The 72,089-nt window shown below is 35.6% G+C and overlaps 1 protein-coding gene across 4 annotated transcripts; it reads right to left on the minus strand.

Annotated features, from left to right (window-relative positions):
* Positions 1 to 5,091: 5,091 nt before the first annotated feature.
* Positions 5,092 to 58,624, minus strand: POT1 (protection of telomeres 1). 4 transcript variants are annotated; one of them, XM_066362585.1, is made up of 20 exons: positions 58,369 to 58,623; positions 57,410 to 57,594; positions 55,725 to 55,797; positions 54,819 to 54,910; positions 51,915 to 52,022; positions 51,145 to 51,192; positions 49,024 to 49,138; positions 40,732 to 40,862; positions 34,962 to 35,252; positions 32,943 to 33,098; positions 27,793 to 27,962; positions 26,647 to 26,732; positions 22,329 to 22,385; positions 21,773 to 21,929; positions 19,472 to 19,677; positions 15,489 to 15,624; positions 12,761 to 12,849; positions 10,689 to 10,780; positions 8,354 to 8,459; positions 5,094 to 6,449 (listed from the first exon to the last, which is right to left on the minus strand). In XM_066362585.1, the coding sequence occupies exons 2-20, from the start codon at positions 57,530 to 57,532 to the stop codon at positions 6,337 to 6,339; spliced, it is 2,349 nt and encodes a 782-aa protein (XP_066218682.1). In that variant the 5' UTR covers positions 57,533 to 57,594; positions 58,369 to 58,623; the 3' UTR covers positions 5,094 to 6,336. The 4 variants fall into 4 exon arrangements, with proteins under 4 accessions (XP_066218685.1, XP_066218682.1, XP_066218683.1 ...); XM_066362586.1 differs by lacking the exon at positions 58,369 to 58,623 and adding an exon at positions 58,322 to 58,348 and having other exon boundaries at positions 57,410 to 57,591; XM_066362587.1 differs by lacking the exon at positions 58,369 to 58,623 and adding an exon at positions 58,322 to 58,341.
* Between the last annotated feature and the right edge of the window lie 13,465 nt (positions 58,625 to 72,089).

A 72,089-nucleotide genomic window follows, 5' to 3' on the forward strand; every position in this document is an offset into this window, starting at 1 on the left:
CAAAAATGCCCTGGAGGACTTTCATCACTGCAGAGAAGCTGCCAGACCATAAACCCATGAAGGACTATTTGATCCTTGCATTGTGTGCAAATGCTAGCAGTGACTGTAAAGTAAAGCCATTGCTAGTGTATCATTCTGAAAATCCTCGAGCCTTTAAGACTCCCAAGATTCTTAAAGAAAAACTACAGGTTATGTGGTGTGCCAATGCTAGGGCATGGGTTATGCGGCAGTTTTTTATTGAATGGGTAAATCTCATCTTTGGTCTTGCAGTGAAGAAATATCTTCAAGAAAATAAACTCCCAATGAAAGCATTACTAATCCTTGAAAATGCTCCAGCTCACTCACCTGATCTTGAAGATGACATTCTCGATGAGTTCAAATTCGTGGAAGTCCTCTACCTCCCACTCAACATGACTTCAATCTTGCAACCTATGGATCAGCAGGTCATTTCCAACTTTAAAAAGCTTCACACAAAGCACTTGTTACGCCGCTGCTTTGAGGTGACTGAGAACACAAATTTAATCCTTCGAGAGTTTTGGAAAGATCACTACAACATCGTGATATGTTTACGCATTATTGACTTGTCATGGCAAGAGGTTACAAGAACTTTGAACTCGGCATGGAAAAAGTTATGGCTTGATGTTGTTGCAGACAGGGACTTCGAAGGATTTGAACCAGGGACCGAGACTGAGATAGAAGCATTGGAGGAGATTGTGTCCCTCGGAAAGTCGATGGGTCTGGAGGTAGATGAGGGTGATGTAAATGAGCTTGTTGAGGAACATGAGGAGGAACTCTCAACTGAGGAGTTGAAGGAGCTACAGATGATGCAACATATGGAGCTTCTGCAAGAGATTAGTAGTGAGGAGGAGGTAGAGTCAGAGGAAGTGATTTCTACAAGTGAAATTAAACACAGGCTGGCAATGTGGGAGAAGTTTTCAAGTTTCACTGAAAGGAAACACCCAGGAAAAGTTTTGACTGGTCATGCTTCAGCACTTTTTAATGACACTTGTTTGTCACATTTCCGTAACATTTTAAAGGCAGAAAATAGCAAACCTCTTTGGATAGATTTTTATTCAAAAGTCCTGCAAGTGAAAGTGCCAAAAGTGCAGCCAAAAAGGCAGAAACAGGTGATGACTAAATGAAAAATATGTAATGTTAAGCTTAGGTTAAATTTAAAGTTAAGAAAGTGCATTTTTTTACAATTAAGTTTTTGTGGTTTCATGTTAATAAAGTGCAGTTTTAGTTTACATTTAGTGTTAAGAAAGTGCAGTTTTAGTTTACATGTCTACAGTGCCTGCATCCTTTTCTTCCTCCCTCCTCCTCTGCCATTCACCTGTTAGCCGCACCTGTCTGTCTCCAAGGTAAGAATACAGTACTAAATAACACTTTTTTCTTTTATTTCATATATTTTGTTATGAATTGGTAAAGTATACATGTGTGTTTCTTAATTAAAAACATGTCTTTTTTCATAATTCAGGATGGTTTGGGGATGTTTCACAGGGCTGGAACAGATTAAATCTATTTCAGTTATTTTAAATGGGAGAAATTTGTTTGATATACAAATTGACTGACTTACAAGCTCGGTTAGAGAACGAATTCAACTCGTATCTCAAGGTACCACTGTACTGGAACTCAGCATCCCAACAAATGTTCACTCTTAAAATCCATTTTCTGCTAGACATTAAACATCAAATACAAAAAATTTCCCTTATTTCATTACCTGTACCTGAAAAGGAAAAGGTAAGAAGAGCTATTTTTCCTAGAGATATGTGGATCAGAAGGGAACTTTTTCATTTTCTCCTGTTGTAATTAAGGCTTCTAATAATTCTTGCATATGCATAATTTGAAATGCTCTAATCATTAATAAAACTGAAACAAAAAAAGTACCTCAAATAAGAGCCAAAGGTGGACAACTCATTGAAAATTCCCCTACTATATTTCTTCCTGCTTCTGATCTTACCTCCTACTACTTTGGATCAAATTTCTGCATTTTAAAATAACTATTATCAATCGCAAAAATAATGGTTGTTTAGTGTGCTTAATGTAAAAATTCACCTTGTTACTCCTAATATTATGATAAATAAAAAGCCTGTATCTTCTAATAACATGGTATAACTTTTGTTATTTATTAAGAGCAATGCAACCTGTTGCATTTTCACATACGGTAAGTTTTGTTCAAAACCTACAGCATTGCATAGGTTATGAATAGTAAATTGTTTTAACATTTTTGTTTGTTTGTTTTTAGCTCCTGTCTTCTGGCGCTATTTTTAAAGGTTGTGTTTTATGTGTTCTTTATTGTAAACTATGTCAAATCCTTTTTGGAGAGACACTATATGAATAATAAATGAATGCAAATGTCTGAGCAGACTTTTAACTACCTCTTTTGTACTCTGAATTCTTTATCTTAACCTCCATTTAAGCTTGGATCATTGTACAGAAATGTTTGTCAATTATTCCAAAATTGAAGAAATTTATCATTCTAAAACCTTATCTAATGGGGAGTAAGCATGTAGAATTTCCTATCCAATCACATTAAACCCCAATGATGCCTATCTACTGTAAGCTGTTTTCATCTGATTCCACAAGTTAATAACTTTGATTTTTTAAAAATATGTTACCTTTCCTATTAACTGCTACAGAAGCTTGGGGCATGAAGTCATTGAAGAGGTCATTGAAGAGGCAGAGATTTTAAATTCCAGAAAGGCTTTGCCCTCCACTGGAGGACAAACCTCTGCTGAGGAACAGAGTTACACGTAATGACAAACTCGCTGTTATTTGGGAGCTCATAGTTCAAAGGAAAAAGTTGCTCTGAAGGTGTAGAAAAAGAAAGAAGGTATATACTTGAACTTTAAGATTATACATGAAAAGGTACTTGTTTGGAAAGTGCCACAATATTTGATGGAATACTTTATAAATAGATGATAAATAGGTTTTCACTAAACACGTGCTCCAAACCTTCAAAATGTTGTCAACAAATAGATGAAAGATTAGAAACTCTTTACACAAGTTAAAAAAAAAGTCTTTCTTTGGCAGCTGTGGACTAGGTTGTCAAGTAAATTACAATGCAGTATCCTGCAAAGTGAACTCAAAGCAGAGAATAAAAGCAACGTGTACACACACACACACACACACACACACACACACACACAACCAATGTGACTTTGTGGCCTAGATTTCAAGGGGAAAAAAATAGATATTCATTAAGATGTTGCTCTTGTTTAAAAATAGCAGGGAAGCTTCTGAACTATCCATGTTTCTGCAACTGCACTTCTGAGAGAGAGCTCCCATATACATCGACACATTAGCCTTATCATGTAATTGATGCGAACACTTCTCAACCCATCAAATGCACTCCTGAATGGAAGGGACATTCATCTCCATGTAAGATGACCTTCATTTTGAAACCTTAAGTGATCTCAAATTTCCTAACAGTTTAAATGACAATACAGCCAGGGAAAAAGAATACATGGTGCTACTGATTCACTTCCTGAGTGCCAAAGATAAAATCGCACATGCCTAAGCACACTGGTGAGTTCCTGCTTAGAGAGTTCCCATACTACTTACAAGTACCAGAATTAAGAGATCACTATGTCCAGATTTTATGAGCTGACTAGTTCTCCGTTTTTCTGGAGTTGGTAGGAGGCTTTGACATGATCACGAGATCCTGAGGGGGCTACACTGTAAGAACTATTTTTATTTTCCCTAAAACGATGTTCTAGACCAGCGGTTCTCAGCCTGTGGGTTGCGACGCCGTCGGAAAATACATAATGCATATCAGGTATTTATATCCCAAATCATAACTGTAGCAAAATTACAGTTATGAAGTAGCCACCAAAATTATTTTTTGGTTTGGGGTCACGGCAACATGAGGAACTGTATTGCGGGGTCACGGCATTAGAAAGGTTGAGAACCACTGCTCTAGACCTTTGGTGTGACATCATTGCCTCCACAAAACCTGAATTTCATAATGAAAAGTATTACAGAAGGTGTTTTCCTTTCTTACGTTAACATAATTCTTTTCACAATGAATTCTTTAAAGTACGAAAAAAAATATTTCAAGATAACTATGTCATGGCAGAATTCTAATCTGTATTAGGAGTCTGGATGGGCCTTTAAAATTCTGATCACCTGAAAACCTCCAGAAAATATTGTGACACTGGATTCTGGAGGCTCCAGGTTTACTTAAAGGGAAAATATACCAGATTAAATAGAGTAAAATAATAATAATAAAATAATATAATAAATAACTATAAGGTTATCAAGTGAACAGAAGAGGTTACACAGAAATATATTCTTACAAAAATGTATTGACACAATAAAAACTATAACAATTAAATAGATAAGAAGCTACTACAGGAATAGAAAGTAAAATAATCGGAGAATTCCCCACTAAAAATTACTTATGTTCAACAATTAAAAACAAGTCTCGCCCTGTGCATGTATTGACATAAAAACAGTCTACACTGCAAAATGACAGAAGCAAGTTGCATAAATATAAAGCATAATGCTATTTTTTAAAAAGTGTATATATTTGTTTGTATGAAAACAGTCAAAGCTATTTTATACATTTATAGCACGATGTTATTTTTAAAACATTTTTTTTTTACAATGGTAAACAGTCTGGTAAACTATTCATCAAATGGTGAAAAGCAGTTTCCTCTGGGTGTGTTAGAACAGGAATTAATTTAAATTTACATATTTCATGTTGTTTCACATTCTTGTAAGTACATGTTAACTTTTATTAAAAAAAAATTCTGGGTAATAGAAAACCTTTATAAACTTAGACAAGTCAGCTCATGAATCAAGCCTCAGTTTTCTTATTAGAAAAATGGTTTGTTGTGAAACTCAAATATGTAAGTATTTAGCACGGTACCTGGTGTGTAGACTGTCCTAAATATCTCCTACATGGATATACCTGCTTTGGATTCTTTGCCTCAAATCACACCTCAAATAGTATAAACAAGCCAAACAGCTGACCTGTGTGCATTTATTAACTATTGAACTAGAAGGAGCAGTTATCTCTCTGTCTTTAGCAAATAACAGATCAATCTATACACACACACACACACATACACACACACACATTTTGATAAAACTGAAAAGTCATGATTTTAAATTTGACATATTGTCAGGTAAAAAGTGGATTACATATTGAGTTAACATCTCATTTAAATGTTCAATCTGAGCCTGACCAGGCAGTGGAGCAGTGGATAGAGCATCTGACTGGGATGTGGAGAACCCAGGTTCGAGACCCCGAGGTCAACAACAGCTTGAGTGTGGGCTCACCTGGTTTGAGCAAAGCTCACCAGCTTGGACCCAAGGTCGCTGGCTTGAGCAAGAAGTTACTCGGTCTGCTGAAGGCCCACGGTCAAGGCACATATGAGAAAGCAATCAATGAACAACTAAAGTGCCACAACAAAAAATTGATGATTGATGCTTCTCATCTGCATTCCTGTCTGTCCCTATATATCCCTCTCTCTGACTCTCGCTCTGTCTCTATAAAAAAAAAAAAAGTATAAATGTTCAATCTGACATATTTTACATAAGGCTATTTAAAAAAAGGCTGAGTCATTAACATTGTAAATTTGACCACTTTATTAAGTTGAAGTGGAATGGAATAATTTCTAATATCAGTAAAGAAATAAATGATCAAAGCATATAATTCTGGTCTGAAAATCAAATTTATCCTAAACTGGTCGATATTAGCATCCCAAGCAAGCAATTCTACCACTTCCACTTAGAGAACACCACTCTTCACTGTAGCCCCCTTGAACAGCATTTCTTTGAGGAGTTCTTGTTTAAGTAGATCCTTTTGTACAAAAACAAACAAAACACCAGCTGTTATATACCTGCACTCAGTCAAAGCTCAGACATTTTAGGTGAGGATATCTTTTAATCCCATAGTCATGATAACATCATCAGCAGTGCTGATACAGTGACCTAGGCAAGAAGCTTAACCGGGGAATCGGTGGTGAAATCCACAGGGAAAGCGCCTTTCAGTGCAGGGTAAGCAAGCAGCTTCTCCTGAGGACTGCAAAGGGCAAATGAAAACGGCCTTCATTTGTTCAAAGTCTCTCTTTCCTTTATGACCCAGCGGCCATCACACTGGATATTTACGAGCAACAGGAATATTTTTAACTTACTCACTAGAATGTGTTAATATAACACAGTATCTATTTTTTAAAAATTTAATTAGTGGTTAATTAAATTTTCCATTTTAAAACAGAAAATAAACTATTGAGCTAAATCTTTTACATGTTTTATAGTAATCTCATAGAAAATAGTAATGTTTTTGGAAATCACAATATTTTAGATATGCTAAGTTGAGTGTCAATATTAGATAACATCATCTGCAACTGTGGTGTCAAAAATCTGATAGCAAATCTGCTGCTCCGTCCCACTGCTGACATTATAGGACTTGATGAAGCATTCCAACCATGGATATGTATCTACAAACACAAAAGAAAATGTTGTTTAATGATTAACAAATAACTCCAGTATAGCTAAACATAATGCTTAGTTAGAAAAACTAATATATTTAATTTGAAGCTTGAAAAGTTAATAAATACATTTACCAAATAGAACATTATCTATTCTTCCAAATTACATACTGTATTTTTTTATTTTGAATTTTTATTAGCTTATTTGAGCCAAACTGACAACTGGCAGGAAGCAAAATCTTAATGGATAGAGAAGATGCTCCACACAAGGGCAGTTTCACCACTTATTTTAAACATCAGAATCCAAGGGGAAGACGTCAGGGGGACAGGACAGGAGAGCCGCTCCCCTGTGACAGATTAGAGAGGTGAGAGAGAGCAGTGGGAGATCTTTGGGACTAGAGAAAAAGCAAAATGAATAGACACAGACTTCTTTTCCATAGGCAGGGATAGGACACTTAACCGTGAACACGCCTTGCACACGGAAGAGTCACCTTTTCCACCCCACAGGGTGCGGCCACCACACTAAAGCAGAGCCCTCAGTCCCCTTACTAAGTTGTTGTTATTATCTTCTAACTTGTTAACTGTCAAAGTTCACACTGGAGTATTTCAAAATGATTATGAAGCTATAAAAAATCCCCTAACATTTATGAGCAGTATATTACTGTTTTACAGCAATTCTAATTTGAATTTTTTCCCTCACAATAGGAAAAAGGAATTACTAACTGTGGGGTTTTCAGAATGTTTGATAGTGAAGGTAGTAAGTTATCTCATTCTCAAATTTTATTCCTTTATTTCCAGCTAATTAGTTACTGATCTCCCTGTTCTGTTTATTTATTGACTTATCTTCCTCTTGGTTGACCACAAAGAAACTGATCCTGAAGTTCCAATCAGCTGAACCCATCCCATGTGTCAGGTGAGACTACAGGTACAAGTACGGCCAGTACTGGCAAGGCTCGAGCCAGAGAGGCGCCCTCCACTGTGCCGGTAGAACGTACATGGTTAAGATGTTCCTGAAAAGCAATTTTGCAGTACATAGTGAAAGTCTACCAGGCCTGTGCTTTTTGACATGGCTGTTTATTTCCAAAAATCTACCCAAAGGAATTCAAGTAGCCAACAAAAATTAAAACTGACACCAAATAAAAGTATGTAAGTTAACCTTTGTTACAGATGTACAAAAACTGTCTTTTTAGAATTGTTATAAAATACATAGATCAACCAAGGGAAAATAAGGCTTGATTAAAAATAACCTATATAAGTTACTTAACAGTTAAATCTGAAACTGGTAAAATTTGTTACTGATGAAAAATTGTCAGAATAGTCAAACTGTTTTAATGATTAGATCTGCCAAGTTTCAATGAAAATACAGATAATAGCCACAAAAGAAAAACTCAGTTTCAACAGGTACAAGCTCTATTTATAATATGCCCTGAAGATCTGGTTGATAAATCAAATGTCATAGAGAAAACAACTAAAGCCGCTCAAAATAATTAGTAAAATAAAAATACTGTAAAATCTGAAACTAGTTAATACGGAATAGAAAATTCATCAACTGGCTAAATACAGTTTTTTACAGAAAATGTTGCTAATAAAAATTTTAGCCCTGTTAATATAATTTCAACTAAAATGTTTGCATGCATAAATAGCATGAAAAGTGCTTGTGATCAAAACTGCCTCTCCTTTATTTTGTTTCAAAATATTGAAAATCTTTTCGTTTCAGGAATTGTGATGCACAGCCATTTTATCTCTGCCCCTGTCTGCACCAAAAGGTAGATCCCACAGTAAGCTAGCACTTAGAAATTTATTCGAATTCACATTTCAAACTTTTTATACCTCTAAAAGTCCATAGATTATATATACTAGGTCCTATGTTTTAAAAAAAGAATGAATGGGACTGTTAAAATATTATTGCTTACCAATTTTCTTTCCTGGAGGACAAAACATATTCATGATCATTTCCATACTTTCCTGAAGGTAATCATTGGTTAAGATTTCTGATGGTGGAATATGGAAGAATTTGTCCTTAAAAGAATAATAAAATAAAAAGAAAATAATATTAATCTTTTATTAAGGTTATAATTAATACAAAAGTACAGGGGTGGCAAAGTAGGTCTACAGTTGTACTGTGACATTCTTTTGAGTTAATAAAGCTATTGCAATAATCGTAATTCCATGTCTTTTTCCATAGAAACAACTTAAACGTACTTTTGTCAATCCTGTATTTTAATACATTTAATTACCAGTGGTTGGCAAACTCATTAGTCAACAGAGCCAAATATCAACAGTACAACAACTGAAATTTCTTTTGAGCCAAATTTTTTAAACTTAAACTATATAGGTAGGTATATTCCTTATCAACGTAGCACCCGCACGTGGTATTTTGTGGAAGAGCCACACTCAAGGGGCCAAAGAGCCTCATGTGGCTCGTGAGACGCGGTTTGCCGACCACTGATTCTATCTTGATATATCTAGACTATATCAAGATTGCAGAATTCATAAACTAGAGTGCCAGTCTGAACTCTAAAATCTGACTTACTACTTTGAGATATAAAATCAAGTTAAATTGCTTTGACTTAGTAATAATAAAACAGCAAGACTTACTATTCTCTTGATAATACATATATTGAGAGCCTACAATGTATAAGTATTAAGAGTATAACACACAGTTTATATTTAATATTTTTCTCCACTACTAAATTATGGGGAGGAAACAGATTTTGCTTGCTTTGCTCACAGTTATATCTTTATCACAAAGAGTAGTACTGGGCATATAGGAGGTGCTCATTAAATATTTATTTAATAAATGGATAAATGGATTGCTTAGGCAGGAGAAAAAGTCTCCACTCAACCTCACTCCAGATTCTTTTACAATGTGTGTAGTAAAAATATTAATAAAAATATTAGTATTACCAGTTTTTTTTGTGTGTGTATTTTTTAGCGAGAGAGAGAAAGGGAAACAGGAAGGGAGAGAGATGAGAAGCATCAACTCATAATTGTGGCACCTTAGTTGTTCATTGATTGCTCCTAATATGTGCCTTGTCTGGTGGGCTCTAGCCAAGCCAATGACCCCCTGCTCAAGCCAGCGACCTTGGGCACTGCAAGTCAGCAACCATGGGGTCATGTCTATGATTCCACACTCAAGCTGGCGACCCCATGCTCAAGCTGGTGAGACCATGCTCAAGTCAGTGACCTCAGGGTTTAGAACATGGGTCCTCAGTGTCCCAGGTTGATGCTCTATCCACTGTACCACCATCTAGTCAGGCCTAGCTTTTTCTCTTAGCTTCTGGGAAGTAATGTCTAAGCCCCTGGAATGTCATGATTGATAGAAGTGTCCTTATTTGCCTGGAGACACTGGGTTACACTGGATAGTGTAATACTGTGACTTAGGGTGGGGAGTTTGTATTATGTGGTATTAGCTTGACTGGTGGTGAGGGGCTGAAGACTGAGATTCAACCATGACTACTGATAGAACTCCAGTAAAAACTCTGGATGCTAAAGCTCAGCTGAGCTCTCCAGTTGGCAATACTCCATGTGTACCATTACACACTGTTGCCAGGAAAGGAATGCTGTCTTCCATTCCAGGAAAGAGCACAAATGAAAGGTCCACATTTAAAACTTTCCAGGACTCTGCCCTATGCACCTCTTCCCTTGGATGATTTTAACCTGTATCATTTAGCTGTAATAACTGTAACAGTGAGTATAATAGCTTTCAGTGAACTCTGTGAGTCTGTCCAATGAATTATCAAAACTAAGGGTGGTCTTTTTGACCTCTGAACTTGAGACTGGTTCCAGAGTGAGGTCGGTCTTGGGAATCCCCAAACTGGGGACTGTCATCAGAAATAAGGTGGTTTAGTGGAAAGCCAATGTAACGACCATCTTATCAAAGTAATTTTGTTCCCTGTAATGTGAAATGAGGAGCCTAAACAAGCCTAGGGAAATGGTGATAGATGATGCCTAGGGGGTGTGGCTATACCTCTGTTTTTGGCTCCTGAAACAGAATTTCTGTGTGATATAAAAAAATGACTCTCTACTAAACTCTTATTCCTCATTTTTCATTATTTTGATATCACGATTTACAGTATAATATTAAAGAGAGATAAACACATATAGACAATTTAAAATCTATGCATTCGTATTTTATTCTTCTAAGCTGCCTTAAATCTTCTAATAAAGTAGATATGAATAAATATATTAAAATTTTTTAAGGTATTACTTTTAGTTAGAAATATCTTCACTACCTCTGTTACTTACAGAATCCATGAGATAAGCTTCCAATACTCCTGTTCCATCATCAAGAGTAAATGTCATCACAAACACATGCTGAAGGGGTACAATACCCAATACTGGTGAAGGAAGAAAAGATTAACTATATGAATGTTCTACTCCTTGTAATTAAAGTAAAAATTATTTTCAGATAGTATGAATCTGTTAATTTTGTTTACTAAAGCAAAGCAAGAGAAAAACTATCACATATGCCAACATATTAAGCTCATTTTATCATGTTCACTGGGAACATTACACTGTACCTATATAAAGGTAATGAATTATAAACAATTGTATCTTTCTGGATTAAATATTAATATATCTGTAAAATGAAAAACATAAAAATTGATTTATAAAATACAATTCATTGCAAGTTGGCCTTATGAAAGACAAAATTAAAGTACTGGGATACTCTTACAAATAGCATGCAGTTCAATATTTATGATTATGTAACATGTCTCTCCCCTTCATATTATAAATATAGGGATCACTTATTTTTTAAGAGATATTATCTTGTTAAAAGAAAAAAATGTTGAAAGGTGGAATTTCGTAATGTGGTAAGATGAGGAAAAAGGAAGAAATTAAAGGTATAGCAAATCATTTAAAAATTTATGTTAAATGAACAGCTGTGTTTGCAAATAGAAGACATTGAATATGTTTATAGAATGAAATATTGTTTTCCATTTGTGGAGTCAATATTTAAACAGAAGTAATTAAGGAGGCAAGTAAAAAGAATAATTAGGACATACAGACATGACGGAAATTGTTACTGAAGAGAAATTGATTTTTAGGATTTAAGAGGTCTCAATAGTTTAAAACTGTGTACCATAACCAAGAAACATGAACATAAAACCTACTCTGAGGGACCAGACAAACAAATGAACAGATAACTGCATTAAGAATAGGATAGGGAGACCAGACTGGAGAGCAAGTGGTTCATGACAAAGGAAACTTGAGTTTCACTGGACCACAAACAAAATATGAGATAGCAGTGGCATATTAAAAGAGAAAGAAAAAACAAAGTATAAATTAATATCTACATGGTAAGTCCTTACTTAACATTGTCAACAGGTTCTTGGAACTGAGGTGAAACAACATATAATAAAACCAATTTTACTTGAGGCTAACTAATATAAACAAGAGTTAAGTTCCTAAGGCATCTCATTAATGTTATGATAAAATGACACTGAACAAAATGATGTTATTCAAGGACCTGCTGTACAATGAAATTTTCAGGCTAGATAAGCTAGATGTCCAATTTTTAGGAAAATAAAAGTTTTGTTCATATACTGAATTGGCCTATATCTTCAGCCCTATTTCCAGCTTTGAATGCCAAAATTTGAGGAGGACATTGGAAATAAGGAACATTGGAAAAATAGTAAGGAATGTGGACAGTACCAAAGGAAGTGAGATGCCTGCTTGGAGAAATAAAGACTAAAAGAAGCCTCGACAGAAATCTTCAAATGTACAAAGTCTGTTGATCTCATAGAAGAAGGAACAGATACACTCTAATTCTAGTAAACAGAATGTGGCCCAGGTTAAAATTATAGGAAGGCATATTTTTCCTCACTATTAAAAACTGCCTAAAAATTAAGGGACTATGTTGCCTTGCAATGTAATGAGTCCTGTCACTAAGAGTTTTAAGCCAAGGCTAGGTGACCATTGTTAAGAATATGATATAAAAAGATTATTGTTCCAGCAAAGAAGTATTGGGTAAAACATTGTAACAGCTATCTCTGAAATTTGTCAAATCCCAAGGTACTTTCACTGGAGAGATTATTCAGAGGTTGTATTTGTGATTAATAATTAATACTAAAACAAATTATTGAACATTAAACTGTGAGTAAAGATTAAAAGACACAGTCAGATGTCTGAAAGGTAAGTTTCCAAAGAGTTTAAACATTTACGTTATACTTTTATTACAATGACTGTGGATGGTTTCGCTTAAGGAAAACTAAACTTTGCTCTAGTTTTACTATAGCCACAAATATTGAAATATAATCAGTGAGATCACTTTATACAAAGACAGTTAAATTACAGGACATAGAACTTTAGCTAACCTTCTGCCACAGAAGAAGGAATCCATGTTGTTTTATCAACCACATTATTCAGATTTTGTATTGGTTTCAAACTAGAACACTTTTTACATCTGAAATCAATAAAACAAAAACAAACATTTTAAAATAATTTATTATAATTACTTATAACAATATTATAGCTTATTTTTGCTGTTCAAGTATGCACGATTTAAAAAGTGAATTAAACAAAAGATACTGAGCCTTCCACTTCAATGTGCATATTACAAACAGAATTATTTTTTAAAAATAAGCTTTTTACAATAAAGCAATAATGTTCAGAATAAACAACATTAAACTGAGAATAAGAGAGGTTTTCAGGTCCATATTACTAATTACTAAGGCTGATTTCCTTATTTGGTAAAATAAAAAAGTTTAAACAGACAATCTTTAAGAACTTCCATTTTATGGCTCTAGGAACAAGAAATAACAGCCTTGGTCTTCATTAAATATATCCAATATAAGGAAATTATTCCAACTAAAGAAGTAAGTACTAGCAACATTCAGGATAATATATTCCGTAAGCATATATTAGAAGTTGATCATTTATGATGCCCAGTACAAGAGTTACTCATAATATAAATCAATGTAAAACTATACAATATATTAAAATTATACATTATTTAGTATAGGTATTGTGATTTACTTATATACAAACGTATTTTAAGTAATTTTCTATTACATCTCATGTTTAGGAGATGAGAAAATATATAAATAAAAATATAAAAATCAATATTCAAGAGGTTCATGCCGACTTCTTTTTATTTGCAATCTGGGGAAAACAGAGGGTAACTATAACCAATATTATGCCCTTTGACCCTTCAAACACATCTAAGTTTTTTTTTTAAGAGAAAAAGGTAATTGAAAGAAGTATTATTGCCTTAAAAATCAAAGGCAACATTAACTTAGACATGAAAAGGAAGTATACAAATAAAAAAAATATGAAAAATAAAAATTTAGGGTAATAAATAAAACTTGAGTATTCATTACTTCCAAAATAGCAAAAGAGAAAAAAGGACAAAATTAAAAATATTTTTAATAAATCAATTCTATTGAAGACTGAAGGAAAAAAAATAAGCAGAATAACAAAAATAAAAATGAAGTAGTATGGCATAAATGAGAAACAACATAAAATATAGAAATAAAACCTAAATATGTCAGCAATTAAGATATTTTAACTCTCCTGACCGGGCGGTGGTGCAGTGGATAGAGTGTCAGATTGGGATGCGGAGGACCTAGGTTTGAGACCCCGAGGTCACCAGCTTGAGCATGGGCTCATCTGGTTTGAGCATGGCTCACCAGCTTGAGCCCAAGGTCGCTGGCTCGAGCAAGGGGTCACTCGGTTTGCTGTAACCCCCCGGTCAAGGCACATATGAGAAATCAATCAATGAACAACTAAGGTGCCACAACAAAGAATTGATGCTTCTCATCTCTCTCCCTTCCTATCTGCCTGTCCCGCTCTCTGTCTGTCATCAAAAAAAAAAAAAAAAAAAGATGTTTTAACTCATCTGTTTAAAAACAACTAAAATCTAGTTACATGTATTTATTCATGAGATAAAAAATAAAAACAAAGGGACAAGAAAGCAAAGGGATGAGAATAAGATACCAAGCAATTATGAACCAAAAAGAAACCTGATATAACAATAAAAATATGGCCTGACCAGGTGGTGGCACAGTGGATAGAGCATCAGACTGGGACACAGCAAACCCAGGTTTGAAACCCCTAGGTCACCAGCTTGCATGCAGGCTCACCTGGCTTGAGCATGGGCTCACCAGCTTGAGCGTGGCGTCGCTGGCTTGAGAGTAGGATCAAAAACATGATCCCATGGTCGCTGGCTTGAGCAAGAGGGTCACTTGCTCTGCTGTAGCCCCCTGGTCATGGCACATGTGAGATAGCAATCAATGAACAATTAAGGTGCTGCAATGAAGAATTGATGCTTCTCATCTCTCTCCCTTCCTATCTGTCCCTATCAGTCCCTCTCTCCTGACTCTCTTGCTGTCTCTGTCAAAAACAAGCAATAGGCCCTGGCCGGTTGGCTCAGCGGTAGAGCGTCGACCTGGCGTGCGGGGGACCCGGGGTTCAATTCCCGGCCAGGGCACATAGGGGAAGCGCCCATTTGCTTCTCCACCCCCACCCCCTCCTTCCTCTCTGTCTCTCTCTTCCCCTCCCGCAGCCGAGGCTCCATTGGAGCAAGGATGGCCCGGGCGCTGGGGATGGCTCCTTGGCCTCTGCCCCAGGTGCTAGAGTGGCTCTGGTCACGACAGAGCGATGCCCCAGAGGGGCAGAGCATCGCCCCCTGGTGGGCAGAGCGTCTCCCCTGGTGGGCGTGCCGGGTGGATCCCGGTAGGGCGCATGCGGGAGTCTGTCTGACTGTCTCTCCCCGTTTCCAGCTTCAGAAAAATACAAAAAAAACCCAAAAACAAACAAACAAACAAACAATAAAAATATGAAAACAAACAATAAAAATATGAAAACAAAACAAAAAACCACCTCGGGGCATAAAATAAATGATTAGAAATTAAGTCATTATAAAAGGATACACACCAAACAACTAATTCACTAGAAGATGAAATATCTGAGTGAATCAGCAGAGTCCCAAAATATATAAAGCACACATTGACAGAATAAGAGGTCACAAACTCACAATCCCAAACGACATTAAGCACACTTAAAAAACTTTAATTCTCAAATTTCCCAGAATTGAAAACATACCCATAGTGATGCATTTTTCCCTGAATAAGGTATGGTGCTGAAAGGTTAAGGAGTTCCAGGTCTCTATGGCCAGATCTCACAGGAATTACACTATGAAACTTGTCTGCCAGTTTGTAGATTTCACTTAGTGTACCTCCTATTAAAAGAGAATTAATAAACCCTTCAAGTAGGACAAATATAATGTAGGCAAAATGAAGTACCTATTAAGTAATACTTGAGATGTAGTAAAGGACTAAAGAGATTGATAGAAAAAGAATGAAAGCCATGAATTTATAGAGATTTAATACATTTGTACATTTATTGTGAAAAAGTGATTTGTAAACTTAGGATCCCCTGCAGTATTAAAGAACCACTGCACAAAAATGCCGAGAGTTAAGCAAAACATAAGGCTTGACAAATTTTAACCATCTTCTTAAATACATACAAGTTACTCTTTAGGCCAGAACACTCTGATTCAAAGAATCGAAAGAATAAAGTTGAGAGCCCAAGTATGACAGGATTCTCATTATTCAATTTTCTATACACATAACACTACTAATGTCTAGGCAACTTTAGTCCTGAGTTCGAAATAAATCTTTTAAACTCAGGTCAACATTAAATTTAAATATAGATGCTAATACTTCATGTAACATGAATTTGTATGAAATGTTTGTTCATTTTTCCTGGGGAAACTGTCATAATCACCCCAATTCTATGACAGGATGGGCATTAGACCGTCATGTTGACTGAGAAGAAAACAATGCCCAATGGTGGACCATTATCAGAAGACAGCATTATCTGGGATAACTCAAACCTCCTGGTGCACATTTTACAGAGATCGATAATTCTTCCTGTCCAGGGGAAGAGAATATGATCTGGAAAAATATTTTGGTGTATTTCCTCAAATTTGTAGCATTAAAGGTCCATATTAGGGGAAGCCGCCCTGGCTCAGCAGACTAAGGACGTCCAACAACACACATCTCCACACAAGCAAAACGAACACTGGCCCAACTGTCAGGTTCAACTCTTTTAGAACTCCAGAAATTAACCAAAGGCTCAAGACCACCCAAGGACAAACTTTTTCTTGAAAAAGTGGATAAATTTTGGTCAAAACAGCAGCTTTGCGGTGTTTTAATTGACTCGCTGCCACCCCTCTCTGCAGCTCAGTGAAGCTGGAAGCCAGTTCTGCCCGGTCACACTGCAGACGGAGCCTGGCCTCGGGTCAGTTAGGGCTAAAACACTCAGAAACACAGTAAAATAAAAATACTACATATTGATGAAACCCTTTTAAATTTTAAAGTGCCTTCACACACACTGTAAGGTAAAGTGTTATTACTTGGGATGAACTTAATTATTCAATAAATATTTACTGAGAGCTAGTTATATGCCAGGTATACTATAGTATGGTGCTGAAGATAAACAGATTAAAATAAACCCATATCCTGCCCTTAGAGAGCTACATTCTAATAGGAAAACAATTCTACAAACAGATCAAACACAAATATAACATGACAAAAAGTGCTCTTTTGGCAGTTCATGCAGTATGTGATAAGAACCACTCACCCAATCAGAAAAAAATGCTCATACATGTAGGTACTAATTAGATAGTCCACAGAAATTGCTAAATAAGTAGAATTACTGGGTTTACTTTCAAAGTGTAACTAGAGCAGACATTCTCAGGAGAACAGCAATGGAATGGCAAAAAGGCAGAGAGAAACAGAAGGGGTTTAGGAACCTCTGCCTGTTCAGCATGGCTGGATGGTAGGATGGGAATCGTAGGAGATGAGATCGGAAGTTTGTGGGATGAGTGGTAATTAAGGATAGGATCAGGAGCTAAAGGACTTTTCAATTCAAGCTTCCTTTGGACCCTCAATGCCAATCTGGCCTCAGCACAGAGTTCTGAGGGAGTCCGTACACCGTGAGGGTCCTAAGGTATACATGACATACTCTTAGTTGGCCTTACAAGGACAGTTCTTATAAAACCTCATAGGATCAAAGCTTTAACTTTTATAATCTACAAATACTCTTACTCCATTTTTTTTATATGCACGTGTTTGTGTGTTTTGTATTTAAATCTATCTCCTGGTATAGATTAAAGTATTGCTAATGGAATAAGATACCACATTTCATTCATCCAAGTAGCCAACTTTTTTAAAGCACTAGTATACATGAAAAGGGTAGGAGAACAGATCATCTCATATGCTGCTAAAGCACATGTAGACTAGGATAACTTCACTGAAAAGGAACTGGCAACATTTATTTACTTCATGACATGGGTCCTCATAACTATACCTCATCCAAAGGGGAGATAAATAAGGTTCATCACAGATTTACTTTGCCCATTAACAAGAAACAATTCAGTTCCACCACTTACCACCTATATTGGGAAAGACATTTAACTTCTCTGTGGTTCAGTTTTCAAATGGATTAAAAACAGCTTATAGTTGTACCAACTGCATAGGATTATTGTAATGATTAAATTAATTAATACAAAGAAATTAAGTTTCCGGTACACTAAAATGTATTTAAACAAGAGATATTAATGGAAGTGATACCAATGTTTATATATGTATATATTCTGAATATACCTATTTTCTAAAAAAAATTATGTATAGCTTTTCTAAATACAAAAAAGTAACAAAAATTATTATAATCCATTATAATAAAAGTCATTTATCTGTAAAATGAAGCGGTACATAGAGATGTGATGTAGGATTGGGCACCTGATACCCATGTTATGTTCACCAGTGTCACCCCTATAATATTCTTCTAAAAACCTAAACTAAAAAATAAAATGAAATTAAAGATATCTGTAATACAAATTAAAGATGATGCTTTCCTTTTACGGAATATTCTTATGGAAGGAAAGTCTCATGGAAAATAATGAAACTTTAAACTTGGCAGGGAAAAATCTGCGGTGCATACATTAAGATACAAAAAAAGACAAAAAACAAATATGATTCAAAATTTTGTTTTTTAAAAGCATGTCAAGTTGCCTTTACTTGTTTCAAGGGTCCCTTCCTTGATTTACATATCAATAAATAGCTATTTAATTCTACTTTTATGAAACAACAGTGACATCCAGAGGCCAAGATAGCAGTGGCTGGTCGTCACAGGAGGCCTCCTCATTATTACTCAGTTTGATAAGCAGCTTGCATCCGAGTAGGATGACAGGCAGAACTCCGACAAAATGAATAAATGTAAATACCTGAGACTAATGTATAATTTCAAAATGTCATTCAGATGAATTTATATATAAAGTCTACCGGAATGTTCTGTCCACTTTTGGAATAAAACAAAATACAAATTTTTCTTACCGTCAATAAACTTTATTAAATAATATAGTTGCCATTATTATTAGTGATTTCTTGCCAGCGTGAGGGCAATTTGTATATCCCATTTTTGAAAAATGTTTTATCTTTTGATGCGAAAAATTGAACCAGTGCTTGTTTGATATCTTCTTCACTTTGAATTTTTGCCCTTCAAAAAATTTTGTAAGGACAAAAACAAGTGATAGTTGGAGGGTGCTAAGTCCAGGAAATATGGTGGATGTGACAGACATGCTTCTGTAGCATTTCTTCCTTGTTGAAATTTGTAAAAATTACAGTGGCGTAAATGAACTTTATCAGTAGCCATGGGTACACTATCACTTCACACATAAGACTAACGTGAATCAACTTTGTTTTAGTTAATTTGCAACGTCAGTATGTATACATTAAGTGATAAAAATAGAGAGGCACACATGCGCCAAATAAACGTGCTTACGTGTCAAAACTTGTGACAGAATCGGACAGAACTTTCCAGTAGACCTTATATATATGTATGTGTATATACATCTATATATAGATTTGAATCTAGTTGTTCTAGATAATATATTTCATTTTATGAAATTTAAATTAATATTTTGACTATGTGTCCTAGGTTCCCCCTAAAATATATGTAACAATTAGAGACAGACATAAGCAAAGCTGTAATCTAATAAAACAGTAACTTAAATGTCCTACCTTCTATCAAAATTAGACAATCATTTGAAAGTGGAAGAATGCCATTATTTTTCACAAAATGAACAGCAACTTTTCGTTCTCCCTGATCTTTAGTAGTCCAGACTTTCGAGTCATATAATAATGTGTTTTGTAGTTTGGCATCTGGAGTGTTAGTTGCACTCTCTTGCAAAATTAGATCCAAATCACCTTCACGTGGAACTTCTAGCCTAAAATAAACAATGACATAACACAAAACAATTGGCATTGGCTTGAAAAGTCAAATTCTACAAAACACCCAACTAAAAAATAATTTATATTTATGAGCTAGTTACTTTAAAATATGGAGATAATTCACTTAGCAGATTAAAGACTTATTCAATAGAAAGATATTTGTACTTCATGGCTAAGTAGCTCCCTATCAATAATTACATTAACCTCAGCCACTTCCTTGCCTGGCTTTGTAGTTATCCAGGTTACTAATATAAATTTTCTAACACCAATCAATCTGTTCTCCTCTGTAAGGAATGCTATTTCCTAGTGGAGTAAGAAATGCAGCAGTCCCCTTCCTATGTTCACTCCAGTGAATATTCACTTACTATCTAAGTAATCTCATTTGCATAGGGCATCTACTTCACAAACCAACATTTGTTTCAATTTTTTTTCATCTCGAGTAATAATTTTAAAAAGTCACATGGTAAAGTACAATAGAGTAAAAATGACATGGTCTGGAATCAAAACGTCTGTTATCAATCAGCCATGTAACTTTACCTAACACCTCTTAACCTTTCTGAGGCAATTTCCTTATTTGTTTAAAAAAATGATCACAAAAGGTGGTTTTGTTGCACAAAATTACATGATTTTACAAAATTTGACAAACTATATAATTTGATAATTCTTCAAGAATTATCTAAAATCTGTATTGATATTTTAATTCCAACTATCATTTCAAATTCAAACAGGTAGAAGACAGTCTGCCCCTCATTGAAGGACATTTGATAATCAAAATCCCCCACAAATAGTATTATACTTAGATTTTACAGGGAAATATACATATACTAGTATACATAGAAGCATAACTACAAACAATATACAAAACACAAATATAATGGACATGTGTATCAATAACTTAGGTTTATAGTCATGAGTATGCCAAACAGTTTATTCTTGCATTATTATATATTAATTGTACTATTTGCAATATAACTGTAAACCTATGTTCGCCTATCCCTATATGTGTATATTATATATTTAGAAGGAAGATTGTGAAATCAATAAGTACACATTCATTCTAATGTCTTATAAATTTATATGTTCATGTAATAATTGAGGTTTCGAATAAAGACTTTGAGATACTGAGAATTTCCCCATTACTAACAAGAATTTAAATTATATTTACTATATTGTATTTATTAGGCAGGTCAGAAATATATACAACAAGCCTTTCTGTATCCCATAATTAAACATTTCAACTAACCAGTTTTTTCTATTTAGGAATTTTAGTTATATTTTGGTTATTCGGGGGACTTTTGTGATTCCATAGAAATCTGATGGGTTTTTTTGTTCTATTTCTTTAAAAATGTCATTGGGTTTGATGGGGAATGAACTGAATCTGATTTTGCTTTGAGTAACATGGACATTTTAACTGTTTATTCTTCCAATCTATGTAAACGAAATATCCTTCCAATTCATTGTGCATTTTGCAATCTCTTTAATAATGCTTTGTAGTCTTCAGTATATAGGACTTTCACATCCTTTGTTAAGTTTATCCCTAGATATTTTATTCTATTTCTGAAATTTCATTTGTTAGTATATAAGAATGCAGTGAATTTCTGTACAGTAATTTTGTATCCTGCAACTTTATTATATTTGTTGTTTCTAATAGTTTTCTTTTTTGGTGGAGTCTTTAGAGTTTTCTATATAAAGAATCATGAAACCTATATAATCTTATTAACCAATGTCACCCCAATAAATTTAAATAAACAATGGTAGTTATTAATGGTTTATTTTTAAGAATATTTTTTGTGAAAAATGAGAACGTCTCCCCAAATATTTTTATAGTTTATTATTTGTCTGCATTTACTAGAGCTGCTAAATTGAATTTCAGATCTAAAAATAGCCACTACTTTTATTTATTATCATTAAGAAATATCAGTAGGTTTTACTTTCTAAAATTTAGTAGTTTCTCTTAAAAACATTACCATTTTATCAAAATACAATATATAAAGTCACAGCTCACTTAAACCAGGACTTAAACTACCATATACAAAAAACAAACACACAGATGTTATGAAGTGAAACTTGTTTTACATGGAAAATACTTACAGTGAATGACAGTTAGGACAGTGCAGTTTAACAGACTGAAAGAGTCTTTTAGGCTTGTATGACCTCAGTTTTGCTCGGATGCGATATCGTTGAGGAGCTTTTTGTTTCAAAATAGCACATAGTGGGGTGTTCTCCAAATATTGATGGTCTGTAAGTACTATAAAGAGGTTTTATTAAGACAGTATAACCTACAAGAATATTGAGTATATTCATGACATGAATCCCCTTGATGATACATAAAATAAAATCCAATTAAGTCATATTATTTGCCAACCTTGTTAACATGTTGCCACATTTATCATTGTCTCCATCTGCCTGTCTTTTCTGTTTCTCCACATATATATACTTTACAGATTCATGATTCATTTATATGTGCAGATAGATACAAGTATGAATCTGAGAATAATTTCCTGATATCATTCCCATTTATCCCTACATATTTCAGTGTGTATTTTACAAAAACAAGAAATTTCATTTACATAATACAGTGCAATTTTCAACATTAGAACATTTAATATTGATGTAATATTATCACTTAAATGAGATATAATCTTACTTGTAGCTGATAATTGTTGACATCTTTCTACCTCAAAGAGTGACACTGATCCAGAGCCTATAGGAAGGAGAAGGAAAAGAGAATTATACAGTTTTAAAATCCATTAAAAATTCAATGTGGCATTGAAAGCTATAAAGCACTGCTGAGAGAAGCTGAAAAACTCTAAACAAATAGTGAAATATGCCATGTGAAGGAATGGGAAGGCTCAATACTGCTAAGATATCAATTTTTCCCAAATTAATTGGTACATTCATTTCAATCCTAATCAAAACTGCAGAGGGTTAACTATAGAAAAAGATAAGCAAATTCTGTCACTTAGGTGGAAATGTAAGAAGCTAGACTAAATCTTAAGATAGAAAAAAATTGGAGGACTTATACTCCATGACTTAAAGACTTACTAAATTCAAGACAATATGGTATTGACATAAAGACTAACCAACATATCAATAAGATTGAATAGGAAGTTCATAAATAAACCCACATTTATGCAATCATCTGATTTTTGATAAAGGCAGCAAAATAATCCAAGAGGAAAGGAAAACTCTTTTCAACAAATGGGTTTGCGCCCTGGCCAGTTGGCTCAGTGGTAGAGCGTCGGCCTGGCATGCAGGAGTCCTGGATTCGATTCCTGATCAGGGCACACAGGAGAAGCGCCCATCTGCTTCTCCACCCCTCCCCCTCTCCTTCCTCTCTGTCTCTCTCTTCCCCTCCAGTAGCCAAGGCTCCATTGGAGCAAAGTTGGCCCAGGTGCTGAGGATGGGTCTGTGACCTCTGCCTCAGGTGCTAGAGTGGCTCTGGTTGCGACAGAGCGACGCCCCAGATGGGCAGAGCATCGCCCCTTGGTGGGCATGCCGGGTGGATCCCGGTCGGGCGCATGTGGGAGTCTGTCTGACTGCCTCCCTGTTTCCGGCTTCAGAAAAATACAAAAAAATAAATAAATAAATAAATAAATAAATAAAATAGGTTTGCAAGAACTGGAAATTAGCATGAGGAAATAAAATCCTTACTTCGTAATATTAGTAGGTACTAACTGGGAAACCCAGAAATAAATCCACATTTATACTCATTAGATTTTGACAAAGATGCCGAAGCCATCTTACAGAAAAAGAAAACAAACAGGTGCTCTAACTACAAATTAATATTTTTTAAAACGGCTGCCTCAGACCACACTACTAGCATCCAAAAGGAACAAGTCACTGATATATGCAATAATATGGATGAGTAAGAAACATATAGTAAGTACAAGAGTACATATTAAGCCATATATTTGAAGTTCTAGAAGAGGCGCAGTTAATCTATGGTGGAAAATAATCAGAACTTGGGGTGGGGTGGTAATGAGGGTAGACTGGGAAGAAACATGAGGGACTTTCTATGATAAGGGTAATGCTCTAAATTTAAAGAGATTTAGGGTACAGAGATTTGTGTATTAGTTAAAAATCATGAAATGGTACATTTAACTTGTCCATGTCATTGTATATAATTTTACCTCAAAAAAAGAAATCCTAAACAAATGTTGAACTCTAGTTAATGATGTTCATTCGGGTTACGGAGGTATACTTTTATCTGCAAATTACTTGAAATGAGTAAAAAAATAAGATGGATTGATAGATTAAGAGATAAATGAAAGAGCCCATAAAGTAATGCTTCATTGGAAAAACGGGTGATAAGTATATGAGTGTTCACTGTACAACTGTTTCAATCTTTCTGTATGTTTCAATTTTTTATTATTTTGGAAAAATACAATGTGAAAGAAATAAAGGGAGAGGTGGATAAAATAATAAGCTTACTAACTGTAATAGGATGACTTGATAAACACTGTAAAACAGAATTTTACTTCACCAAGAAAGTGAAAGTAGTGAACAGAGCTATAAGTTTTAATAATGCTTTTGAAGTGTCACTATTTTATAATTACTTTAGCTTACATTCTAGTATATAAAATAGTTATGTTTTTATAACTTATGGGGTATCATATACCAACATATGCATTACTTGTCCTTCTTCCTCAGCATGACTGACAGATCACACAAGACTCCATGGCAAGATACCATGAATGGATGAGTTAAGCTGGCAAAGCAGTTTCAATGAATTTGATTACTTAATATTTGTCATTCTGCATGAAGTGAAAACAATGGCAAAAAGCTTAAAAGCAGTCAAATAGTGAGAAAATATGTGTAAAATATATACAGGTCTCCTATAAACTAGAGAGAAACAAGAAAGATAAAGAACCAGACAAAAAGTCAGATAAAGGGTAAGAGCTGACAAAAGAGGAAGACAAAATAGGGAAGCAGATTGGGTAAAGGGATTAAGCAAAATAAAGCAAAACAAAAACTCACAGATACAACAATATGGTGATTACACAGGGAAGGGGGTGGGGGAGGTAGAAGAGGGTAAAGGGGGAATAAATGGTGAACACACAACACGGCATACAGATGATGTTTCATAGAATTGTACACCTGAAACCTATATAATTTTATTAACCAATGTCACCTGATACATTCAATAAAGAAATAAAGGCTGATAAATGTGTGATAATTTTCTTAAGTTCCAAGTTCTAAGGAAAAATAAATAAGATATCACCTTATACTTGCCAACTTGTTAAAAATTACACCCGTTGTTAACCTCCACTGTGCTGTGCTGAGTGTCAGGAAAGGACATTCTCCTACACTGCGATTCCCATGAATCCTATGACATTCTGGCATGTGGTTGGGCATAATTTATGAAAATAAAATGTGCTTACCCTTTTATCCACCAACTCCACTTTTAGGAGCTAATTTTAGAGACATGAAAGTACACCTGTTCAAGGATGTAATAACCTGAATGTCTATGAAGTATAAAATGGCTGAATTAGTAGTGTTAGATTCATGTTATAAAATATAACACAACTATTAGAAGAGTAAGTTTGAGCTATCTGAATTATCCCAGAAAGAGGTCTCTGATAAAGCAGCTGGGATAGTATGGTCCCATGTTTGTAAAAATTTTAAACAGAGGGAAAAGTCTTATCTGTTTATATACTGGTACATATATTTGTATAAGCATGAAGGTGTTAAAGAAATCACACTACACTATTAACATCAGCTCAGGAAATGGACATAAAGGCACAGGAAACCTATGTAACTTGGTATTATGACTTGTATTACTTTTCCAGTTTAAAATTAATTTAAAAATCCTTTCAAAAGGAGAAAAGAGATTTCAAAAAGCATAATTACAAATTATATTGTCTCCAAATAATTGTCCATTGAGCCACAATGGCCCCTTAATGGTTGTTGGAGTAATCACAGCTCAGGCTAAAATGCCATTACAAAGGTGTTAATAAATATGGAGAGTTTTAAGGCAGAGAGAATAAAGAGATAAATTTAAAATGTGTACAAAAAATCCCAAGTAGCCTGCTTTGGAATCTGAGTGGTTTTTCCATTAGTCAAAAGCTTAGTAAACCTGGGAAACTTATATAGCCTGCATCACACAAAGCCTCAGTTTCCTTTCTGTATCAGCCTCATAGGAGTGAGCGCTGTTAGGATTTAATAATAATGCACGTAAACACTACCAAGTGCCTAAGAAGCCACACATGTTAATTTTAATACTTATCATTACTGGTTTAAAAAGAGAGTAAATACCTATAAAATGATTTGTTGAATGATAGCAGAGGAGTTAAATTGTAAAAAAAGAAAAAATTTTATATATATATGAGATAGAAACATGACAGATTCTAGGTCACAGAAAGTATAGAGAGCTATTAAGACAAAGTGATAAAAGAAAAAAATATTATAGATTGAGAGTTTTAAAATTTAGAGATTTGAACACTCACCTATGCAGATAGACAATCATATAAATACACAACCAACTGTTTATTATTATCTTATAAGTAGATATTTAATTAACTCAATAAAGCTTGAGAAGTATGTATACATCTAAGATATGTATAATAAAAAAATACTTAGGCTGTTTAAAATAAAATAGCAAAAACAACCTTTGTTCCTTTTAGATACTAATATGCAAACTAGTTACCTAAGAAATTAATAGATTTTTAATTAATGAATAAATAAATACACACACACACACACATATATAAACACTATATGTATCACAAGTCAATATATAATCCCTAGCACCCTATTTGAAAATGTAATTATACAATTAAGGGAGGAACAATGTTTACCTTTTTGCAAAGGACATAAAGATTTAGCATGTTCCTTTACAATGAATATAAATTTAACAGAAGATAAGCAACAGAGATAGGAAGATATTAAAATGGAAGATTAACGTTGATAAAACTATTTGACTTGGAAGAAGTTGAATTGTCAATGTTAAAAATTGTTCTTACTTGTTGGAAAGCTGTCCTCACATTCTGATCGGCATATACCACCATCTGAACCCTGATTGGCTGTCAAACTTGCACATTCTAAAACCCTATAATTGAAAGAAATATAAGTTCAAATTGCATAAAACGAAGTTAGTATGGTCAGTTCAACTCTACTCACAGAAACTAAGAACTCACTAAAATTGTACAAAAAATTCTGTGTGTGTATGCATTCCTCAGTAGTGGTTTCATATCTGGGGTTCCAAAAGCCCCAAACTTAAAAAAGAACTGAGTCTAGAAAGATACAAGTGTAACAGTGGAATGATGAAATATTGTGAACAAAAATAAATTAACATTCTCAGTTAGACAATCTCACTCTAGATTCAAGAAGTAAAACAGTATGCTGCTATATGTTACAATATGAGAAAGTAATAAAGTTGATATAAGATTAAGATAGCTAATTTAGTTGACTTTAAAGTCATTGGATTCAATATATTAAAAGTTAGAAAATACCTAAATCATTTTAACATACTGAACGGGATATTTTCTATACTGCTTTGAAGATATGCAGAAGATTCGTTTTTATTTCTCTAGAACACTGGTCAAAAAGTTTCAGTATACTGAGATTACTAAAAATACATCAGGAAAATAAACTGCATGTATAGCAGGATTTAAGGTACTATTCACTTTCTAGAAATGTTTAAAAGTTTTAAAAATATTATACCCTAAAACACTTCTGCTAACCTATTTTATCAGCAACAGGCACTATAGAAAGGCCAAGTTCTTTTTCATGGCAGGATCAAGTAGGTCTGGAATGCTAGATATGTATCAAGTTCCAGTTTCCACATTTTGTTGCTGTCCTTGCAGAACACGCAAATGGTAGAAGAAAGTAAGTACAAGAATAGACATAAGCATGTAAGCAGAAACCTTAGACTATCGCCCTGGCTTTGCTACTATTTAGCTATTTGAAGGTACAATCACTTGATTTGTTTCGTTTGGTTCCTCCCATTTAAAAAAAATATGGATAATGCCACAGAAGGCTCTGAGGATCGATTACAAGAAACCTATTAGGTACTTACTTCCCTTCCCTTTCCAGAACAATATTATCTTGAAAATCAGCTTAATTAAGGCCTTATTCACAATTTTTAAATAGGGATACAGTATGCTTACTTTTTAAGTTGGTCCACATCAGAATTGCTTTCCGGCAACACTCTGATTCCCCGACCATAACTGGTCCCTCCGTGGAGATGAAACTCCAGGGCGAGCGAGGCGGCCTGGCTCTCCGAATTCACTGACTGAAGTTTGGTATGGAGGCTATAAATTCTAAGAAAGCTTCCAACCTAAAAGGAAGTTATTATTATTATTTTTTTAGACAATGGAGAAAAAGCAAACAATTTCTGGTACTTAAAATATTTGGTCCATATTAATTCTATGCCCTGCATCCATATGGGGCAAACGGGAGCCTACCAATCAGAAAAGATAATGGTATGTTATATAAGTGATGTGTATACTGAGTCTCAGTCAAAGGACACTGTGTTATTGAAACCAAAATGTATGTGTTTAAACATATATATACATATATCCACTTCAGAGACATTAAAGTATGAAATAAAATTGAAATTCAATAACACTGTGTTATTGAAACCAAAATGTATGTGTTTAAACATATATATACATATATCCACTTCAGAGACATTAAAGTATGAAATAAAATTGAATCTTAGTATTGATAAGAAACCCATGACCCAAATCAAGTACAAGCCCCTTATTTTATTAATAAACCTATTTGATTTAGGCTTCTAAAAATAACTTGTTTTAACTACTTTAAGGTAGGGTTTAATTAAATATGATCACGAAACCACTCTTTTTATAAGAATATTAGAAATCCGCTATTGTATCAAAATGAAACATCCCATACTCCAGGAATCCCATGAAAACTTCTGTAATAAACAATTTGTGTCCGTACATCATAATGGAAAATATATTCTATGACTTCAAATATAGGATTAAATCATTTATAGTCTTGAACTAAATGTTCTATAGTTAATTTCCATAGTTAAGTCTTGCTAAACTTAAGTCTTAAAAATGCCTTTAATTATAGAAATTTGGTATGTCTTTGATGTAGTCTTAAAATAATACAGATGGGGACTGTTCATCAAAGAAATTGACACCCATTCAAAAGAAGAAGTTATACAACCTAAATCACATTTATTTTTATGAAGAAAGAGTTATAAACAAAAGGAGTTACCAAACAGGAAATTTAATTCATTGGCATAAGGCAGTAAGTACTCCTGACTGCTGATGACTGTGAGAATACATTCTCTTTATTGCCTTCAAGGTCAGGAGTGAAAAACAGCGGTTGCGAATCTGTGCAACAGCAAAGCTATATAAGGAGGGGGATATAAAAAAGATGAGCTAGCAAACCAACCCCCTGCCTTGGCTTACTGCTGTTTCAGCTTACTGTATTTCCCCTTACCGCCTCTGGATTTTAAGGCAGGAGAAATGGAAAGAAAGTAAGGGGGAATAATCCACACACCTAGATGCTACTCCTTAATTCGCAAGGGTCTTTTTCCCAGTCAAGAATGGATCTGGGGAGGAGGAGGTAAGGCAGCTAGCTTTTTCCTCTGACTTATTCCACTAACATCTGTATCACAGCAGGGGAACAGGGTCGTCAGAGAAGGAAAACACACACACACACACACACACACACACACAAAAGAAAATATTTATTTTCCTCATGGTATCCAAAGTAAGATACTGAAAGAAAATATAAAAGTCTATTTATTTTTGTCTGAGTTTTCTGAATGTTTATTATAATTGGGATTCTTTTTTAATACATACCATACTCAGTACAGTACATGTGAAGTCACACACAGGACTTATAAAAGGCCAGGCACAAGGAAGAAGACACCAGATTCATATATAAAAAGCTTCAACATTATGAAGATAATTTCCTCCTAATTAACTAATTTTTAAAAATCAATGGAATTTCAATTAAAATTCCCAGTGTCTTTCATGAGATTTGAAAAGCTGCTTTGAAAATGAGTATAAAAGTGAATAGCCAAGTCAATTTTGAAGACTAAAGTGGAAGCAGGGTGCTGACTTTTGGAATATCATTTAAAAATAAAGGTATAATAATTAAGGCAGTCTGGTATTAATGCAGACACATGTATGAACACAGCTAAGTCCTCAAAATATAATGTCAAAGAAAGAAAGCAAACCACAGAATATTATGTATATAATATACATTTTTCAGACAAAAGCACAAAAAATATAATAAACATGGGTATGCATCCCTACATGTTAGGATATGTAGAAGAATATTGGGGAGCAAAAATGAGAATAAGCAGGGGTACAAAGAAGGTTACATATGTACTTTATTTCTTAAAAATTAGAAGTTCCTAAAATAAGTATAGCAAAACATTTAGAAGTGTTAAGTTTGAATGACAAGCACATGATACTATTATACTGTCTTCTCTACTACTGCATTTCAGAAGAAGAAAAAAGACCAAAAGAGAATTAATTTATATAAATAGGCTATAAAGATGACAAATGTTATATCCAGAAATTCCTTCTGGAGGCAGCATTGGATTTGTTTTAAGCTTGCTAAACATACTAGGAAAGGCGCCAGAGGCTCTATTATAATACACAGACATTGCTGAGTCTTGTCGGTAATATAAGATTCCAGAAATACCAGTGAGGGAGTCATAAGCAAACAGTTATAAAAACTACCTTAAATAATCATTACAAAAGCCCATTTCAACCTGGAAACATTAAAAATTAAGTAAAGGTAATATGGGTATTTAGAAATCACTAGCCCTTTAGAAATAATTTAAAGATTCCGTATAACTCTCATGAACTGCACTTTTAGGTTTATTGTTTTCAAAGACCTGTATGTGTCTGAAAAAAACAGTCAAATTATGGCTCTTGTGTCACTAAAGGCCCAACATAATTATTACTATGCTTTATAGTAATTTTTAAATTGTGTCAGGATAAGAGTGGGGATGGAAAATACACTACTTTAACTTCTAGACAAAAGATTTAAATTGTTAGTTTCTGTGTGTGTATTTGTGCAAAATGTTTAGGCAATGAGATAAATTGAAAGCAAGATTTATGAAAAATGTTATGGACAACTTAGGCTGTAAAATGTGTTATATATAAAAATTATATATACTTCATAATCACCTTAACTGTTCTCTTTATTTAAAGGAAACACACATCTTTTTCTGTTGCTATACAATAAAAATATATTCCATGCTATTTTTAACAGCTGTCTTCAAATGCTGATAAGAATTCATTTGCATCAATGTCATTTGCCTCTGGGATTTCTTAAATTAATATGAAATGGTTGATATAAAGATTATTTCAGAAAAAAGTAAAATGTAATATCATTGTACATTAATAAAAGCCTACAGTTATATTACTTCTACACAGAGAAAATCCTTTCATTTTTCTACTACACTGCAGATTAATAATGTCATATCTTTAGAAAAAATTAAGCACTATATTTGAATTGTGTGCTCACAACACCCTCTAGTGGGTGAGATGAAAAAAAATCTGAAAAAAATATCCACAGCACTCATTCATTCACTCATTTACCAGAAGGCAGTATTTAATTCATCCTTACTACATGGCCAAGCACTGTGCTGGTGGGGTTTAGAACCTGGATAAGGAACTCAGGACAAGTGAGGGGAACAGAAAGACATATAGATGCAGCCTAGTGAAAGAGAAGAGCATTAAATGGTGAAAATAGGCCTAAAATGTACATCTTTTTCACATATATAACAAAATCTGTATTTTTTTAAGAGTTTATAACTAGCTTTAACACTATTTTCTTTTTTGTATTTTTCTGAAGTGAGAATTGGGGAGGCAGAGGGACAGACTCCCACATGCACCCAACTGGGATCCACCCAGCATGCCCACTAGGGGGTGATGCTCTGCCCATCAGAGCCTTTGCTCCATTCCAACAGAGCCATTCTAGTGCCTGAGGCGGAAGCCATGGAACCATCCTCAGTGCTTGGACCAACTTTGCTCCAATGGAGCCTTGGCTGTGGGAGGGGGAGGGAGAGAGGGGGAGGGGGAGGGCAGGGAGAGAAAGAAAGGAGAGGGGGAAGGGTAGAGAAGCAGATGGGCACGTCTCCTGTGTGCCCTGACTGGGAATCGAACCTGGGACATCCACACAGTGGGCTGATGCTCTACCATTGAGCCAACTAGCCAGGGCCCTAACATTACATTTTTGAAGTAAGCTAATCAATATACATAAAATCAGGGAATAGCATCAAAAATATATCTTCGGCCCTGGCCGGTTGGCTCAGTGGTAGAGCGTCGGCCTGGTGTGCAGAAGTCCCGGGTTCGATTCCCAGCCAGGGCACACAGGAGTAGCGCCCATCTGCTTCTCCACCCCTCCTCCTCTCTTTCCTCTCTGTCTCTCTCTTCCCCTCCCGTAGCCAAGGCTCCATTGGAGCAAGGTTGGCCCGGGCGCTGAGGATGGCTCTGTGGCCTCTGCCTCAGGTGCTAGGATGGCTCTGGATGCAACAGAGCGACACCCCAGAGGGGCAGAGCATTGCCCCCTGGTGGGCATGCCAGGTGGATCCTGGTTGGGCACATGCGGGAGTCTGTCTGACCACCTCCCCGTTTCCAGCTTCGGAAAAATGCAAAAAAAATAAAAATAAACAAAAATATATCTTCAAGAGATAATTCTCCAATATGTCAGAAGACTTGCACACATTCACACACAAAGGAATAAGAAAGTGCACTTATCACCTTCCTGGATGATGACTTTAATCTAACTTATTGATTTGAGTTGGGTGGGGTTTATTTGTAACACAATGTGCAAGTGGAAATATCCCAAAATAATGAGCAAATCCTAATGGACTGCACACTACACACACACACACACACACACACACACACACACAATTTATAATAGTAGAGGTGGATTTATAATTTCTTAAGTACAAAGTCTAGATTTCATCAAAAAAATTAACAAAGCTTCGTGTTTAAATTTACAAATATTTTTTATATTCTTTGTCATTTTAAAGCAGTCTATCTTCCACAATAAATTTTTTTAACTGTTTTCATAGTAAAATTATATACAGATTTAAGATATTCAGGACATGTTTTTACTTTTAAAAAGCCCTTCATGCAATTATATTTAAATATACCAATAATTTATTTTGAACACACATCTTTACAAATAAAAATTTAAAAATTAAAATATAAATTTAATTTCTAGACTTCAAATATCTATAAATGTGATTTACCCCAAAATTTATAAAAATAAAAAAAAAATAGCAAACATGCTTGCCACTCAACATCACCTTCAGAGATTTTGCCACTTGAACATGGTTATCATAGACTAAAATGTCTACTGTCAGATTCTGCAGCCGATGGATGTCACTTAAATCACCATGGAAAATAAGGCCTTGTATTAAAACTCTCCACGATGGATATGGGGTCCTGGTGCCATCCCATACCTGCCGTAAGAGGGCACAGCAAAGTTTAATGACCTTTTTGTAAAACTGTAGAGGCTAACAAATTATTTTTGCTGGTAATATAATTTGAAAGTAATTAAATACATCATCCCAAATATCTGCTAAACTTTAAATATGATATATATCCTTTTCTGATTGTAAAAGGACTACATATAGTCAATATAAAAAATGTAAAGAAAAAAGTTCTATCCACAATGTAGAAAACATATTAACATATTATTGAAGTTTACCTTTTCTTCATCTGTGTATTTATAATTTTTTTTACTGTGTCTTTTATTTTAACAAACTGGCACTATATTCTGATTTTTGTTTTAGTATGTTGTTGAGCAATTTATCAGGAAATTTAAATACTCTTATAAAATATGGTTTTCAATGGCTTTACATTATTTTATGATATAAATCAGGGGTCTCAAACTCGTGGCCCGCCGAACAATTTTGTGCGGCCCGCAGACTAATCCACGAAGTTCAAAATATTTTGGATAAAATTAAGTAAGCCTAGGGGCCTACTTGTATTTTTCATTTCTCTAGCATCCTAGCTAGATATTAGCTTAGTTAACAGCAGTTGTGATGTGAACTACAGTTTCTGGTCGTTTTGTGACACTGAGTAAACTGCATGTACGATTGTGCTTGTTGTACTGAGTTTTTTTTTGTTTTCAACTGCAGTGAGAAAAGTGTTGCATAACAGTTGCCTTTTGTAGACCTAGTGCGGCCCGCGGAACTGCTGTGATCTTGCTCTGTGGCCCACATGCTGAGTTGAGTTTGAGACCCCTGATATAAATGCACACAAATTAATTAAACAAATAATCTCTTTATTGGTAATTTGGGTTGTTCCAAATCTTCCATGCTATTTTAAATAACTTAGTAATTATCACCTTGTATACAAACTTTTATGAGTATCTTTACTAATATTCTTAAAACTAAATTCCTAGCATTTAGGAATGTTTATTCAGTTTGTTCTGGCTTGAAAAAGGACTTTAACAGTATAGATATGAATATTTTGCTTATATTAGATGTTGTGAATACAATGAAAAGAAAACAAGTACTGTATGTTCGATTGCTACGTAAGGTGCACTCAGGTAAGACAGGAATGTGGGCACAGGACAAGTACATAATACCCCATCCTAAGACACAGCTGGCCTGTGCTACGCTTGGGTTTTCAGAGATGAGCTGGGCTGTGCTCTACTATAAAAGGTATGACAAGACATTTGCTGAGGCGGGGATGCCTCTGCATGTCAAAAAGTTGGCTGGACAAAAATCAATAGGCTATTTGAATAAAGAAAACCACTACATTTCTATAGAGAAGGTGTCTGCCAGTGTCAGATTTTGGGGGAAGTATTGAAAAAATATATAAATAAATATAACACAAACTATACTACATTTAAAACAGATCTGATCATACTAGTTTTCTCTGGATAGATAGGATAAAGAAGAGAAATTAAAGAGTGAAGTTGCATGGATCTCCAGGCTTATCAAAAATGATAACTTTAAGAGATTAGATTCTTAATATATGCTCACAAAAATTAGGGGAGCAGGGAGGGTGGAGATACTCCAGTACTTTCAGCCTTTTGTATAGGACGTTTTCACCAATGAAATAAAAGTTGGTTTTGCACCTCATTTGCATAACCAAACACCTTTCTTAGACTTCTTGTTGGATTTTCTGATGTTCTTGTTCAATAAAAAAAAAACATCAAAGGCTTCTTTTTTTATTGTTTCATATTCATTTTGAAAGATCCCCTAAGTTTTGTGAGCAAAAACTAGACAAAACATAGCATGTATAGTTTTTCCATCAGGATGCTAAAATGTAAGCTTTTTATAGACATGTAGGTGGTTCTTAAAAATATGTACCTTTAGAAGAAATGACGCTCCATCTACTTCGGCTTTGCCCAAGAGCTGACAAGTCAGGTCAAAATACTGCATTGGCTGAACATCACACAATTTTACTAATGTCGAAGAAGGTGAAATATGAGTCGATGCCCAAACACGCAAGGTCTCTACCATTTTGTGGTCCTCGGTTGTGAAGTTAAAATACTTGTTTGAAGTACGAGGTATGATAGGAGCTCCCAAAGTTCCCTCAAATGTCAAAGATGCAAAGCCAGAGCTGGTGATACCCTGAGTCTCATTTTTATATATCTGGATCTGAGAAAGTGGGACAAAGTAGAAAGTAAAACAGAAACACACAAAACTGCTTACTGACGCAGAACCCAGGAACTGAAAATCCTGAGATGATAAAATCTTGCCAGCATAGTTAATGGAGGATATAATCCTTCCAATATTTCATTTAATTAGCATGTGAAATAAAATCATCTGGGCTATATCAAGATCCACATGCACCATGTTAACTGTAAACACTATGTGAAATCTATTTCTATTCTGTAAAGAGCTGGGTGTGAAGCTGCCCTAATCCTATCCAGCTTGTGCTTTTACATTAGTTTCAACACAGAATTTACAGGTGGAAAAATAACAAGTGATAGTTACTTATGAACGCAATAGAACTAGAAAAACTAAAGTTTAAGTATTTGTAATCAATAAAATGTAACTGAGCCTAAGGTCTCATCAGTCTGACTGAGAGAGCTTAGATATGCCATTTTAGCATTCTGAACTTTGAAGCTCAGTTATTAGATGCATTTATGACGGTTACATCTTTACAAAGCAACACTTTTTTGACCTTGTAAACTGCTCCCTACTTTCTGATCTCTTATAAACTCTATCTGACATTAATTTAGTTATTTTATTTTCCTAATGCTTACTGGTTGCTTGGGACATTTTACTTCCAACTTGTTTCTGTCTTCATTTCTTGTAGAGCAGGAGTCGGGAACCTTTTTGGCTGAGAGAGCCATGAACGCCACATATTTTAAAATGTAATTCCGTAAGAGCCATACAATATGTTTAACACTAAATATAAGTAAATGTGTGCATTTTATGTAAGACTAACACTTTTAAAGTACAATAAATCTCTAAATTATTTTTAAAAACGTTGTTATGCTGTTGCTAACCAATGATGAATAAAGTACTTCTTAACATTAATGCAACTTCTGGTGCTGCATGGTTTTGCTAATGGCTTTGTAGTCTGGTTGATACGTGGGGAGGTTAAGCTTCACGCAGGCGTTGAGACTTCCATCCGTTAAACGTAATCGTAGGTTGGTCTTAACGTTATTTAGATATGAGAAAGACTGCTCACATGCATACATAGAGCCAAACATTGTCAGTACAGCAATACTCACACACTGCAGTGTGTGGTATATGACAGAAAGCACATTCCAAATTTTGACAATAAGCTGGTCCGCGGGTTGAAGTTTTCATTTCTCCCCACTTGTGTTTGCTCGCCAACTCTGCTTGCTGCCATGCAAGTCTTTCCAAATCTTCATTCAGTGACTTGAACTTATTCATCCACATGTCTGAGGCCTTCAGGTCAGCAGCTTGTAGCTCAAAATCTCTGACGGAGACACCAAGGATGTAACTCAGGTCAGCGCTGTCCACTGCACACTCATGTGAATGGGTGATGAACTTAAAAAGACGAGTGCACTCACGAAATTCTCCAAAGCGAGCTTTGAATGACTGCAGGAGATTAGATGTGAAGCCCGCTAGCTACTGGAGATCAAGATGTTGAGCAGGGTCACTTGCTGTGCATGCATCTTTAAACTCTCCCAGTTTTTCAAAGTGTAGTAAATCAGTGGCCCCCAACCCCCGGGCTGTGGACTAGTACCGGTCTGTGGGCCATTTGGTACCGGTCCGCAGAGAAAGAATAAATAACTTACATTATTTCCGTTTTATTTATACTCAAGTCTGAACAATGTTTTATTTTTAAAAAATGACCAGATTCCCTCTGTTACATCCGTCTAAGACTCACTCTTGACACTTGTCTCAGTCACGTGAGACATTTATCCGTCCCACCCTAAAGGCTGGTCCATGAAAATTTTTCTGACATAAAACCGGTCCGTGACCCAAAAAAGGTTGGGGACCACTGTAGTAAACGACCTGTTTCAATGTCAGTGATGAAGAGTTCCAGCTTCTTTTCAAATGCAAACATTGTTTGTTGAAGGGATAAGACTATTTCCAATGCCTTGCATTTTCACGTTGAGCTGGTTCAGTCATATCCACAAGATAATAGAACTTCAGGAGCCACTCAGTGTTAGCTAACTCAGGATGTTCGATGTTTTTCATTTCAAGAAAAGTCTGGATTTCGCTCAGACAAGCCGCAAAATGGCTGAGCACCTACCCTCCTGACAACCAACGCACGTTGCTGTGTAGAAGCAGACCAGGGTAATTATTCCCAACTTCATCCAGCAGTGTTTTAAACTGGCGATCATTTAAATCTCAGGCAACAATAAAGTTGACCACCCGAATGACCAGTGACATCACCTCACCAAGCTGCTCGCCACACATCTGAGCACAAAGCGCCTCCTGATGTAGGATGCAGTGAAAACTTAGGATGGGTCTCTTTTCATGTTCATGAAGAAGCGCTTCGAATCCTCTTTTTTCCCACCATGCACAGAGCACCATTAGCACACACCGAAATAAATTTATCCATCGGTAGATTTTTATCTTTAGTGAACTCAGTGAAACATTTGAATAAATCCTCCCCTCTTGTTGTCTCTTTCATAGGCAAAACAGCAAGACTTCCCTCACGTAGTATGTCAGCAACAGCATACCTTGCAATCACGCTGAACTGGGATAAATGGTTTACGTCTGTTGACTCATCCAAAGCGAGAGAAAAGAATGGTGCTGCATTTATGTCCTTCATTTGTGTTGCCTCAAATTGATTTGCCATCATGATGGTATGATCGTGAACAGTTCTTGCCGACAGAGGCATGTCTTTTATTCATTTGATTATCTTGTCTTTATCCGAAAATTCATCAAAAAGTTCATTGGCAACATCAAGCATGAATGTTTTGGCATACTCTCCATCTGTGAATGGCTTTCCCTTTCTCACAATTACAAAAGCACCAGCTAAGCTAGCTGAATCCCAGTCACCTTGTTGGGTCCAAACACGGAGTTGCTGCTGACTAGCTTGCACTCTGCACAGTAGCTCTTGACATGCTTTCTTCCTGCTGTCCCCCACTGGATATTTCGATGCAAATGTAGTATGGCGTGTGTCAAAGTGCCACTTTATATTTGACCGTTTCATCGATGCAATTTTATCATTGCATATTAGACACACTGCAGAACCTGCTCTCTCCACAAAGGCGAAGTCTTTTGTGTCCATTCCTGCTGAAAAGTACAATACTCAACTTTTTTTCTTTTAGCTATCTTCTTCGTCAAAAGGGTTTCTGCAATTAGGTAGCTGACTACTTGATTCAAAGGAGGGACGTTTACTTCCTGACCTTACAACAACCCGTGTACATTACGCATTATCCAATAAAAATTTGGTGTTGTCCCGGAGGGCAGCTGTGATTGGCTCCAGCCACCCGCAACACATGAGCGGTAGGAAATGAATGGATTGTAATACACGAGAATGTTTTATGTTTTTAACATTTATTTTTTATTAAAGATTTGTCTGCGAACCAGATGCATCCATCAAAAGAGCCACATCTGGCTCACAAGCCATAGGTTCCCGACCCCTGTTGTAGAGAAATATTTGGTTCTTGCTTTTTATCAATCTATTTCTTTCTTGCAAAAGTAGTGTTGGGTCCATTTACGTAAATGCAATTATCGATATGGTTACATTTAAGGCTACTACCTTGTCTTCCTTTATAAAAATTTTGTTTTCTATTGTTCCTTTGTCTAATTTTGAACATATTAGCATTCCATTTACTTCCTCTTACCTATGAATAAATCCTTAACATCTCAAAGTCGATTTTGAATCAATATTGTTCTGTTACATACTTCCTACTTTCCATTTCAAATGGAATACCATTTGAAATGAAAATGAACAAAGTAAAACTCTACAGTAATAAGGTTGAATCACACAAGCATAAGACATACATTAAAAAAAAGCAAAAACTATACAGTCTAATTCCTTTATATAAATAAAAAATACAGATGAAACTAATACATGTTGTTCAAAGTTATGGGACTACTTACTCCTGATGGTGGAGAAAGTGCTAATTACAACCCTAGGTAGTTTCTAGAGTACTAGTTATATGAGTATACTATACTGTGAACATGAACGGAGAGATGTATATTCTACTTCAATTAAACAACAAAATAAGTAAAGATGTTAGCAGGAGAGGGTATACAGTATGAATACAAATATTACAGAATCCAACAGTATATGAGAAATAAGCTACTTTGTAAAGTTTGAATAAACCCTTAATGTAGTGCTACAATATTTCTATTTTTATCTTTACACCCATATTGTCTATTATTCATCTATTCCTAGGGAAAAGGCATTCACGGATCAAGAGAGGTAATTCCCACCATATCTAAGAACAGAACACATCTGAACATAGTGCTCATTTATAAGCATTATGTTGGCCAGAAGGGACAGAAACAACCTGAAGTATTAGAAGAAAAAGACAACCAACACAATGAACGGGTTTCATGGAAACTCACATAACAAGAGGAAAGACAAAGGGACTAAAATGTTTAAAATGTATGGGACTGAAACTATTCAAGTACTGAAAAGCTGATTTACAAAACCATATACTATTTAATACCTTTGCTCTTATATCATAGGTGGTCTTTTTAAAAGTTTTATTAATTTTAATTTATTGAGTTATCATGGATTCAAGTGTCCAACTCAATGTAACACTCACAACCCCCACCCCTGTGTCCCTTATTACTCCCCCTTTGTTCCTTTCCCCCTAACTCCCCCCCTTCCCTCTGGGATTTGTTGTCCTGTTATCTGTATGTATGTGTTATGTATATATTTTCACTAATCCCTTCACTTTCTCTGATCCCATTCCCTCATCCCCCTTCCCGCTGATGGCTGTCCCTCTGCTCCCTATGACCCCACCTCTGTCTCTATTCTGTTCCTCAGTTCCCTTTGTTCATTAGATTCTACATATAAGTGAGATCATATGATTATTTTCTTTCTCTACTTGGTTTATTTCACTTAGCATAATAATCTCCAGGTCCATCCATGCCATCACAAAAGGTAAGATTTCCTTCTTTTTCACTGCTGCGTAGTATATCAAAGGTGTTCTTATATTTAATTATTTAACTGCTAGCATAATTTTAAAAGTACATAAGTAGCTATTCCTATTTTAACACATTACTCATAAATGATCAGCTTATTGTGATTTTATACTTCACATCTTAATGCTTTCGTTGTACTTGAATTAGTACAACAAACAGAAAAAAATTACACAATCTCCCAATCTGTGTATACTTTTGTTGTTGTTGACCTAAGACTTTTTTAAACAAAATTCTGTATAAATTCTACATGGAAGACATTTAAAACATCAGTCTATGCTTAGAAGCAAGACAGACCACAATCAGTCGGAATCATGGCCTCTAACATATTTCTGTGGGAGGGGGGCAGGCAGTTTGTTCAAATAAAGAGATTTCCTAATATAAATTATTTGAAGTCTGATGCTACTTACAGTTCTTTTCATCTCTTGAAATGCTTGATGACATGTTTTAACAAAGCAACCACATAATTAGTGCTAACTATATAGTTTTAGTGAACAGAGTTCTCTTCAAAATAATATAACTTTAGACAGAAAAAATATACCTTCAGCCTGTGAAAGCGAACGATATCTCCACTTTTATAAATTATTGGAAGACTTTCATAATTTCCACTAAAGAGCAGGCAGGTTAACTTGACATTTGTCTGGTCTACAAGTGTAACAACTGAACAATAATCTGGAAAACAAAGAAATATTTTACTTGACTTTTTGTATTTCAAAGGATTTAACAAAATAAGAATATGCTCAGTTCAAAATATTGAACAGACTTTATCCCTCCTTTTAATTGTCTTCTAAGAATAAGATAAAAACACAGAGACATTTTCTTTGCTCTCAAAATGTACTACAAAATTATGTTACAAGTGTTCCAAAAAAATAATACATGTGGTTAAACAAAAATGAAAATCCTACTTTATATAAATTATCTGGAGTGGCAATAATTTTTTGTTACTTCAAAGTTAAAAAGTCACAATGCTGATATAAACATATTCAGTAAAAAATTAATTTAGAAAATAAACAAATGTAGAGTGAAAGCAAAAGACTAGAATATATTTGCAAAAAATGTGAAAAGTCAATGTACTACATAAAGGTCCGATGAAAACTGGATAGAAAGCATAGAATTTTGCCTGACTATGTGGTGGCACAGTGGATAGAGCATCGGACTGGGATGCAGAGGACCCAGGTTCAAGACCTGGAAGTTGCCAGCTTGAGCACGAGTTCATCGGGTTTGAGAAAAGCTCACCAGCTTGGGCCCAAGGTCGCTAGCTTGAGCAAGGGGTTACTCAGTCTGCTGAAGCCCCCCCCCCCCTTCAAGGCACATATGAAAAAGCAATCAATGAACAACTCAAGTGCCGTAATGAAAAAAAAATCTATGCTTCTCATCTCCCTTCCTGTCTGTCTGTCCCTATCTGTCCCTCTCTCTGACTCTGTCCCTGTCAAAAAAAAAGCTTAGAATTTCACAGTAAATATGTAATTCAAATGGATGAACAATTCACTAAAAACTATATAATAACAAACTCAAACAGGAAAATGATGATTTGTTAGTTACCTCCAAAAGATCACACACCAGAACAAAATGTATTTTATATAATTTGAACTGGAAAAAAATGTAATGATAGTTGAGTTGCTGTGAAAACAGTAACTTCAAATACTGGTGGTAGTAAAAGTGTGACATATGCTGCCTTTCAATAGACATGTTTCAGAAAATTCCACACTGAAAAAAATGTGTTGGTTCCCTGCCCTTCCCAGTAGCCTAGTAATTACAATACACAAATAAAAAAGAATGAACCCAGAACAGTGAAGGAAGATAAGGGAAAAGGAAAGTAAAGGGCAAAATATATCAACATTCTTTAGGAAGATGGGAAAGTAAGGGTTAAGGGATAAAACAGAAGAGACTGCAAACCAGAACACACTATAAAAGGGCTACAGCAAAGATGGGGGACACTGAGATGAAGAGTGGAAGTGAAAAGCAGAGCCAAAATCAATGCTGATTAAAAGCTTACACATGGAACAACTTCAGCGTCCACACATCCTGACCCCAGCGCCCTGTGAAAATGACTTCATGCAGATAGGCATTGTATTTTAGTCTTTAATCCCATCACTTCCTGGAGCACAGGCTGTTTCCTGTCAATTTCATTGATTAACTAGGAAGTGGCAATGCTTCTAAAGTGGATGTTACCACCCAGAATTAAATCCCTCCTTCATTATCACATTAGTGGGCCCACAGCCAGATAGCTCTCTTCTCACCCCCCTGGACTAACTCTTGCAATCAACACAATCAACACCATATGCAAGTACTGTCTCCATTGGACTTCCCATTCAAGGAAGAGATCAAGTTGGAAATATGAACTGCATATATAAAAAGCAAGGGAGACAAATGTCTACAACCCAAATAAACCATATCTACATATTTAAATGGAAACAGCAACTACCAGAAACAGAACAAAACCGAAAGAGAGGAATGGAAGGACAGACAGAAGGAAAGAGGGACAAGAGAAGGATTATAAGAAACATTCCAATGCATAAATTAATTTTAATTTTAAATCTTTTTTTTATTATTTCCAACCTTATTTTATATTCTTTTATTAACCCAGAAGATATTGTTTGTTTTCATTCAGGGAAGGGGAGATGATGAAGATGAGGTTATTATATAATTCTCAAACATTTGTTTTTGAAAAAAAGGTGACAGTCTCCTTTTGAGTCATTTTTTTTAAATTATTGGGGTGATAATGGTTAATAAAATTATATTGGTTTCAGGGGTACAATTCTACAATACATCATTTGTATATTGTTTTGTGTTCACCACCCCAAGTCAAGACTCCTATCACCATTCATTCTACCTGAACCCCCTTCCAGCTCCTCTAATTCCCTCTTTGAAAATCACCATGTTGTCTGTGTCTATAATTTTTGTTTGTTTTTGCTTAATCTCTTAATCTTTGTACCCAGCACTATAACACCCTCCTTTCTGGCAGCTGTCTGTCTGTTTTTCATCTATGAATCTGTTTCTATTTTGTTTATTTTACTCATTAGATTCCACATGAGTGAAATCATGATTCTTATCTTTGGTTTATTTCTATTAGCTTAATGCTCTCCAGGTCCATCCACGCTGCCCCGAAAAGTGAGATTTTCTATCTTTTTTCATAGCTGAGTAGTATTCTATTGTATAAATGGACCAGTTTTTGTTTGTTTGTTTGTTTTTATCTACTCATCTATTGATGGCACTTGGACTGCTTCATTGGGTCATAAGGCAGGTCCATTTTTAATTTTTTGAGGAAACTCCATACTGCTTTCCACAGTGGCTGCACCAGTCTACATTCCCACTAACAGTGCACAAAGGTTCCCTTTTCTCCTCATCCTCAATAAATCAACAAACAAGTGTTGGTACATGCAAAAAAAAATGAAACTACATCAACTAAAACATTTTTGCATAGTGAAAGGAAAACCATCAACAAAATGAAAAGGGAACTCACTGAATGGGGAATCCTATTCATCAATGATACATCTGATAACTTTTTAGTTTGATGTAATTTCATTTTTCTTTGCATGTACTAACACTTGTTTGTTGATTTATTGACGACAAGCACTCTTAATAGGGATGAGGGTATCTCATTCTGGACTTAATTTGCATTTCTCTGATTAGTGACATTGAGCAACTTTTCATCTGTCTATTGGCCATCTCTATGTCCTTTTTGGAAAAGTGTCTATTCAGATACTTTGCCCATTTTTTAATTGTTTTTTTGATGTTGAGTTTTATAAGTTCTTTATAAATTTTGGATATTAACCACTTACCACATGTATCATTGCTGAATAGGATTTCCCATTCAGTGAGTTCCCTTATTTTGTTGATGGTTTCTTTTGCTGTGCAAAAACATTTTAGTTTGATGTAGTTCCATTTATTTATTTTTTTCTTTTGTTTCCCTTGTCCAAAGAACTATATTAAAATATTGCTATCAGAAATATCCAAGATTTTACTGCTTATGTTTTCTTCTGGAATGATTTATGGTTTCAAGTCTTACATTTAAGGCTTTAACCCAGGGGTCCCCAAACTTTTACACAGGGGGCCAGTTCACTGTCCCTCAGACCGTTGGAGGGCCGCCACATACAGTGCTCCTCTCACTGACCACCAATGAAAGAGGTGCCCCTTCTGGAAGTGCGGCGGGGGCCGGATAAATGGCCTCAGGAGGCCGTATGCAGCCCGCAGGCCGTAGCTTGGGGACGCCTGCTTTAACTCATTTTGAGTTTATTTTTGTGTAAGAAGGTGCTATGATTTAATTTTTTTGCATGTATCTAATTTTCCCAGCATCATTTATTGAATAGACTGTCTTTACCCCATTATATGTTCTTGCCTCCTGTGTCAAGTATTGATTGACCATAAAGTTCTGGGTTTATTTCTGGGATCTCTATTCTGTTCCATTGACCTGTGTCTGTTTTTATGATAGTACTATGCTGTTTTGATTACTATGGCCTTGCAGTATATTTGATATTAGGTAGCATGATTGCTTCTACTTTGTTCTTTTCTTGTAGGATTGCTGTGGCTATTCGGGGTCTTTTGTGGTTCCATGTAAGTTTTTGGAATATTTGTTTTTGTTCTATGAAATATGGCATTGGTGTCTTGATATGATTTACAATGTACTATAGATTGCTTTGGGTAGTATGGACATTTTAATAATGCTAATTCTTCCTGTTCATAAACATGGCATATATGTTTCCACTTACTTGTATTCCCTTCAATTTCTTCAATGTCTTATAATTTTTCAAATACAGGTCATTTACAACCTTGGTTAAATTTATTCCTAGGTATTTTACATTATTTTTTGATGCAATTGTAAATGGGATTGTTTTCTTAGTTTCCCTTTCTGACAGTTCATTATTAATGTACAAAAAATGTAACCAGTTTCTGGATATTTATTTTTTATCACAATACTTTAGTAAATTCATTTATCAGTTTTAGTAGTTTTTTGGTAAAATCTTTAGGGCTCCCTATATACAGTATCATGTCATCTGCAAATAAGGACAGTTTTATTTCTTCCTTTCCATTTTAGTGCCTTTTATTTCTTCTTATTTGATTGCTATGGATAGCACTTCCAGTCTATGTTGAATAAGAGTGGTGAAGGCAAACATCCCTGTACTATTCCTGATCTTAGGGGAAAAACTTGTAGTTTTTGCCCACTGAGTGTGAAGTTAGCTCTGGGTTTCTCTAGATTTCTCAGACTTTTTATATCTCCATTTCTACAGCTCTCATTTTGAACTATTGTTATAATCTCAAATTATTTTTCCTGCTTGCAAGTTTTCTCCCTTCTATATCAAATTATGAACAATTCCATAATGTCACCACTCTCAGCAAAGAACTTCTGGTGCTACCACATTATCCCTGGGTATTTCTGAGTTGTATAAACAAATATGAATATGTACATATGAAGATGTGTAGTCAATTACAGAATTATTAAAGAACTACTTCCTTAAAATCAAAAATTGCAAAAATAGAATCTAAAATTATCTCATGTGAAGTTTATTTGTTAGTATATTAAGTCCAACTTTATAAGTATTTTCTTTGCAGGTGCTCAGGTGCACATGCACACACACATCAGTTCTATTCAATTACCGAGCAGTAGGCCTAGACAAGACTCACAATGGCAGTATTTTTCAAAAAATCATGTACCAGCTGCAAAACAAGCTCTCTAGAATAGCGTAACTAAACATAAGGATGTTCTTAGACCCTCCTAAGGTTATCTATAAAATAGTGGTTTCAAAATAAGATACTATTTATATACTTTCTTTTTATATTTAAATATGTATATATTTATAAAAGAGGGAAATAAAAGTTCAGTTTTAAGAAACAAGTGGCATTTAAAAAATCTGTGTAATAATTTGCTCTCAGGAATAATAAAGGCAAATAGCAATCTAAATAAAATATTAACTTTTGGGTTTATTCAATTAGTATTAGACCCATGACATGACTGGAAAACAAGCTACCCATTTCAACAAACACTAAAAAGGCAAACTAGTAAAGTAAGTTTTACTTAGCTACTCCAAGAAGTGTTCTACAAAATACATACAGTATTTCCCCATGTATAATATGTTCCCATGTATAACATGCACCTTAATTTTGGGGTCTGGAATTTGAAAAAAAATGTATTACATAAAGTTATTGAACTGAAGTTTTATTCATCATAAAATCCATACAATTCCTCATCTGCGTGAAAAAGCGAGAAATGTAGGAAAAAAATTTAAAATCACTGTACAAGACGCAGCCAGTTTTTAGACCTGAAATTTTTCAAAAAAGAGTGTGTCTTATACATGGAGAAATATGGTACATACTTATATAATCTTTCAATGAAGACTACATAAAATTAAAATTTTTTTTGCTTATTCCCAAATGAAGAAAAATAACTTTATTTCTTATTAGAGACAACTTATAAATTCATATTTTATTAATGTTAAAAGCTAACCCTGGCCGATTGGCTCAGCGGTAGAGCGTCGGCCTGGCATGCGGGGGACCCGGGTTCGATTCCCAGCCAGGGCACATAGGAGAAGCGCCCATTTGCTTCTCCACCCCCCCCCTTCCTCTCTGTCTCTCTCTTCCCCTCCCGCAGCCAAGACTCCATTGGAGCAAAGATGGCCCGGGCGCTGGGGATGGCTCCTTGGCCTCTGCCCCAGGCGCTAGAGTGGCTCTGGTTGCGGCAGAGAGACGCCCCGGAGGGGCAGAGCATCGCCCCCTGGTGGGTAGAGCGTCGCCCCTGGTGGGCGTGCTGGGTGGATCCCTGTCGGGTGCATGCGGGAGTCTGTCTGACTGTCTCTCCCCGTTTCCAGCTTCAGAAAGGTGTAAAAAAGAAAAAAAAATTAAAAAAAAAAAAAGCTAAGGAGGTAATTTATCAATAATAGTCTATTTTCTGATGGGTAACATCAGCAGGAAAGGTTGGGACAGTCAAAAGACCTTTAATAAGTCAGTATTTTTACTTTACCTAAAGAGTTCATAATCTCTAAAAATATGGTCAAGTTGGTGATAAAGTATTGACTTCAATGCATTAGTGAGACTTCATAAACTCTTGACAAAAGTATTTCACTACTTTCACACTTAGGTAATACTTCATGTAACTTGATATAAATATGGAAAAAGATATAAAATGATATATTAAGCCCTATGTTCTGTAATCTTGAGCAATTCACCTAATTTCATCAGTTTGATTAAGTGTAAATTACCTTGGAGTTTTATTACAAGAAAAAGCTGGTAGTACATTTAAGCTAGGTCTTGAATCAAAGCAGCATCTGTGCATAAATTATATAATCTACAAAAAATACTGCCATTTGAAAGCTGTTTCACCTCCATTTTTATCCACTACAGCACTGGGTAGTTTAATCCTTTTTATTACTTCATTCATTCATTCATTCAATTTTAGAGAGAGAGGGAGACAGATACAGACAAGGACAGACAGGGACGGGAAGGGAGAGAGGTGAGAAGCATCAGCTCATAGTTGCGGCACCTTAGCTATTCATTGATTGCTTTCCAATATGTGCCATGACCTGGGGCTCCAGCTGAGTCAGTGACCCCTTGCTCAAGCCACCAACCTTGGGCTCAAGCTAGCAACCTTTGGGCTCAAGCCACAGACCGTGGAGTCATGTCTATGAGCCCGCACTCAAACTGGTCACCTTGGGTTTCAAACCTGAATCCTCAGCATCCCAGGTTGACATTCTAGCCACTGCACCACCACCTGGTCAGGTTAGTTTAATCCTTTTACATTTAAAGCATTCAGTGACAGGAAGGACTTAGTACTGCCAATTTGTTAACTGTCTTCTGTCTGTCTGGTAGCTCTTTTGTCCCTGGTTTCCTCTGGTATAGTCTTTCCTTGTGTTTGCCTGGTTCCTTTCTCATTTTCTTTTGTGTATCTCCTATAGGTATTTTGTTGGTGGTTACCAAGCTTACATAAAACCCCTTACAGTTATAACAAAGTGTCTTAAGCTGATAAAATATAAATTTCTATCACATACAAAAACTTGACACTTTTACACCCTCTACATATACATTTTACATTACTGATGCCACAATTTATATATATATATGTGTATATATATATAATTTATATATATATATTTTTGTATTTTTCTGAAGCTGGAAACGGGGAGGCAGTCAGACAGACTCCCGCATGCACCCAACCGGGATCCACCCGGCACGCCCACCAGCAGGCGATGCTCTGCCCATCCGGGGCATCGCTCTGTTGCAACCAGAGCCACTCTAGCGCCTGAGGCAGAGGCCATGGAGCCATCCCCAGTGGCTGGGCCATCTTTGCTCCAATGAAGCCTTGGCTGCAGGAGGGGAAGAGAGAGACAGAGAGGAAGGAGAGGGGGAGGGGTGGAGAAGCAGGTGGGCGCCTCTCCTGTGTGCCCTGGCCGGGAATCGAACCCGGGACTTCCGCACGCCAGGCCGACGCTCTACCACTGAGCCAACAAGCCAGGGCCACAATTTATATATTTTTATATTAACTTATGTTCACAGGTCATTATTTTTTACACTTTTGCCTTTTAACTTTTAGGCCAAAATTAGAAGTAATTTACAGTTCACTGCTATAGTAGAATAATATTCTGTATTTGTCTATGTTTTCTAGAATTTTTTATACTTTCATATGCTGTCATTTTCTGTTTAGCATTCTTTTCTTCATATATACTTTAGAATCTAAAGACCATACTTATTTAATAAATAAAAACAGCAAAAATAATTTCTGCATGATGGTTAGTGGGCAAGTGTAAATCAAACTTGAGCGTCTAAGACACAGTACAGAAGAAGCTGTATTCCTGAAACCAGTAAAGCAGTTTCCATTGAAATCTTGACCAATTTTAATACCTACCAGTTCCTCTGCTTAGATATGGAGGCTTAAAGAACTTAACAACACCGTAGACATTGACAATCATGCCCCCCTTGAGTTCATCCAGGCGTGTGTATGTGTAGCGTGTGGCTGGAACCTGAAGAAAGACAGTAACTGTATCAATGTTAAATATTTACATTGTAGAATCATGTTATGAGCAATGATGAGTCATCTGACTGCATTTTTTTCCCTTTAAGTGTCTAAAAAGAGGCTGAAGGCCCTGGCCATTGGCCCAGTGGCAGAGCGTCAACCCAGCATGTGGATATCCTGGGTTTGATTCCTGGACAGGGCACACAGGAGAAGTGCCCGTCGGCTTCTCCACCCTCCCCTTCCTGTTTCTCTCTCTCTCTCTCACTCTTCCCCTCCTGTAGTCATGACTTGATTGGAATGAGTTGGCTCTGGGCACTGATGATGGCTCCGTGGCCTCTGCCTCAGGCACTAAAGAAGAGCTTGGCTGCTAAGCAACAGAGCAACGTCCTAGATGGGCAGAGCATCACTCCCTAGTGGGCCTGCCAGGTGGATGCCGATTGGGGCACATGCAAGTGTCTGTCTCTCTGCCTCCCCTTCTCTCACTGAATACAAAAAAAAAAAAAAGAGGCTGAAGCCTGAAGAAAATGTACAGCTTAAAATGTTGCTCTAGAAACCACTAGTATTAGTTTTTCTAACAAATAACTCATTATAAATGGCATAATTTGTACACAAGTCTAAGAAATAATGTTTAAGAGAATTTGGTTCTGGTTTTTAACCTTGTTAAGTAATATCACTTCAGAACTTGTGGGATATATTTCTTTTCACTTTTTCCTGGACTGCTATAAAGATTTTATTTAGGCCTACATAAAGGTTTTTATTGTAAATGATATAAAGACATTAAAAATGGTAATAAGGGAAAAAAAGTGTTCTGAAAATAACTGTATATAAGTTTGCAAAGAAAAGTAAGTGATTGACAAGGATATGCCTGAATATTAGGCAAACACTCCACAAAAGGGTTCAGACATCACCCAGCAATATATTATCTTAATAAGTATCTCCCTAATGTAGAGATGAATGGGGAACGCCAGCCCAGCTCAAGGACCACCATCACTATGGTCACTCACATAATGCACTTGTTAATTTGTGACCAATAAACAACTTAACTATAACTTGGCTTTCCAGGTAAATAAGCCAGTCTATGTGTGCAGAGCATCTGAGTGAGACTCTAATAGCTCAGAATACTAGGACTTTCCGAAAAACCGTTTTTGTCAAGTTTAGAGCTCCTTCATTTACCTTTGCTTTACTTTATGTGTTCCTGGGTGTGTCAAATATTTGAAGCTGACCTAGTCATAATAATTCTGAGAAATACTAATATCCAAGGTTACTTCACTTTTTTTTTTTAAAAGTACAGCAATCCTTTATTAGCCACACTTTCCCTAACTCACAAATTCAAATGATACCATTATAGAATTATTCAGAATTTAAAACCTGTATCTAGTAGTCATCGTCAACTAGAAACAAAATCTCTGGACTCCATTTGTCTATTAGAAACTAAAGGCTTAAGAACACAGTAGAACATGAATTTTATAGTAAACTATCAATCTTTTAGCTTCTTTCTGGTTTCACTCAGCTGTAAGTAGCTCACCTTTAAAAACAGGAACCTTCTTATTACTGAGATAACAAAATTTTATAAAATACTGAAAAAAATGATAAAGAGCAAAATGTGTGACAAGTATAATAAACTACTTATAATTAATAATGTGTTTAAACACAAGCTGATAAAAACAAAGGAAATACAATTGTCTGAAGTTTAAAAGTAGTAGAAATCCCAATGTGTTCACACAATAAAACTTTTCTCCATTTTAGTTTTGTTATGCATATAGTTTATGCAAAATATTTCTGACAATAGAATAACCAGATATTAATTACTAGGTAAATATATAACTTGAATGTAACATCAATATCACAGAAGTAGAGATTATGTTTTCCCACTATTCATAGTATTATGTTAATACTATTTCAAAATCAGACTATAAAGTGGGTCAAAACATTCATATATATACATGTGTGTATCTACATGTATATATATGTGGGGGGTGTATGTATATATTCTAAATTAAACAAATATCTTACCAAAGACAATGACTCTGTAGGAAAATCTACTACAGATTTAACATAAACCTGAAAAAAAAAAAAGAAAGGGCTTATTCATATACAAATGACTTCCAATGTTATTACAGTTCTTTAATTGCAGTAACACTACAAACTTAACTGTATAAAATATTCAAATATCATAAATTTATGGCTTACAAATTAAGAGTGACATGTGCAAAGTTGTCTAAGCTAAGGTTCCGTCTACTTCATTAATTTTAATATCAGAGGGAAACCCCTAACCCCAACATGCCCTTGTGCATGCTGGAAAAAACAGGCAAACATTGGCCTTTGCAAGCACATGGCTTGACTCAACTCTACCTGACAGCCTTCCTTAAACAGGTATGTGCTGGGGTGGGGGGTAGGGACGAAGAAGGGAAAAGGTGAAGAGAAAGAGGATGAGCACCTTCATTCAGAATAAAATAGGAGGAAATCAGTTTTACCTAAAAAGGGGCACTTGATCAATTGAAGCTTATATCAAATGGATCCTCAAAAGAGGAATACAGTATAACTGCAAAGAATGATCAAATCTGGAGTGTCAGTGAAGTTCACTAAATATTTTTAAGGGAATTTTGTTTTCTATTGGGAGTCATCTAAACATATAGCCAAAAAAAAAAATTTCTATTTTTAAAACTTAAAATATTAAAATAATTCAGACTAAACAGTTTACATGAAGATTTACAGAAATACAATTTCTAGTCTATCACCTTAGCTCATTCATACCATGAGCAGAAACTAAGTTATACACTTACATAAACAGTTGATTTTAAGTCCTCAAATGCTTTCAAAACTAAGCTATGTTCACCATCTTTGCTCGTAGATGAAGGCAAAACAATAAATCCAGCCAATGCAATCATGTCCTACATAAAAAAAAGGTTTTAATTACCAAAATATTTGTAATTGTGAATGCTACAAATCCTTATTTAAAAACAGAAATCATTTCTATAAAATGGAAAACTGGTCAACCTAAACTTGTTTAATGCTTTCTGAATGTAAGATTGAGCCTACCACCCCCTCTAAAACGGTATCAGCAATACAGCCATAAAGGGGTAAAACGTCCCACTTCGTGGACCAGGAAAATATGAGCTGAATCACTTGGAATATTTTATTTATTTAGTGGGACTTCAAAAAAAATCCTTATTTTCCAAATACTCAAACATACACACTCAACAAGTTCTGTCTTGCTGCTTTACATACATACATAGCAGTACATATCAATCAATACATACATACATACATACATACTGATTTATTTATTTATTTATCTTATTCCTATCTGTTTTAAAGTCTGGGCTATAAATACTTCTTTCTTCTGAGGTGTGGCTAAGATTTTTGTCCCTCTTTCAGAAAATAATTCTTTTTTCCTCTGAACTCTCCTATGCAGCATTTTGATATTTTTTACTTTGTGTGTTATTCATAAAGTTTTCTTAATGTTTTTAATGCCCTTAAAACTCATTAAGCTCCTTGGGACTAAGAATAATGTATTATTAATCTGTACATCCCACACAAGTGAGTGGAAGAGGCTGCCATTCTGTTCAGTCAGTACTCAACAAATATTTGTTGAATAAATTAATACTGGTAAAAACTGAAGCACAGAGCTAAACAAAGGAGAAAAAGATGGCTCTTAGGAGTCAGTTCCTATGAATTTACAAATCATAATGGCTTTTAAATTAATTCACATACACAGAGGATAAGAAAGATAAATATATAATAGGCAGTATTAGCTTATATAAACACTCATTAGACTGAGTTGAAAATTAGATTTAATGTGCATTATTACATAGTTCAATGCTAAGAGTATATACTGCTATATCAGAGTAGATGTTTTCTCAATCTGCTAAAAAAGTATTAGGAAGCAAGCCTGAGTAGAATACCACACTGCTCAAAGTGAAAAGGCTTTATCAATATATATGCATGAATATCATAAAATGCAAAAACATATCTGGTCTAACTGAACTCTTAAACTAACTTAGGATATTCGAGCGTCATTTCCTTTGTGTCTGTACTAACGTGTCACTGTACCTCTTAGAGTAAGTAAACCCTTGTCATAAAAACAATTTCATGTTTAGTTTAGCAAACAGAAATATTTCTATTGTAAACCAATCTCAAGGAAAATGAATAAAATCAGTACAGGCCTTTTCATCATAAATTAGTTTTCTTGAAAAGTCAAAAATGGCAAGGCAAAATAATCAGAAAACTTATTTGTACATTAACAAATATGGTTTTTACACGCTAATATATCTTAATGAAGAATAAATCATCTGTGAAAATAAAAAGAAAATAGGTAAATAACAAAACTGTAAACCACAAGGTATTAATTTGCTTATTTTTAGTGGACAATATATTAATAACTCTCACGTTATTACACTTAGTGAGCAGGAAAAAAGCACAGACAATATGAAACAATTGATAATCCTACTAGAAAAACACTTACCTGACTTCAACAGGCATTATTCTGACCTTACAAATCTTTGTGTGTGTGTGACAAAGACAGAGACAGATAGAGGGACAGATAGGGACAGTCAGGAAGGGAGAGAGATGAGAAGCATCAATTCTTTGTTGTAGCACCTTAGTTGTCCATTGCTCTCTCATATGTGCCTTGACCAGGGGGGCTACAGCAGACCAAGTGATCCTTTGCTCAAGCCAGCGACCTTGGGCTCAAGCTGGAGACCTCGGGGCTTTGAATCTGGGTCCTCCACGTCTCAATCCAATACTCTATCCATTGCGCCACTACCTGGTCAGGCTGATCTTACAAATCTTAGTAGCTTATCATATTGTAAAACACTGTTCAGAACAGGGATCTGACGTCACTGATAGTGTAGTGATTGGCAAAAAATGTTTCTCTAATATAAAAAATGGGTTTCGTGAGTGTTAGCATTGCTTGGATCATGTAACAACAAGGACATAATTGGAAGTAGTATATGCTAATATCACAAAAATCAAAATCTTTAAATGGCTTACAAATCACTATGTAATCTGATGCCCACCCATCCCACCAGCCACATACTGTGTGACTCATTCTGGAGTTACACCTTCTCCTAATTCTTTAGCATTCTAGCGTCCTCACTCAGGACCTTTAAACATGCTGTTCTTTCTATGGATCTGTTCTCCCGGTACCCTTGGGCTCATTCTTTCTGCTATTTTTCTCATTCTGCTGCTCAGTCCTCTTGGTTATTAAATATTACATCTAAGTAAAATAATTTCCTAAGTTATTTAATTTCACTCTTCTCCATCATGGCAAGGTCTATAACTGTCTTACTCAGTTAAATTGTCTCTGACATCTAGTATAGAAGACAGAAAACATTAAACAAATGTTTAGACAACCAAATGGATGATCAAACATATGAATAAGAATAAATATACACAGAAAGAATACCTTCATTAAATCTTAAGTAAAATACACCGTACAACTGCTATAAAACTTACATCACGTTAGCATTGTAATAACTGAAAAAGTAGGGCCAGAGAGAATAAATGAATAGCCTAAGGTCACATACAGCTAATTAGTTGTAGATCAAGACAAAAATCCAGATCTCCCAATTTCCAAGAAGGCACTACTCTATTCTCTCTTTCAGAACTAAATCTTACAGGGATGAGAAAAATGAATTAATATTAATCTACTTCTAAAACAATAAAGTAGTATGAAAATATTTTACCCCTTCAGAGAAAACTTTTGCACAGTCCTTTGCTAATTTTCCAAAAAATAATACATTGATGGAGTTACTCTCTGAATCTGAATTTTCTTGTTCTAGAGAAAAACACACACATACACACACACACACACAGAAAAACACTCATTAGATATAGCAGTTTTATATACACAAGAAAACTGGTGGCAACTACGTTCTAAAAACAATAGTTACTTTAAAATATAATTATCAAGACTAATTAAAATGTTTATAATTCACTTTTCGTTTACTATAATACCTTATTTTCAAAAACAATGAACAGAAGGCTACTGGGCATAAAACCCAAAATTATAAAAAGTTTCAACTAGAACATGTTTTGAAATTTCTATAAATATCACATTAACATCACCTAATGCCACTTTCTATTCATTTTCCCATGTTTACAATAAAAACTGAGTAAGGTTTAATTATTCAATATTTATGTAATATAACATCACTCCACAAATATTTCATTTTTACTGAACTTCTAGCAATCTACAGCTATTGGTGTATTAAGTTTTAATTTAGACAAGTGTGGTCTTCTTCCCCAGCACCTACATACTCAAGAATAAAAGAGCTGTGTATGTATTAAAGACAAAGCTATCTGTAATTCTGAAAATAAAAATAACTTGGGCATTAAGAAATCAAGACTCCACAAGTAACCCTTATTTGGATCTTCTGGGCTTTGGGAAAGACTCTCCATAATCTTCATTTTCTACAAGTCACTTCCTGTAACTGCAGCAGGGGCAAATGCTAAGACTCAATTATATCATTGTATATAAATAAAGTTGTGCTTCTGTGTGTAGGTAAGTATGTGTGCATAATTATATACAAAGTTACCCATTTGTAGCTTATAGGCAAAAAGTTAAACAGAAATGGTCCTATATTACATACCTTGTAGTCCAACCTTCAAGATAGGTGTTCTGTTTCCACCATAAGTTAAAGAAGAGATACATGAAAGTTTTCCCTGAAATGAGAGAAAAAGAGTTACATAGAAAAGCCAAAAAAATTTATTATAACAGCAGATACAAGTAAAAATTAGAATCATATTTTTAAAAGTATATTTTTATCTTTTAAGAAATTAAAGAACTATGCTCGAGTCAGTATTTTTTTTTTATTTATTCATTTTAGAGAGGAGTGTCAGAGAGAGAGAGAGGGAGAGAGAGAGAGAGAGAGAGAAGGGGGGGAGGAGCTGGAAGCATTAACTCCCATATGTGCCTTGACCAGGCAAGCCCAGGGTTTTGAACCGGCGACCTCAGCATTTCCAGGTCGACGCTTTATCCTCTGCGCCACCACAGGTCAGGCAAATCAGTATTTTTAAGACATGAAATGATTGATCTAGAGAAAAATAAAAGGGCCTAAAAACATTTTCGGTTCATAATTTAATTTTCTTAATCTTATTAGTTAAATATTATGAACTCCTCATTTTATGTATAAAGATGAACTAGCTCAATTCAGCTTTATTTTAGCCTGTAAAATAATTCTCCAAAGGAAAAGATTAAGAGTTTGCTCCTAGAAATTAAACCTGATTAAGGAGAAACTTTGAAATACAAAGTGATAACCTCATAAATAAGGACATTATGGACAAATCAATGGACTAGGCATAAATGAAGTTTAGTCTTTGTTCTATTTCTGTAACTAACTCTAATTAGAGTCTCATAAAAAAGTATTTAATCTGGATACTTTCTATAATTTCTTCTGGCTCTAAAATTTAATTATTTCATGAGCAAATATATTACAGGGCTCTTTGAAAACTTCCACAGAGAAATATCATTTATTTAATAAAGTTTAACAATAGATCCTCTAATCCGTATCTCCCAAACTAACATTCCAGACTTTGATATAGACAACAAAAACAAAAAATTAACAGTAATGTTCATAAATCAATTTTACTTAAAAGATAGGAATCAGGAAAAAAAAATGACTATCAGCACTACATAATGATTCAGTCAAAGGTAAAGGGAAATAGTTCCTCTTTGGAGACAGGAAGCTGGAAAGAACAAGAAAATGTTGGATGATACATATATTCAAAATTTTTCTTGACCCACCAGAGTTGAAGTCAGAAGGCAACTAAATAACCGGAAATTTAGGAAAAAAGAAGTACCTCCAATGAGATGGGAGGCACGTGATTTGAGGTCAAAAGGCAACACTTAGCCAGAAACCTAAGGAGAGGGAAGACCTCCAATGGGTGATGGGGAGTAAGCACTTGTGTACATGAGATAAATGGCAAATGCTGCCTGACATTTTTAAGAAAAATTCATCTAACTTATTGTAATGAGTTGCTAAAAATACTGCTCCAACAAAAAAGAAACCAACACAGACAAAAAAGGGACAGGACCTCAGAGATCCTTGGGACAACAACAAACAGGAGAAGAGAGTAATAATGTGGGAAGGAAAGAACACCAAGGAACATTAGCCAATAATTTCCCTGACTTTGGATGAAAAACATTGATTTAATCAATTCAAGTAGCTCAGTTGCCAAAAAGTAGAAGAAATTCAAAGAAAAACCACACCTAGCCACATGACAGTATAACTGCTAAAAACAAAAGATGACTATTTTGAATTATGAAAATTCTTACCTGGATATATTTCTTGCTATAATCACAACCTAGCTGTAGAGACCTGAAATCTACTTTGTGTAGTTTATCTAGCGGCTCAATTTCAGGCACCCCACTGACTTCTTTTATTAATTCAAGTGGCATATCTGATCCGCTTTACAGTGCTGTCCAAAGCAAATTCAGTCAGGCAAGTTGGTATCTTGCTGCTGAAAACACAAAGACCAGTGTTTTATACAAACTGTATTCTTTAAGATTCTTTGACTTAGGCTTGCTTTTTAAATTAATTATCACGGTTGGGGAGCGGCGTGAGGGCAGGGGAATGGGTTATGCTATAATTTTATTTCAACAATCAATAAACGCATTCTTCTAAGGCATTCAAACTTAACCCTCTTCTATTTAGTTTTATTAAAAAGTACCTCTAAAAGTCAGTTTTAGGATCTGTGAAAACTGGTCTAAGAACAGCCTTACCACTGTGCTTTAAAATGTACAATCTACCTAGGAAGAAGTTTGGTTTCATTTTGTAATCCTTTTGACAGTTTTAATATTGTGTATGCAAAATGTACATCCAACGCAAATTACTTCAAAATATCAATTTCCTTCTCCTTCCAACCTCCATACAATCGAAAAGAAATGACTATTAAACTCATGTCAATCTGTGCATAGTAGGTTCGATCTTAAGTCTAAAAACTCTGAACTGGGACATGCAGTAGTGTCAACACTTAATTCTAAGGCGTTCCCCCGGCCGGCAGAGCTCCGGGAAGGCGGGGACTTGGACCGACTCCACTAAGCGGCTCCCAAAACGTCAAGCCAGAAGCTGAACAGAGCAAGCGCACGATAATGACACCATGAAGAGTCTCTCTGCCATCACTGTATCCAGTAATTGTTCTAAATTAAACCAGCCTCTTGATCACACCCGTTCAGGTCCCAGTTCACCTTGTGCCCACGCAACAGACTCCAAACCCTCTAAGAAATTTACTCACCGCGCTCTACAGCAGAACGTAGCGTAGACGGGCGCGCGTGTGACGTCACACGCATGCGTACAAGAGCTCTAGGGCTAAATGGCTACTCGCCCCCTCGCCCTCCAGCAGAAGACAAACAACCTGATGTTTCGCTATGTCTAAGATGCCCTGGAAGTTGAACAGAATGCAAGATACATGCAGGGCGCGGCGCCATAGAAATAGTGGATGACGGTCCAGCGTCCACCCGGAATTCAAGCCACTCCCCTTAGCTCCGCCCTCCGTCAATTTCCCGCGATCGGAGCCTTAAGCTCCAGCAACTGAGGCGGGAGCCGATTTCTAAACCATGTGACCAATTGCAAACTACTCCAAGCCAGGACGGGATTTGAGGTTTAGTTTGGTTGACTGGAGGCTCCGGTGGGCGGGGCACTTCTTTTAACCTCTAGTTCTCCTCCCCACCCCCAGCGCCCCAGCAATAACCTAATCAATGTACAGTCTACAAAGTAGTTCCAGCAGTGAGTAATGAACCTCTTCACCGATTTATAGGGCTGTGATTTTTGTGGTATAATTAATAAGACATTGGTCACCTCAAACAAAAAGTGGGCCAGTTACTCCTTCAGCAAAAAGGATGTATTGGAACTAAGGAGGAACGACTGCCCCCTGACAAGCCACTGGCAAGAAGAAAGAGGGACAACAGGAAGTTCTTTCATAGAATGAGAAACTGTAAAGTTACGTTCTTCCTGTGGGGCATTCATAGCAGACATAGAATGTGAGAAGTCATCCTTCAGGCCCTTCACATTCCTATCTTGGTTAAGGTCTCTGTCATAAATTTTGACAAGATCCTCTTAAATGTAAATCCTCTGCTAAATTATGATTCATGGCTCCAATCATTTCAGTTAAGTGAAACCACCTAGTGCAAAACAATTATAAAGAATTGCATAGAGCCTGGCCAGATAGCTCAGTTGATTAAAGCATCATCTTGGTAGGCAGAAGTTGTCAATTCAATCCCAGGTCAGGGCACATACAGGAACAGAATGATTTTCCTGTCTCTCTTTCTCTGTCCTCTACCTCTCTCTCTAAAATCAATAAATAAAAAATTTTAAAAAAAGAATTACATAGATATATTCATGGCTAATTTGAACTAAAATATCTGTGTGGATACATATTTGCAAGAGGAAGTAAGTTTTTTTCAGCAGGGAACATTTGATGTTAGCCTATCCTCCTTCAAATAGTCTGAATAAATGAGCAGTGGCTGTATTTTTTTGTTTTGTTTTGTTTGAAAACAACTATGCTAAGTGAAGCTTAGATACTCCTCTCCCTACATTAGTCTCAATCACCTCAGAAATCTGTTCTTCCTAAGCAAGGTCCTCCACTTGGGATCTTGATACTTTCATACACCTGTCATCAGTTATCTTCTCTCAACATATATTAAATTCTTCCTTCTTATTCTTTTTGTTTGTTGTAGAGACAGAGAGAGAGAGAAAGAGAGAGGGACAGGTAGGGACAGACAGGGAGAGAGCAGAGAAGCATCAATTCTTCCTGGTGGCACCTTAGTTGTTCATTGATTGCTTTCTCATATGTGCCTTGACGGAAAGGGTGGGTGGAGGCTATGGCAGACCGAGTAGCCCCTTCATCAAGCCAGCGACCTTGGGCTCAAGACAGCGACCATGGAGTCATGTCTATGATCCCATGCTCAAGCCAGAGACCCCGCCCTCTAGCTGGTGAGCCCACACTCAAGCCAGCGACCTCAGTTTCCAGGACATAGATCCTCTGTGTCCCAGTCCGACTTTCTATCCACTGCACAACTGCCTGGTTAGACTATTCCTTCTTATTCTTTTCCATCAGCATTTAAACACATTCTTCCACAGCCTATGCTTACTAAAGGCAGAATTATTTACTAATATTTGCATAGAGCTTCTGCTGTGACTGGTACATTATGGGGGCTAATTATTTGTTGAATAAAAAAATGTTAACAACAAAATAGTTCTCTTTCTATCTGTGGCTTCCACCTCTCTGTCTCACCACCTCCCTATATTGAAACTGCCTGTCAAGATCACTGAACTCCTTTTTGTTGCTAAACCAAAAGGACACTTTTTAGTCTTTCTTTCTCATCATTTTTAAAGTGTTTTAATTTTGCTACCACATGTTCTTAGTTTTCCTCTTATCTAGTATCACCTTAATCTTTTAAAGTTTTTTCTTTTCCTTTGTTTAATCTATAAATGTTCATTTTCTAGTGCAATGAAGACATCTAATAGAACTGTCTGTAACTTTTTATTGTGATTATTCTAATTTCTGTAGCACTTACACACTTCTTACACATTCAAGTAAATTTCAATCTTGTTTCTTCTTCAGTCTCCTAATTAGTGGCAGAGCTGGGGATGCATATGGCTCAAGAGCCTGTACTATTTTCCCTCACATTAGCAATTCGTTTGTCCTACTAATTAAGAAAATTGAACATGAAAATTCTGAAATTTAGGATAAGACAAAAAAAGGGGGTTGAATCAACTAGATAAGGCATTGACGTCATATATGCCAAAACAATCTATTACTGTGGGTTTCTTTTTTGTTTATTAAAGCAGCATGAAAGTTTCTTCAAGACTAACAACGTAATAACTATTACAAGTTGTCATTTTGTAAAGTGCAAAGAAGAATTTTGATATAAAATCTACAATGTAAAAATTATCAGTTTTAAGAAGAGTTCAAATGAGACTCTCACTAATAAATGATAAGCCCCAGAAGTGCAAATTTCATTTTCTTCAAACAAATGCAGCGAAAAGAGAGGAATCCTGGTGGACAAACCATACACTGTGGGGAGCGAATGTCTGGGAAGAGAAAATAAAAGCCTGAAAGCCAAGTTAGCATAACAAGGGACCCAAATATGTGAAGAAAGACATGGACTAAGCAAGAAGGGCCAAGATTTCATTATGAAGAATGGGTCATCCTTCTGTTTTGGACCATGCCATGTGACACCTAGGTGGCACATAGTGTATAAAAGGAACAGGGTTAAGGTCAGCTGTCACAACAGAGATAACTTCTGATTAAGTTACACCAAAAATATATGCTGATATAGGGAGAAAAAACTGTATTCACAAACATTAATGTGAGTGTTAATTTAGAAAGTTTCTCTGACAAGCTTTGAGTGACCAAGACCCTAAGACGTCCATTTAGGAATCACGTTGCCTAAGAAGATGGTGGGTTCTTCAGGCTTCTATGTAGAGGTGGGGAAGAGATAAAAATTGAGGAGGAATCATCCCAAAGCCAAAGGGGATGCCTGATTCTCAGAAGAGATGTCACTCTTTTTTGCCTGTGTGGTCTAATACCCATCACAAAAACAAAACAAAACAAAACAAAATCTTTAAAAACAAGGAAGCAAACATAGAGGGGAAATAAAAAATAAGAGGAAAAGATTTGCTGGAAATTAACACACACGAAGCCTAGCTTAATCAAAAAGGTTCTTTCAGCTTATTAACACTGTAGAAGTAGAGGTTTATTTCTCAAGTTTAGAATCCCTCGTTTTTACATGCCCTACATTTTATACCATGAGAATATGTCCTGAAAGAGCCCACAATGACACTCAAGAAGAGAAACTTATTTCTAGGTAATCTTAGATGGTTTGGTTTGAAAAACCATGGTCCAGCTCTAAGGTATGGAGGGCACAGTAGCATATAGCGATTTGTTAGGCTGATATTTTTCTCTTGTTTTCCCTCTTTTTTAAAATTTCTTTTGTAAGAGATCAAAATTAGGCACACTTTAAAACCTTTATAATGAATAGTTTTAAACAATGGAAAACAGATTAGGCGGTTGCCTGTTTTTTTAAATTCATCATCATCTGGAATATTTGAGACCATTTACTTTAGTATCAAAACGCTTTTTTAAGACAGAAAGACAATTTGTAACTTTGTTGGATGTTTTTACTGTTAATTTAAATAAAATCTGCATTTATTCATTATGTTCATACCTTGTTTTTCAGGAAATGGAAAAGTCAGTATCACAGTTCTCTTAATGAAAATTGAGGGATGTTATACTTTATTTTTTTTTTTGTATTTTTCTGAAGCTGGAAACGGGGAGGCAGTCAGACAGACTCCCGCATGCGCCCGACCGGGATCCACCCGGCACGCCCACCAGGGGGCGATTCTCTGCCTATCCAGGGCGTTGCTCTGTCGTGACCAGAGCCACTCTAGCGCCTAGGGCAGAGGCCAAGGAGCCATCCCCAGCGCCCAGGCCATCTTTTGCTCCAATGGAGCCTTGGCTGTGGGAGGGGAAGAGAGAGACAGAGAGGAAGGAGAGGGGGAGAGGTGGAGAAGCAGATGGGCGCCTCTCCTGTGTGCCCTGGCCGGGAATTGAACCCGGGACTTCCGCACGCCAGGTCGACACTCTACCACTGAGCTAACCGACCAGGGTCTATACATTTTTTTTTAATTCAGTGAGAGGAGGGGAGACAGAGACAGACTCCCTCATGCACTCTGACCAGGATCCACCCAGAAAGTCCACGAGGGGGTGATGATCTGCCCATCTGGGGCATTGCTCCGTTGCTCAACAACAGAGCTCTTCATTGCACCTGAGGCAGAGGCCATGTAGACATCCTCAGTGTCCAGGACCAACTCACTCCAATTGAGCCATGGCTGCAGGAGGGGAAGAGAGAGAGGGAAAGAGAGAAAAGAAAGCAAGAGGGGGAGGGCTGCAGAAGCAGATGGGTACTTCTCCTGTGTGTCCTGACCAGGAATAGAAATACATTTTTTTTTCAATTTTGTACAGTAACAGTGAAATTTTCTATGTCTAAGTGACAGTTTGTCTTTTCTCCCCACAATTGCCTGTCAAAGATTTTGTGTTGTTAGAATAATAGGATTATAGCTAGGGTATTAATTAGAATGAAAGGACATGTAGAAAAGGAAATTTATTCCGTTTTTCCTGTTTATATCTGAACATCAAGAGTTTTTTATGCATGCCAAGTAATCTAATTTTACTCATATTAATTTTACAAATATAAATAATATTATCCTTGGTCAATCTCCTTATTAATTTTTTCTTGTATTAAAACTGCCTCTTTTCTTTCCATTTCTCCCAGGTATTCTTTATATGAAACCCTTTATTTCTCCATCAGAAAAATCTTATTTTATTCTCCACAGTTACAGATTCAAAAATGAGCATTTGACCCAATTTATGCCAAGGAGAGGTAAAGAGATTTTTGCTGGGTCATCTGCAAGAGATTCTCTCTGTCTCTCTTTATAGAGATAACATGAAAAAATCAGCCTTTGCTCTTCCTAATGTCAAGTAAAATAAAACAATGAACAAACTAACTAACTAACATGTAAACCAATCTGGAAACCATTCTATAACAAAAACAAACAAACAACAGTAACAAAAACAAAACAAAACAAACAAACAAACAAAAAAACCTGATTTAAAATAAAGCCAGTCAGTGATAACTGAGCAGAATGTCAAATTAAAAAAAAAAAAAATCCTGCCATCTTGATTATATGAGCTAGTAAACTTTCTTATTGTTTAAGTCATTTTGAGTTTTCAGTTTTCTGTTACTTTTCAAAGTCGCATTCTTTCATGGGAAACCAGGGAATTCATAGGTACAAAGTATCTACCATCTTGTACCTAATCTTTATTTAGCAAAAATTGATACTAGATTTAAAAAGGAGGGAAGGAAGGAAGGAAGGAAGGAAGGAAGGAAGGAAGGAAGGAAGGAAGGAAGGAAGGAAGGAAGGAAGGAAGGAAAAATATGATACTAGATGGGAGAATAAAAGAAAATAGCATCTAAGAATTCAAGAATTCTGGTTTTAACTTCTTGTTCATCCTTGGCAGTTTTTTTTGTTGTTGTTTTTTTTTTTTTTTTTTTAGCAAGAGAGAGGCAGAGAGATAGAGGGGCAGACAGGGACAGACAGACGAGAAGGGAGAGAGATGAGAAGCATCAATTCTTCATTGTGGCACTTTAGTTGTTCATTGATTGCTTTCTCATATTTGCCTTGACCAGGGGGTTCCAGCTGAGCTAATGACCCCTTGCTCAAGCCAGCAACCTTGGACTCAAACCAGCGACATTGGGCTTCAAGTCAGTGACCTTTGGGTCATGTCTATGATCACATATGCAAGCCAGCTACCGCACACTCAAACTAGTGAGCCCATGCTCAAGCCAGCAACTTTGAGGTTTTGAATCTGGGTCCTCAGCATCCCAGGTTGATGCTTTATCCACTGAGCCACAACCTGGTCAGGCTGTCCTTGGCATTCTATTTCCCAATTTCAGTGCAGTTATGTGCTCATGCCTTTCAATTTATATCTTCAGCTCCAGACATTGATATGATATCCAAATTTAGATGTTCATGAATTGCAGACATGGGCTTTCAACTGTATACTTGTTAGCTTCACCTGAATTCCTAGAACAAGAACATCCCCAACTTTCAAACCATTAACAGACCCAAGAGAGAGCTCACTGGCTCAAAACAACAGCCTCCTTAAATGGTTTCCTAACTTCCATTCTTATCTTCTTCCATCTGAATCTCCACATAGGACACAGAGGGATTTTTTAAAAATATACTGTCATCAGAAAAATGACAGTCCTTCATGCAGTATCTTTTAATGTTTTTTATCACAATAATAAATAAAAAACACACCAATTTAGCCTCTTACCACCTCCACTTCTGTAGTCAAATATCCTCCCTCAGTCCCACTGCTAAAGAGCACTGACTGACCCTCTTGCTGTTTTTGAAGCAACCTAAACATATTAAACATAACGAATTCTCTTTTTCAAATGTCCACGAAACTCACCTTCTTCAATCTCTGCTGAAAAGTCACCTTCTTGTAGTGTGTATTCCTAATCACATACTCACTACTTCTTTACCATCTTGTATTTGTTTTAAAGCATGTAGGTGACCTGTTCAAATGACATATTTGAGTACGAAGTCTGTGGAAACCTCATCTGTTCTTAAGCTTTTCAGTTATAAGAGCTAATCCAATTTTGCTTATGACATTTTTGACAATGTGTTTCTTTTATTAGCAACAAAATAGTTAAGGCAAGATTTTACTCTCCATGAACCAAAACTAAGCTTGGCCTTACTATTTGAACTTCACTTTTGAAACTATTATCAACTCCTTTTTTTATTTTATTTTTTGCCAGTGTGATCACTCTTTCCTTTATGAGACTTGAGATCATCCTTGTCAACAGGACTTTGTAAGGCTATAGACCACTTCTTTGTCAACAGCAGGGACAGGGAGCAGTTCCTGTATCTCAGAGTCATGTAGAAAAGACTGCCTTGATCGGAGATGTAACCTTCAATGCAGGGTGGCAGCTGGCCTCAGTCCACCCTATAGATCCATACTCCCTAAGATCTACGCCAGGGTTCTGCATTCTCCAAAGCCAACCAAAAGCCGAAAGGTATGGTGTGGCAATGATATGGACTGTACATAGGTCAGCCTCCTCTGGCTGAGAGCGAGGCAAAGAAAAATTACAGGGTCTGGAAGGGCAAAGAGAGGATATATGGCATGTCCTTCTAGAAATCCTTATTTTACTTTTAGCAGACTAATTTTTTTTTTCAGAGACAGAGAGAGAGTCAGAGGGAGGAAAAGATAGGGACAGACAGACAGGAACGGAGAGAGATGAGAAGCACCAATCATCAGTTTTTTGTTGCAACACCTTAGTTGTTCATTATTGATTTCTCATATGTGCCTTGACGGAGGGGCGGGGATACAGCAGACTGAGTGACCCCTTGCTCAAGCCAGCGATCTTGGGTCCAAGCTGGTGAGCTTTTACTCAAACCAGATGAGCCTGTGCTCAAGCTGGTGACCTCGGGATCTCAAACCTGGGTCCTCTGCCTCCCAGTCCAATGCTCTATCTATTGCTCAACTGCCTGGTCAGGCTGGCAGACTAATTTTTAATTATCTAATTAGAAAGTTAAACACTTGCCCCTTAAGGGTTACTGAATAAAAAAGAACAAGCTCAGACAGTGCATGCCCTCAAGGCAAAGCAAATCTCATTCAAAGTATTTGTTTTTGAGGATAAATAAAGCAATCTGGGAGAAAACAGTACCAAAGACACTTTTCAGTACAGACGGAAATCTGTTATGAATTGTTAATCCAATTCCAATTTCTTAAGAGACCTTTTGGTAAACACAACTATCTATTACCCTAGTTTAGCACTACTGTAAATCCCAGATGCCTGTAAAGAAAAGTCATAAAATATTAATATAAAGGTGAAATATTTAAATTATAAGACTTTTCCTAGATATTTTATATGGGATAATTTCTATAGGCCTATGTAAATGTTAAAATTTTGCTGCTTTCCCCAGAACTAATAAAATACACACTACAGTTAGAGTTATATTTGCAAATTGATGGTTTAAGCATATTCTAATTATAATTACCTAGTTTGATTACATTACCCAAACTTTAATGTAAGACTTTCCAAGTTAGCTTTGACATATTCTCCATTTAAAAAAAAAAAAATTGAGGCCCTGGCTGGTTGGCTCAGTGGTAGAGTGTCGGCCTGGCGTGCGGGGGACCCGGGTTCGATTCCCGACCAAGGCACATAGGAGAAGCGCCCGTTTGCTTCTCCCCCCCCCCCTTCCTCTCTGTCTCTCTCTTCCCCTCCCGCAGCCAAGGCTTCATTGGAGCAAAGATGGCCCGGGCGCTGGGGATGGCTCCTTGGCCTCTGCCCCAGGCGCTAGAGTGGCTCTGGTCATGGCAGAGCGACACCCTGGAGGGGCAGAGCATCGCCCCCTGGTGGGCAGAGCATCACCCCTGGTGGGCGTGCCGGGTGGATCCTGGTCGGGCGGATGCAGGAGTCTGTCTATCTCTCCCCGTTTCCAGCTTCAGAAAAATAAAAAAAGAGAAAAAAAAGAAAAAAAAATTGAAATCAAACTTGACCAGGTGGTGGCACAGTGGATAGAGTGTCTGACTGGGATTCAGAGGACCCAGATTCAAAACCCCGAGCTTGCCGGCTTGAGCATGGGCTCATCTGGTTTGAGCTCAGCTCACCAGCTTGAAACCAAGGTCACTGGTTTGAGCAAGGGGTCACTTGGTCTGCTGTAGCCCCACAGTCAAGGTACATATGAGAAAGCAATCAAGGAACAACTAAGGTGCTTCAACAAAGAATTAATGCTTCACATTTCTGTCTCTTTCTGTTGTCTTTCCCTATCTGTCCCTCTCTGTCTCTGTCACACACACACACACACAAAAAAAAAAAAAAAAAAAAAAAAAAAAAAAAATTAAGCATAAGAACAGCCATTTCTGTGAAAGTGCAAATATCCACATTTTTGCAAAGATTAATGTTTGCTATGCTAAAACCCTGTATTTGCTCAAACTCAAAATTTTGATTTGTCTCAATTTTCTCTTTGACAACTATTTATATGTTCCAGAAACTGTTTTAAATGGAAATATCAATTCAGTTAACACTTATTACAGCTCTATGAGGTGGTACTGTTATTTCATCTACAGAAAACTAAACTGAGGTACAAAATGGTTACATAATTTACTCCCAAAAAAGTCTTTGATAATAAACTGTGGAGCTAAGATTTCTCGCTCCAGACTCAGTGTTTCATAACTAAGCCGAATCCTTTTCTAGCCCAATGTATGACTCTGTAGTAACGTTGTAGTTTTACAACATGATAGACAAATACAATGTTATATTTATTATTAATAACATTTTTGCCACTGTCATAAAATGCTTTTGCCTTTGGGATCAGAAACTTATTTTACTAATTATCTTCATTAGTTCTAGAGAACCCTTTTTCAAATATATTAATTAAATTGCAGAGCCTAAGAACAACTCTGGGAAATGAAAGTGATTTAATTAAGTTTCCATAACTGGATCTGAGCATTTTTATTTTGGAATAAAACTGCAAGCACTTAAAATATTTTGAAGTTAACACTTTATTAAGATAAAGAGAAGAAATTCACACCTCTCTTGGTGTTAAATTATTCCAGGCTCTCTGGCTTCAAAGATGCTCACAAGAAGCTAGTACATTGATTTTTGGCAGAAAGGCTATCTCTGCAACCACAGAGGGTAACTATTTTATTATTTGGTATCTTGAATCTTAGGTTGTAAAAACAGCACAATCTATAGTGAGAAGAGTATTTCCTCCCAATTTATTAATCACAGAGCTCATGTAAAATTTGAAGTAAATCAGCTAAGAAATGAAGATTTTTTTATATAAAAATCTTGTATTTATTCTCAACTCTTATGTTCAACCATTATCTCATACTAAGGATGTTCAAGATTTTTATAGAAATGCATGTATTTCATAAAAACTGCTGGGTAGCCTATTTTACAATGAGGATCTCTATAGAAAATTGAAATATAACAACTGACAAAATTACAAGTACACAAAATACATTGTATGTGTACTTTGACAATATTCTTGAAGTTCTGATAATTTATTCAAAAATATTTTTAAGAATTATTTTAGGACAAATTTATAATTCTTGATGTCTAGGAAAGTTGTCATCATTTTCAGAATCTCTGTTGAAGTGGACCAGAAAATTAACTTTGAATTTTTACCTCTCAAATAGAGAATGAGAAATGCAGGCAGACCTATCTTTTCCCTTACTTTAAAAAGTTTTGAGATATAGTAAGGATTTTTTTTTCTGTCATTGGGGAGAGAATAGCATTTTTTATTTATCCTAACTGAGACACTATTGTATCTTATATATGTTTAATGAAGCCCTTATATTTATTTTATCGCACCATTGTTGACATCAAACAACTAAAAGGAAACTCTTAAATAATAGATGATATAAAAGCAAATGAGCTGCAGAAACAGATACGCTAAAAGTAAAAAAAAAAAAAAAAAAAATCTTACACTTTCACCTAAATGTGAAAATGAGTAGATTATTTCCAAAGAAGAAAAAATGTTCTTTGGAAGTTAATTAACATAATAAAACAGCACTTTTAAAGATTTAAAAAGATTTAATTATGAGAAAATGAGATTGATCTCAATCTAGAGATGCAACAAAGCAAAAGGATTGTTTATGAAATAAGCTTACACGATTAAGGCAGACTATGTCATCTGTTAATCTTGTTGAGAGAGCATCTGAATGAAGCTTCATTTTCTAATATTGAACTGAAAGAATTATGATTGGAAGAGCAGAGTTTGCTATCCAAATATGCCTCTTGGGGACATTGACTATTTTATGCTCGTTCCTTTTAAGAAATGAAAGACCCAGGAAGAAACTTGGACCTTTCCACTAAGTGCCTGAAAGAATTTAGGTAGAGGACCTGCTCCAGGAAGATAGCTCTCATCATAGATAACTATAGTTTGGTATAAACATGTGTGAGGGACAAAGAAGAAACTAGCAAGGCCCATTTGATCAAAGTCCTCTCCATGTCCCATTATTAAAGGTGGCCCAGTATGCATTTGTTTCCCAAATGTTTGCTCTACATCTCTATGTGAATTGCTTTCCTATCCTTTGAAGTCCCAAACCGCAATCCTCCTTTCTCATTAGCTCAAGACAGCATATAAGCCTGTACTGCCCTGTGGTCCTCAGAGTCTTATGGATCCTCCATACGGACATATGTAATTAAATGTGGTTGTTTTCTCCAGTTAATCGCTCTCATGTCAATTTGATTATTAGACCAGCCAAAAGAACCTAGAAGAGTGAATGAAAATTATTTTCCCTCGCCTACAATGCAAAACCAAATATCTATTTTGATAAATTGCAAATATGTTTCAATTAGATAAAATTTAATTGCTTTAATTAGATTTGTGTTTTACCCACAAATATATAAAATAAAAGATATGTAAAATACATATGAAATAAAACATAGTTTGACCTTCTGTAGATATATTCATCTGCTTCTATCAAAATAATGGTTATGCAATGTAGTACCTACAATTAAGAGGTATATATAGTTTAGCAATCATTCTACTTGCTGGAGTAAACCATATCTATAAGTTCATACACACACCGAGCACATTGTATATCTTGGTTTTTGCTTATGGTCTTTCCTAAATAACCCTCATAGGCATTTACTATAAATATCCAACTTGGTAACTCTCTAACCAGGAGAAATGAAGGTAATCAAAACTGTGTGGTTGCCTGACCTGTGGTGGCATAGTGGGATAAAGTGTTGACTTGGAAACACTGAGGTCGCTGGTTCAAAACCCTGGGCTTGCCTGGTCAAAGCACATATGGGAGTTGATGCTTCCTGCTCCTCCTTTCTGTCTGTCTCCCTCTCCTCTCTAAAATGAATAAATAAAAAATATTTTTAAAAAAACTGTGTGGTTAGAAGATATTTTAGATCTATGTGAAATCATTTGTTTTGTAAGAAAACTTCTGATATGTAAGTTTTGTTGAAATATTTATTTGAAAAGAATCAGTTTTGGTGTTAAAATACTGTTTCATTGCTTCCCAAAATGTATCTGACAGCACACAACACAGAAAAAGCTTTCCAGAAACAAGACATTTTGACAGGAAAAATTTCAAATGTTTAAAATTTTAGTTTAAAAATACATTTCACAGCTGACCTCTTAAAGTAACATTATCACCACTGGGATTAAATCAGCATTAAAACAGCTCGAACATAAAAATATTAGGAGTGAGTGTTTATTTTATTGCTCCTTCATTAGAAAATAGAAGTTGGGTGGTCCATCTCAAGAACTAAGGGTAAATGTTCTCAAGATGATTGTGGTTTGTTGCATCATATAAATACATTATTAATTGAAGTTGCTGACTCTCCCACAGCTAATTATTTTTATAGTTAAATAGTAAAAAAATTTTGAGACTTCAGAAATCAATTATTTAAATCATGCATCTCCATAAATGTTTCATTGCAGTGAGGCAGAGAGAACATTTAGAAATTGTTTACCTCACTACAAGATAATCTGCCTTTATATTTGCATAGTTTTGCCTTTAAGTAAATAGAGCCTTATTTATAATATAAAGTGATGACACTAATTTCTTTTTATTTCAAAATGTATTTAGAAAATTGTTATTTGGAACTCTGAATGCACTTTTTTTTTCTTATGAAGACAGCAGTACTATAGTGAGCATTAAGTAACTACCAAGGAAAACCACACACACCTGTAATCTAATATACAAGTAATAATAACAAAGTTAATATAATAATTACAATTATTAAGTGACAACTAACTTATTCTAATTACTAATAGCCTTTCTTGGACTATCTCATTTAATATTGATAATGACTTTGTATATACATTCAATACATAAAAAACAGTGTATTCTTATTAATAGTATTTAGAGCACTCATGTTTGTCTTTTTATAGGAGAATATATTTCATATTTATATTTTTCCAACTGTAGTTGAATTTTTAATCCAGACTTTAAAAAGTTATCAAACAAAAACAAATCAACATATTTAAATTCTACTTCTAACATTGTAGCCAAAATATGTCTACCTTCATAAATACTTTGAAAAGATGGATTTTGTTCAAAATAATCTATATACATAAACATAGCAATATATTTGCAATGAATGAATGAAAATTTAAGGTGTTAAAAATAAAGAGAAAGATCAATTAAGAACACATGTTGATGCTGTCCATCTAGGAGGTGATTATCAAATTCAGAGATGAAGTACAATGCTCCAAGACTTGTGTTTTAATGTCCAGGCAGAGACAAAAGATGAGACATTTGAGGCCAATAACACATGAGTTGGAACAAAGGCTTCTGTATAAATCTGGCGTCCTTTGGTGAAAAAGGGGTTACAAAATGCTTCCAGTGACATAATCTAAATCAAGTGATCATGTGTCCGCTCAATTCTCTGGGTAGAACACAGAAACATTTTA

The sequence above is a fragment of the Saccopteryx leptura genome, chromosome 2 (assembly GCF_036850995.1).
Source record: "Saccopteryx leptura isolate mSacLep1 chromosome 2, mSacLep1_pri_phased_curated, whole genome shotgun sequence".
Classification (NCBI taxonomy): domain Eukaryota; kingdom Metazoa; phylum Chordata; class Mammalia; order Chiroptera; family Emballonuridae; genus Saccopteryx; species Saccopteryx leptura.

What these genes read in the sequence shown, in the direction of transcription:
- POT1 (XM_066362585.1), bottom strand. Translation starts at nt 57,532, where the DNA reads ATGCCACTTGAATTAATAAAAGAAGTCAGTGGGGTGCCTGAAATTGAG. An exon ending in CTTGAAGGTTGGACTACAAG is followed by an intron (nt 54,911 to 55,724) that starts GTATGTAATATA and finishes GTTTTTCTCTAG; the next exon opens with AACAAGAAAATTCAGATTCA. An exon ending in ATATCTAAGCAGAGGAACTG is followed by an intron (nt 40,863 to 49,023) that starts GTAGGTATTAAA and finishes TTTGTTTTCCAG; the next exon opens with ATTATTGTTCAGTTGTTACA.